This window comes from Protopterus annectens, chromosome 2.part0 (assembly GCF_019279795.1).
Source record: "Protopterus annectens isolate FY-2018-M chromosome 2.part0, PAN1.0, whole genome shotgun sequence".
NCBI lineage: Eukaryota > Metazoa > Chordata > Ceratodontiformes > Protopteridae > Protopterus > Protopterus annectens.
The window spans coordinates 488,404,930-488,477,018 of record NC_056728.1 but is presented as its reverse complement, the minus strand read 5'-3'; positions in this window follow the sequence as shown (position 1 = coordinate 488,477,018).

Genomic DNA, 72,089 nt, shown 5'->3' with positions numbered 1-72,089 from the left:
TAGGATTGGACACCCTTTTATAAGGGCCTTATAGTAGCTGATAAGTAAGGGTGTCTGGTGGCAGCTGGTACTATCTTATAGGCTGGGCAGAAGGGGGCAGAGCTAGTAAACCTGTGCTAGCCTTTCCCAGGTGTGTGTGTGTGTGTGTGTGTGTGTGTGCGTGTGTGTGTGTGTGTGTCTATCAATCAAATCTCAAAGTGTATGTGTGTCAGCTAATTGGGCATGGACACGCAGCACTGGTTGGACAGAGAGGGTGCTGAAGGTCTTAGCTTGGCCACTCGACTGAGATCTTAACCCTATAGCTGTGCCAGTGGGGAGTCTTATTGGGGATCTGTAGAAAAAGGGAGAAACTAGCCCCAGACTGACTGTGATTTCTGTGTGCTCTTAAGGGAAATTCTACTTTACTGTGTGTGTACTTGTCATCCTCTCAATGTGCACATCCTTCACTGGTGCTAGTGGTGAGGATTGAGGCTCCTTGATTACTGGGCCAGCGCAGGGGCGTCACCTGTACAATCTTGCTTATATGCACTATTACAAGATTTTTCCTGAGTAAAGCAATGGTGGAAGCCTTTTTGCTCTCAAGCTTTTCAATGTTGCAGGTCTTTTAACAATATATCCATTTTTGGGCATTATTTTTTGTAAAAGCATACCTTCTTCCCAACTGGCACTCTTTCTGGAGGATATGTAAACTGGTGTACAGTAGGGTCACTAGTAGGTGGATGCCTTGTTCATGTATGGCTTATGACCTTTCCTACAGATTCATACCTATAGCTACCTCCTCTTCTCCCAGCATAAACCTACTTAATGATATAGGTGCTTGAACAGGGAGAGTGGTTGGGTCTCCTAGGTGGAGATTTGAAAGTTGCACCTCCTTCTCTCTCCAGCTGGCCCTTATCTGCCTAACTACTAGAATTCTGATCCTTGGTAAAGCAAGTTATTGTTCTAACTCTATGCCAGTAACTCAGCTCTGCAATTCAAGTTTTAGATTTTAACAATGGAGTCATGCCTCCATTCAAATTATGCTGCAATATAAGTTCATTAGAAAAAAATTAGTATGTATTCCACATGCTGAAAATAACGAGAACGAAAAACTAGTAAAACAAAACCGACCAGCACCACGAAGATAAAGATGTTTTATTGGATCCCAAAAACACACAGAAAAAATGCACTTAGCGCTTTCACCCATTGCTAATATTGGGCACCATCAGAGTGTAATAAAACAAGACAAAATCCCCCCTCTCTCTCTCTCTCCATATATATATATATATATATATATATATATATATATATATATATATATATATACAAATGTAGCTAAAACACCCCCTACCTCACAACCCAATCAAGAATGCCAATAAATTAAATATATAAATGTTAAAAACACATAATACTTTTTTCTAACACACAAAAACTAATACAATTCTAAAAATGTATATTCAATAAATGGTATAAACATTGCATATAAAAAATATATAAATAATTCTTTGAAATTTACAAGTAAAATTCATGAAGAAAAATGTGAATATTAGGACGTTTTATTATATAAAGAAAATGGCATTTTGCAGTCCAATATTCATAAAAAAAAGACATTTTCCAAGTCCTTTTTACATTTTAGTAGTTGCCATCCATATTTTCAAAAGAAAAACATTATGAAGGGACAGATGGTGAGGCTATCGAGATTGGTGAGTGATGACCAACACTATCAGGAAGAAATATTGAAATTGATAGACATGTTAATGGAAAGAGGTTATCCCCGTGATATTCTGTTTAAAATAAGTAAGGAAGTGGAGGCGAAAAGAAACACTGTGTTTAAACCCATATTAAAGGGTGATCTTCAGAAGGTTAGAACCAACAGTATTGATGGTATAGGATCAGATAAAGCAAGGGCCATAGTACTGCCGTTTAATGATGCTGCTGTAATGGTTAAAACCATTATGCAGAAAACATGGCACAGTGTTTTTACCACTGAATTAAATGACATTATAGGCAATGGACCTGGTTTTATTTACAGCAAGGGCAAGAATTTGAAAGAGCTTTTGGAGATTGATGCAGCTTTGAACATATATAAAATGTCTAGAATGAGTAAATGTGGTCTGTGTAGTACATGCAAGTATATCAATGACGGACCTTATGTTGCAGTACAAAATTATGGAAGAACTATTAGAGGCCCAGGTTTTTGTAACTGCAACACTAAGATGGTTGTATATATTGCCACCTGCTTAAGTTGTCCTATATTCTATGTTGGAAAGACTATTAGAAAATTAAGGACAAGAATTTTAGAGCACATCAGGGACATCAGAAATAAGAAAACAGTCAGTGCCCTTTTTATACACAGTCAGAAATGTAGTGATTTTAAAAAGTTTGTATTTTTTGTTATTGATAGAGACCCTTATAATGAGAAAGGTGGAAGCAAAAGTGTCTATGGAAACTTAGATTGGATGAATCCAGGTCACCTGGCATAAATGAACACATTTCAATCTCTAGTATTTTAAAATATAAATTTCACTGTATTTGAGTATATTGTATTACAAAGAATTATTTATATATTTTTATATACAATATTTATACCATTTATTGAATATACATTTTTAGAATTTTATTAGTTTTTGTGTGTTAGAAAAAAGTATTATGTGTTTTTAACATTTGCATATTTAATTTATTGGCATTCTTGATTGGGTTGTGAGGTAGGGGATGTTTTAGCTACATTTGTATATATATGGAGGATTTTGTCTTGTTTTATTACACTCTGATGATGCCCAATATTAGCAATGGGTGAAAGCGCTAAGTGCATTTTTTCTGTGTGTTCTTGGGATCCAATAAAACGTCTTTACCTTTGTGGTGCTGGTTGGTTTTGTTTTACTAGTTTTTCATTCTCATTATTTTCAGCATGTGGAATACATACTAATTTTTTTCTAATGAACATATATTACAGCATAATTTGAATGGAGGCATGACTCCATTGTTAAAATCTAAAACCTGAATTGCAGAGCTGAGTTACTGGCATATAGTTAGAACAATAACAATTATTGATGGTCACATTGGATGTTATAAATCTATTTTCTATCATTCCACATCAAGAGGGATCGGAAATGTTCGATAATTGTCTTATGAAGCATAGTGACTTGCATACAGTAAGATGTAAATTAATGGTTGAGTTGATGGAAATGGCCTTACTGAATAATTTTATCATATTTGAAGATGAGTTTTTCAAGCAGAACACTGGAGTGGCTATGGGTGCCAGATGTGCTCCCATTTATGCCAACTTAGTGTTGGCAGAATGGGAAACACAGTGGGTGTTTAATTCTCTGTACATGTGTAAAATAGCCTTATATTTGCATTTTTTGGATGACATTTTGACTTTTTGGAATGGGACAATGGATGAGGTTCATGAATTTGTCAACTATATTGGGTTAACAACATCATTTTTGAAATTTACAAGTAAAATTCATGAAGAAAAATGTGAATATTTGGACATTTTATTATATAAAGAAAATGGCATTTTGCAGTCCAATATTCATCGAAAAAAGACATTTACCAATTCCTTTTTACATTTTAGTAGTTGCCATCCATATTTTCAAAAGAAAAACATTATGAAGGGACAGATGGTGAGGCTAACGAGATTGGTGAGTGATGACCAACACTATCAGGCAGAAATATTGAAATTGATAGACATGTTAATGGAAAGAGGTTATCCCCGTGATATTCTGTTTAAAATAAGTAAGGATGTGGAGGCGAAAAGAAACACTGTGTTTAAACCCATACTAAAGGATGGTCTTCAGAAGGTTAGAACCAACAGTATTGATGGTATAGGATTAGATAACGCAAGAGCCATAGTACTGCCGTTTAATTATGCTGCTGTAATGGTTAAAACCATTATGTAGGAAACATGGCACAGTGTTTTTACCACTGAATTAAAGGACATTATAGGTGATGGACCTGATTTTATTTACAGCAGGGGCAAGAATTTGAAAGAGCTTTTGGAAATTGATGCAGATTTGAACATATATAAAATGTCTAGAATGAGTAAATGTGGTCTGTGTAGTACATGCAAGTATATCAATGATAGACCTTATTTTGCAGTAAAAAATTATGGAAGAACTATTAGATGCCCAGGTTTTTGTAACTGCAACACTACAATAGTTGCATATATTGCCACCTGCTTAAGTTGTCCTATATTCTATGTTGGAAAGACTATTAGGAAATTAAGGACAAGAAGTTTAGAGCATGTCAGGGACATCAGAAATAAGAAAACAGTCAGTGCCCTTTTTATACACAGTCAGAAATGTAGTGATTTTAAAAAGTTTGTATTTTTTGTTATTGATCAAGTCCCTTATAATGACAAAGGCGGGGATGACAAGACTCTTTTGGAAGCAAAAGAGTGTCTATGGCAACTTAGATTGGATGCATCCCGGTCACCTGGTATAAATCAACACATTTCAATCTCTAGTATTTTAAAATATAAACCTCACTGTATTTGAGTATATTGTATTACAAATAATTATTTATATATTTTTTATATACAATATTTATACCATTTATTGAATATACATTTCTAGAATCTTATTAGGTTTTGTGTGTTAGAAATAAATATTATGTGTTTTTAACATTTGCATATTTAATTTATTGGCATTCTTGATTGGGTTGTGAGGTAGGGGATGTTTTAACTGCATTTGTATATATATGAAGGATTTTGTCTTGTTTTATTACACTCTGATGATGCACAATATTAGCAACGGGTGAAAGCGCTAAGTCTATTTTTTTCTGTGTATTCCACATGCTCACTATGCACTTTTTGAATATGGAAAATTTAATGCAAAAAATTGTGCTCCATTAAGAAACATGAAGTAATAAAAAGAGTCAAGAATTAAAATTTAACAAATGTCTATATAACACAGTTTTAGTTTTTTGCTGTTAGACAAGATAAGGCAGTCACATTGCATATTTTGTATTTATTCTTTCAGTAGCAGGGATATTCACTGCTTGTACCTCACAGTCGGTATTTGTCCTGTTATTACTTACTGGAAACAGTGGGATGTGTCCCATAATAAACATTAACTATTATTGAATTTTATCCACTAAAATTAATATTTTGTACCTGATTGTGTTTACCAGTTTTATTTTGACTAATTATTTTGATTTACTGGTAACATTTACCTCTTGTAATCATGAAGTGTTTCTTTCTTTCTTTCTTTCTTACTCTCCCTCTCTTTTTTTACATACTCATCTGCGACTCCCTATTCATAAAAGCCATACTGGTTTCAAATGATTATCCCTGGATGCCCACATTACTTATCCTAAACATAGTTACAAACCATACTGGTTCAGCATAATCATCAGGCACTCAATTCACCGTATGAAACAAAGCTTAATTGATTCACAGTAATAGGACCAGCAAGTAATATTGCAACTATTTTAGCTAGACCAAATTTTAACAATTTTAGCTAGACCAATTGCCACTTTTAGTAACTGAACCAAAGCAGAGTGTGTGTGTGTGTATGTATGTATGTGTGTGTGTGTGTTTAGTTTGCAAAATCCAGGTAACTAGAAATAAAAAAAAGCAAAATACTTATTTACTACCCTTCTCTTTTCTGGCCGCATCCACATTACTATGAAACATCTCTTAACCTGTAAGCATTAAAATGCATAGGACTGGCTTTTATGAATCATAAGAAAGGGTCAGAAGGATGATAATGTTCTTATTTTTCAAAACAGAAGTTAACTTTAAGTGCTGGATTCTTTATAGTGTGTGATAATAAATATTTATATAGGCTTAGTTCAGTTACTTAATAATGTACGCACACTTGCTGATGCCTTAGTTTATGAAGACAGCAAATAAACCTTGTAAGACCAAGGCTAAAGCAGAGGACAAAACTATACCCAAGACATAACAGTGAAGAGGTATGCATTTGACTGGCATTAGGAATCAGAGTATTTCATTCATTTTGCTGATCAGATTTTCTAATTATTATTAGAACATATTTAATCCACACACTGTTTTTGGTGAAGAAATTTAGACAGGAACAAGAACAACCCTATTATTCTTAACCGTGCACAATTCAGATTGTTTAATTCACACTATGGTACATATTACGACTACAAGTGTAGTACTAGCTACTATGAAGCTGGAATGTTGGGTAAAACAAAGCAACCATGTTAAAACGCACATCTTCACGTGTCCTATCAGATGAGTTATGGATTTGAATAGTTTGATTTTCTGGGCTTTCAGAGAGAGAGCCTTCTTTCTTGATTGTATGTCTTTTTTTGTATTGCAAAAATATGTTTAGAAATACAGTTAAAGGTGTTTTGACATTCATCTTTTTAAAGACAGCAAACCATTTAAGTTTAAAAGTTTGTATGATTAATGACCCTTAGGAAAGTACTCTAGGGACAAAATAAGAGCTACACATCTTTCAGAAATTATTAAATGGGATGCATCTTTTACCTTCCTTTACAATCCAGTAACTTCAAAGACTGAGCATTAATGACTTACAAATGGGAAAAGGAAGTACATAGAGGAAGTAACATCAGAATAGATTTGTCACACTATAATGAAACTGAAGGAGAACAACAGAGGTCATCACTGTCTCTTTTGCTGCACAGTTAAGCTTACTGTGAAGTGTGAGAAATGGTTCAGTCATGAAAAGGATGTAACATTTAGGGTGAAAGCCTGGTAATGAACCAGACAAAAACATAAACTTCCATTAATTGGACTGACAAAGGCTTGGATTTTTTACAAGTGCAAAGCATACCTCACAAAACAATTTATAACACTCATTACATCTTATAAATAATTTGTTTCATGTGATGAAGTACATGCTTTACATTGTCCACAATTCTTAAAACCAATACTCTTTAGTTTTTATCTTACATAGCTAGGACAACATTTTAATGCACTTATGTCCCCATAAGTGGGCAGTTTTAGTTTGTCAATAATAACCAGGCTAGTGGGAAAGGAGTCTTTGTCTGCTGGTACAATATAAATGCAATCTAGATACTGAATTTGACATGTTTTGCTTTGTTGAATACACATTTTCTTTAATTGCTATGAATTTTTCACACTTGTTACTGGTTATTAAAGTACACAGTAGAATGGCAGAAGGGGTACTGTCATAGAAACTTCACCCCTGAAGCTGGTGGCTACTAATTCTACTTGTGAGGCACTGTTCTACTTTTGACTCTCACATCTAATTCTGTAATCAAGCCCTTGATTGGGTCAGCAGTTTAGATTTCTGTAAAAGTGGGGGTTTAGAATCTGAACTACATGAAGTTTTACAGTATGGTTTTACAAGCTTGCAATGTTCGCCATCGTAGGAAACAGTTTTAGGTGGAAGGATAAGGCCACTCCTTCTATACCTGGGTTTACTGCCTGCCACATATTCAGACCACTTGCAGAGGGTGGCTGTTCTTTTTTCTTCTCTAGTCCTGGAGTTCCTGCAAATACTGTTATCTATAGGAAAGCCCAAGTAGCATATCATTGCTAATTATAGAACCCTGACCATGCCTCCCACGGTCCATGACATCTGCCTGTTTTAATGTAGTGTCCTTTACTATCTAGCATAGCATTATAGGCAGTTTCAGATATCAGTCTATAAACTGACAAACATATACCCAAATGAATGGATATGGTCTCTTGTTGAACATCATTATTGCTTGTTTGTGTCTTTTGGCTTTTCCCAGTTAGGGGTCGCCACAGCGGAACTCCAGTCCGCTAATGATTCGCAGTGGATTTTTACATGCCGAGTTGCCAGCCCTGATGCACAACCTTCAACGAAGGTACACTCATTCATTCATGTCTCCACGCAGAAGACGCTCTAGCTGAGAATCGAACTGGACAGCGTCTTACTGTGAGACGACAATGCTACCGCAGCACCACCACCACAGTTATTGCTAATTCTCTTAAACAGATAGTAGCATCACCTACTAAATGCTCAAATCAACCTGATCTGTTTTTTACTAATATAGCAACAACATCCATCCATACTTGTAGTTGACCCTATCATTGGTCATACCAGATCACTGTGCAGTTGAAGTATCCATAAAGACCCAGACCAGGACACTCCCAATCCCAGTGTCTTCAGGGACTTCTACACTGGCAATCTTCTAACTCTGACAACCTAATGAAATTTAAAAGTTAAGGTGGGCACAAATGCCACTAACTTCTACTCCTACTTCAACTCCTGCACCAAGGTATCATATCCTATCCACCAGAAATGCAATGCCAAATTTGTAAACAGGCCCATATGGTGGAACTCCAATTTTAACAAATTGTACAAAAAGGGGAAAATGGCCCTGAGAGATAAATGCAAATCCCTACACTCAGTAAGTGTTCTCAAAAGGGTAAATAAAGAACTATGATGAACATACAAAATGAGAAAGCCAAGTATGGTCTAAACATTGCTGCTTCATTCAAAGATAATGATAAAGCCTTCTTTAATTATGTTAGAACTTTCAAAAAGAATACTCCACACTACACAGAGCTAAGTTAAAATGGTGTTACCCACTCTGAGCGTGAGGACATTACCAGTGTACTGATGGACCTCTCCATGATGTCCCTTCCCTATTTTTCACATCACTCCATTCTAGTCCCCCCCCCATAATTGTCCCGCTAAAACCAAAAGTGCTAACATTTTTGGTCCAGGCAACATGTCAGAATGTCTCCTAGTTATAAAAGACTGTCTCAGGATCCATCCCTGAACAGGAGTGAGTTGAGGAAGAAATCAGGCCACAAACTGCAACATTTTCACTTTGTGAATCTAGTGCAGCTTTAGCCATTTCTTTAGGTGGAATGCAATCAGAAGCGAGAAATCTGAATCAGATGTTGTAGAAGAATATGAAATTTATGCATAACAGAAGGAATAATTTGGTAGTTATACAGTAAGGATTTCAGATAAGTGCCATTAATTATTGATTTTTTGTTTTTAAATTCATTTTAAAAGTTCTCTTAAAAAAACAGAACTAGTTATTTAGTCACTGCAAGCATATTCTTCTATTGGTCTTACCTCGTGATCTGGTGATACCAAATCGGAAGTAATTTAGCAAATTAAAATATTTAATATCAACAAAAATGTGTATATGTAAGACTTTTTAAGGTGGAATACTTGCTTAAAATTATGTAATGACTGTAATACATCTGGATAAAATGCTTAATGCAATACAATACTATTTGTACTGTTGGATGAACCATGAAAGGTTGAGAGTCAATGTAATAAATTTAGGAAGAGACATAGGTTCATAGGTTGGTACTACCTATACAAGCCTAGCCATAACAATTCCCTGGACATTATAGCTCTGAGTAATGCTAATGAGATTGTGACATTGATTCTCCCTGTTTTGTAAAATATTCAGTCCCCCAAGAGATTGCCTGCATTCTAAAGAGTGTCTCTCCTGACCCTCTTAAATGGGATTATGGGGAAAATGGAAACTTGGGGTTTCATTGGTTCAGTTCTAATGAACTGAATGAAACTGTGCCATCATATTTGGTTAAAGCTTTTACAAAATTGGATGGATGCAATATTAATATTTATTAAAGTGGCAATTCTTATACTACAGTAGCCCTCAACACTGATGTTTATCATATCTATTCTTTAGGGTTATTACTCCTCTGATGTGAAGAGGTTTGTTTAATAATTGTTTGGAAGAAATGTTTAAAAACTGAATGTTGTCATTCTCAGTTCATTGCATCACTATCCCTTCTCTTGAGCAGATGGTACATGAACAGAATAGGTGCTCACCCTCTGCTCACCATAATTTATGTGGATGTAATAAAACTACAAACTCTCCACGAGTTTCATTTTGTTCATAGTAAAGCATCTGCCTTTAAGTATTTTTGTGAAGTTTTCATTGCTTGTAATACTAGTTTGCAGTTACCTTTTTCCTAATCTAATAAAGTTTTCTGTGAAGCTGGTCACACAGAGAAATTTCAAGTTTTGGGAGAGCTGCGAGTTTGTTGTGCAATTCTGTCACTCTTATTTAAGAGACAAAAGTATTATGAGTAGTTCTTCTGTCTTCTTTCCACACAGTCTCCACGAATGGGCTGCTGTTATTTGCTTCTTCAGCAGCCTCATTGCCTGACACAGCTTTAGTTTTGCTGTGGAAATGCACACATGTAACATCACTGCTACTGCTGCCAGCTCAAGTATAGATTTTATTATTTTGTTTGTCTGCCTGACTCCATCTGTGATGCTGATTTTTTCTGTTTTGTAAAATACTCAAACCCCCCAAGAGATTGCCTGCATTAATTGGAATATAGGGGAGAATAGTAATTTGGAGTTTCACTGGTTCAATTCTGCTGAACTGAATGAAACTCTGCCATCATATTTGCCTAAAGGCATCAACTTTGGCTCGCTATACCTGGCTTTGCTTTGCTCCTTTACCCTAACCCCTAAATCCCACTCACCCCCTCTTACTCTTCTATTATACTTCCTACATACACATTTCACTTGTGTTTCTTATTCCATCACCCTCTCCAGGCAATCTTACTACTGTCTTGCAAGCACTCCTGTTTCTTTTTACCTAATTCCCCAACTTCAATTTAATCTTTTAGCACCATTCCTAACTACCTTTCTTCCCTCCACACTGCTTTGCACTATATCTATTCATACTCACACCCCTCCCTAACAGTAACTATCTGTTCTACATTTTATCTTCTACTTTTCTCAAATAAACCTTTACTTATTCCTATTTTAACTACATCCTCATACTCTAGTCTTTTATACCCTTCTATTCCTTGCATTCAGAAGAAACCAGGGCAATCTAACTATCTTCCTTCATAGAAAATACTTCTTTCCTACATACCATCTATCAGCTTTCAGTCTCCAAAACCACTAAATACCCTACTGCCCAGAAACATCTTATTTCCTTATTGATGCTTACTTTCCTACTACCTGCCATCAATACAGTACAGATCCCTTCACTTATCATGCTGCTACTCAGCTTATCCTCTATTGTTCTCCTCCTACTGGGCAATCTCGCATCCTGTCATGTCAGTATAATACCCCTCAACATCATTTCAACTCCTTCACAACTACCTGCACATACTTCCTCCCTACACTTTCCACATATTGGACCAAACCATTTTAATGACACCTGTCACTTTTACTCCAAATTTAAACTGATTTATTCCTTTCCAACTCAAACCAAAACAAAATTAAGTGGGAAAATAGTCTCCAAAAAAACAAGTATTATAATTCCCTAATATGGTGCAATTCTTATAGGAGGAAACATTCACCCTAATCCTATCACCACCTATCACAAGAAATATCAAGAGAATTATTTTCCACACACTACTCTAACCCTACAATTTTCATTCCCCAACCCCTGTAATCTAACTTTTGCTGTCATAAATGTTAGAAGTTGTTGTTGTTTGTCTTTCAGCTTTTCCCAGTTAGGGGTCGCCACAGTGGAACTCTGGTCCGCTAATGATTGGCAGTAGATTTTTATGAAAAGCAGAGGTGCCAGATCGGCGCCCAACCTTCAACAAAGGCACGCCCATTTACGCACGCATGTCTTTCGAACGCTACCCAACTGCGGGAAGGACATGCAGACTCCACACAGAAGGCACTCCCAAGCCAAGCTGAGAATCGAATGGGAGAACCTCTTGCTGTGAGGTAACAATGCTACCGCTGTACCACCATGGAAGTCTAAATGTTAGAAGTATAAGAAGTAAAACTGCTGAACTACTGTTAGAAGTGTAAGAAGTAAAACTACTGAACTATATGCCGGGATTACCCAACGTAAGCCTGATATTCTCACTGTAACTGAAACTTGACTTAAACCCAGCATGAACAACTCTGAAATTACACCTCCCACCTATAATATCATCTGTAATGGTTTTATAAAGAGGAAAGGTTGTGGTACTGCTTTAATATTTCCCAACTACCACATTTCCCATTACAACATACCACAGAATCATATGATCATCGGATCATAGGAAGTTAGTAGGCTATTGGCCCTGAGACCCTTGCAAGCCTAGCCAAGAATTTAGCCTATGTTCTGACAAGTCAGCACCCAATGCCTCTGTCCAGCAGGGACACAGGTGGAATCCCAGGGGTGTATTTTCTGTTCCCCATCCAGTTATCCAGGTTGTTCTTAAAAAGGGTTAATGAGGTACTCTGTCTATTTCACAGAAGGGGATGTCTCTGGGACACAAATCTGTTCCTCAAACAAGTCCTATTGATATCACAGATCAGGTTGAGGTTGTGCATGTTGGTTTCTTGAGTGGAGCTTGACTTGCATATATGCAGCAGCCCCATCAAGGCGGGGTCTGAGATTGCTTTGTATGCCAGACAGAAGTCACCTCTTAGGAATCTGTATGAGACTGAGTAGAGGGACAGGATTTATAGCCTATCTGTGTAGGGTAGATACTTGTAGCCCTGGATTCTCCTGGTGAAGAACCTCTGTGGTCTCTCCAGCTGCTGCATGTGCTTTGTGAGGTATATGCTGAAAGGGGCACTTGTACTTAATAATGGATCTTATAATGGAAGCCATACAGGGATGTTATGACCTCCTTGTCCCTGGATGAGATACCCTTACAAATGAGGTGGGCAATGTAGAAAGCTTTCCCTACAATGGAGACAATATGGTGGTCAAAAGTCAGTTTGCTATCAACCTGGGTGCCCAAATCACTCACGACTGATTGCGTGCTTAGGACCTTGTTATTAATGTGATAATTTGTGGGGATATCACTCTCTCCAAATGGAATGATGATGCATTTTTTGGCATTCAGTCTAAGGCTATATTTCTGGCACCAGTCATTTGTTTGGGTGAGACTGTCTTGGAGGATGTCTACATTACTAGGGGAACTGATGACAGCACCCAACTTGCAGTCATCTGCAAACTTGGTCAGTCATAGTCCACTAGTTTTAGCCTGCACCTCATAAAAGTATATCCCAAACAACAGAGGCCCCAAGACTGATCCCTGGTGTACACCGCTCTTTACGGGCCAGTTTGATACCCCTCTGGTAACATACATAGTTGCCTAGATGCCTAGTTGAGAGAGTTTATCTATTATACCCAAGTGGAGAATTGTATTGAAGGCTTTGGCCAGGTCAATGTACGTGGTGTGCACCATCTTCCCCTCATCCATGACTTTGGTGACGGTTTTAAGGAAGTTGACCAAATTTAACAGGCATAACCTCCCCTTGATGAAACCAAACTGTGTGGAATTGAGTGTTTGGAGGTTGCCAATGTCCTTGTTAATGAAGTCCATGATAATCTGTTCCATGGCCTTGCAGATCAGGCTAGTTAGGCTGATGGGTCTAGAATTTCCTGGATCAGTGGATGCTCCACCTTTGTGCAAAGGGATGACAGTGGCTGTCCTCCACTTGGTTGGGACAAAACTGGTACTTAGAATTTGGTTGAATAGGGTGCCTAATGGTGCTGCAAGTTCCTGCCTGAGTTTATGTAGGATGTAGCCTAGGATGTTATTGGGTCCCATGGAGGTTGTATTTTTTGCCTTTAAGAGGGCAGTGATGACTTGCTCCCCAGACATAAAGGGAGGGGGCAGGTGCTGGGAATGTCCTGATTTACTGATGGAGAGGACAGAGGGGTAAAGTTTTCAATGAACCTGTCTGCCAGCAGGTTGGCCATATATATATATATATATATATATATATATATATATATATATATATACATATATATACAGTGTTTGTGTATGTGGTGTCCTTGACCACCAGTTCTGAGCAGATCTGAGCCCTTCCTTTAAGATTGCAGACATATGTGAAGAATACCTTATGACTGTCTTTAGTAGATGTGGTTAGTTTGGACTCGAAGTTTGATTTGGAGGATTTCACTAGTGCTCTTATTTGCTTGTTCAGGCTAAGGAGAGCTTGCTTCCAATTAGGCACCTGCTCCTTCTTGGTCCTGGACAGCAAACTTTCCTTTATTAGAGAGTTTATTTATTGCAGACATCCACCAGACAGGCTTATTCTTCCTTGAGGAGGAGGATTTTGTCCTGTTGGGTATTCCTGATTCCATGCAGCTATATAAATGCTTGTATAGTACTTTGGTGTAGGTTTGGACATATGTGCCAGTTCCTATGGAGAGGGAGGGGGCTGTGAAGCTGTTTATACCTTCCCTCTGGAGGTTGTAATCTGCTTTGGAGAAGTTTTTTGTTTGACCCTAGCTGGGGGGGGGGGGGGGTCGGGGAGGTGGTGACTTCAAAAGTGACCGCTTTGTGGTCGGATCATACCAGGGAGGATGACACTGTAGAGATGCTGCAGTGGTTACTCATGTTGGTTAATACCAAGTCCAAGATAATATCACCTCTTATGGGGATGTCGACCAGCTGGTCCAATGCATTTGCATTAAAGAAATCAAGGAATTGATGGGCATTAGTTTTTTGGCATGAGTAGCTCTTCCAATCTGTGGTTGGCTAGTTAAATCCTGGGATTCATGAAGCTCGGCGCAAGGCCGGCGTTAGGCTTGCGCCGACCGTGCGGCGTGAGGATAGCGCAGTGGTGCCAAATGCATAGTAATGATGGCGCGCTGCCGACACAGCCACATGCACAGGAAAGGAGTGCGAGTGCATAGGGCATGTTGAAGTGCCGCATGGAGGCGTGCAAACGGCAGCTGTCGATGTGCAACCTAAAATGCTTGCATATAACAGGTTGCAAGATACTAACCATGTCAGTGTCCCTGGATACTGAAATGTATGCAAAGCATGCAAGAAAGTACCTGCGAACACAAAGTGACGAAGCAAACAGAAATGCACGGTAGGGAATAACAGGTCCCTATCCCATGAACAAATGACATGGAAGACCGTGTGGCCATAGTCTAACGCAGTGTAGATAGCCATACCAAGTGGAAGTGAAACGCATCATATGTTAGCGATCCACCAGTAGGTATGTCCAGCCCAATGGTGAGGGTCACCAGCTGACCCATAATGCGAGGGAGGGTACACAGCTGGGCAGATGTGTCCATAACAAAATACACAAAGAAATGTAGATATCTAGTGACCATATGTCCAAATTATATCCCACAAGGCATGTAATAGACACATACAAAAGGTATGTCCGTATTTCACATACCAAATGTGATAGGAAATAGAATAAGCATGTAAACGAAACAGAAGGAGCATGCAAACAGCCACAACAATAAGGACACATGTAGGCTGAAAGGAACAGTATTATCCGTACCATCGACTAGGATTACCACCTGTCCCACTTTGCGAGTGACAGTCCCTCCTTGGGCAGTTGTATCCCGACAAAAACCTGTAACAATGGCAAATGTCCTGAGATTATAGGACAAAATTATTTCCTATACGTTATGTAATAGTTGCATTAAACAGGTTTTCTGTATCTAAATTACATAAATGTTATAAGAAACAGAATAAGCAACTGAACTGCTACAAGAATAAGCTTTGATATAGGCAAGAAGTCTAAGTTCTATCATGTGTACTGACCGTGGGTATGTGTCAGCCTGTAAAATGTGATGTGTGTACCAAAAATGTCCCACTTTGGCCAATTGAAAAGGTGGCAACCCTACCGTCGACTGTGGGGAGGTGTTGTCCACTACAGTCGGATATGTGTACAGAATATATCCCATCCTGGACATAGGAAAAGGTGGCATCCTATCAATGAGTACAACAGGCCGCCAAAATCTAGAAGTCAGCGGTACAAGCCGAACTTGTCAGGATGTGTCACAGTCGAACGGGTAGTACCCGGGTATACCAAACATGTAATGAAAGAGAAGTATGGGCGTGTACCTATGTGCGTGAGGTATAGCATGTGGAAAGCAAACATGGCAGGGTAGTCCACACAACCATACAGGTACCAGACACATGTAGGGTATTCAATGTGTTACTCTGGCCGTGTCATGGGCCAACAACCAAAGCACAGATGTATGGGGTGTGAGGAATCTGTGTGTGTGGGGTGGATGGGTAATGGTACAATCCTCCAAGGTGATACTGTGTCATATGCAGAATAGGTGAACCAGAGGTGTATGACGGAGCAGCAGGTGAAGCTGAAAGAAACACAAACACATGTATAAACAGCTGCAATACAACCAGACAGGCCATACTGTAGAACACAATCCCACAAACAGATGAATATTGAAATGCGTGATACAAATGTATAGATATGTCACTGGCACATACCCACAGATTGGTCCTGATGGAACTGGCCATAACAAATGCAACACACCTGGATGGAACTGGCCATAACAAATGCAACACACCTGGATGCATAATGGACTACCCAGCATCCCCTCCACATCACACAACCCGCTCCCGTACCTGAACGTCCACCAAATCCAGCCATACTTGGCCTACTGGTGTGGTGCAGCCACAGCTACACATAGTGACCACTACGCATATGTAGTAGGTAGTGTCACCCTAGGCGGTTGCAGGATTGCACATGACCTCAGCACATTTTCGTAACTCCAAAACGATGTTCGGTATACCTCTTGTTGTGGATCGGTACAATTTTTGGATATCCCTCATGGGATACGTAACCTGTGTAAACATTAGAATGGAAGACATGAAGTCCAGTCCTGTAGATATCTGGATAGAAGTTGGAATGTGCATTAGAGGTGTACGACACTGTCCAGCCCTAAGTGGTCATTCATAACCTACTACCCAGGATCAAACACTTGTCCGTGACGCACGTGTCCCGACACGAATAAGCAGAAATATATTGCACACATTCGCATAGTGGCAAATGGTATAAGGGTGATGAAGGCACTGACGTAAACAGGATAACCCTGATCTACTGTGTGAGGGACACTTAATGTGTGTGTAGGTGTGACCGACCATACCTGTCAACCTCTGAGAGCAAGATATCTGGACAAAGCCGTGAATAAAAGTATACCTGTCAGCCTCTGAGAGCAAGATATCTGGACAAAGCCATGAATAAATGTATACCTGTCAACCTCTGAAAGCAAGATATCTGGACAAAGCCATGAATAAAAGTGGGACAAAGGCCCAAAAGTATGGACAATTTGTAAAGAAACTGAGAAAGTTGATAGAATAACAGTTTGTACATTGGCATTAATTTCCTGAAGAGTATGAAGTCTGAAACACAAGTGTCTGTCATTATGTTCTGACTTCAGTCTTTAATGACTAGCTACTGATTTGCCAGAAAACAACAGTGTATTACAGAGGTCCGTACATATTTACAGTAACAAACCTTCACATTTGTTTACTGTACCACTGCATACCTGTAGTTAATTCATGTCCAAAATAATAATCCTCATATGAATGCATACAGGAAATAGTCAAATGTGAATGGGAACACCCCTCACTGTGGATTATGTATTGTAACCACCCCCACCCATATTATGTATTGCCAACATAAAAAGCTGCTGACAGGTGCCGAAAGACCTGTGTCTGTAAACACAGGTAAACCTCTATAAAATGGACAAATGCTGTCCATGTGCTTCGTCTGACATTTGAACTCGGTCAGGGCAGTTCCGTTCACCAGGTGGACAAGCCTAAACCCAGATCACCACAGGAACACCCTGACAATCAAAGACTTGTATGTGCCAGGACTATAAGCCTTGGAGTTCTGCATATCCTTAGAGTGATTAAATATGCAGCTTGGGTCCAGAGCAGTAGGGAATAGGGAATGTGTAATATGTAGTACCGCATTTTTCCCAGCAGGAGAATGGATGCCTGTGTTGTAAGTGAAGCGGTGAGGCATATGTTAATGTAGCTATGTACTATGGGTATGCATATAAATGAGTCAGAACACCAGTAGTATAGTGGTTACAGCATCCGGCCAACGTGAATGCAGTCCCGGGTCAACTACGACTTCAGCACATATGAGTTAATGAATGCGTGTGTGCTGTAAAGACATTTAAATATGTAAAGGTGAACATGTGTTTCGCATATGTCCGTTTACCGGATTATAGATATTGTACTGGTACCGTCACAATTAAGAAAGCCCACGTAAGCACAAAGACTTAGTAAACATATGTAACCCACAATAAGGATATGCAAGTGCGCCTGCGCTTGTGTAATCTGCTCACAGCATAGCAAATGAATGCTGTTTTCTACACGTTTATTTATATATCTATATATGGATATATATATTTGTGTATAGATATATATCCACAGACTTAAACTAAATAAATATATGAAAGAAAGAATGTACAGACATATATATATATATATATATATATATATATATATATATATATATATATATATATATATATACACACACACACACACACACACACACACACACACACACACACACACACACACACACACACACACACACACAATTACATTAATCGATATATACATAACAAACACAGAAACATTTGTCCTTGTAGATATAACACATGTACATAAATAGGCTACATCATAGCTATTATGGATAGACATACAGACATGCAAGAAAGGTAAATACACTGCTGCTTTCCAAGCCATTGCCAGAAAGTACCAGTGTGCCAAATCTGCAAGTTCTACTATTTAAACATGGATATAGGTGTCCTTTGCAGGACTCCAAAAAGTGTTGTCTACAAGCAATGGCCAGTAATAATCGACGCAAAGGAAGTCACATCCGCAGCTACAATATAGCTGTACATGCAACAGTAGCTTGTGCAAGGGTAATAACACATGGGTTGACAGAATGTATGACATATGTCCCGATACGCGGAGAGTGGATAGTGCTTAGAAGTATCTTCATACTTTATTATCGCTCACATTAAATATGTCTTATGACTACTGTGGAGGGGTGTCAGATATGGGAATCATGGGTATGCAAGAATGGGCCTAGGTTCACAGGTGTTGGTTGGCACAGATTTATTAGGTCCGCCCCATGGGAGTGATTAATATTCCTATGTGGGTATAGCACACGCCTATACCTTCCAAAAATGAAGAACCCTTCTACTGGATATTGTGAAAACCATTGGGGGAAGACGTAGGGACTAATATCAGTGTCATGTAAGCCATTATCATGGATGTACATGCATACGAATAAGATGGTAACCATACCTCTCAACCTTTCAGAATAAGACATCTGGACAAAGGCATATTTAAATAAGTACAAATAGGGACTATGTTAAATATTCCTCTGACAAAGTTAGAACATTGATAGAATAATGGATAATTCATTAGTATGAATGTTTTGAGGGTTATTAGTTATAAACTACTAATGTCTGTCATTATTATCTAACCTCACAGTCCTTAATGACCTGCCACTAATCTACCAGAAAGGCACAATAATAACAAAGAAGGAACAACATTATAAGTCTAAGTTCGGGACATTTACCCAACATGTGTACAGTTGAGAGGTATGAAGGTAACCCTGTCCTAAATAAATGTACAGAACTAGTGATATCAGGTGGACAGGTGTGAAGAAACAAGGGATGACAAATGACAAAACATGTATAAGTCAAAAGCATGTACCTCGATAAATGTGAATGAATACTTATGCCCTGTGATAGTCAATGTGGAAGGTTAATAGTGTCCCTCAGGGTGTTATGCAGTGTCCCTGATACAGTGTCCAGTCTCCCACACTCGCATGTGAGTTCTGCCACTGACGGACATCGCAAATACTGGTGAACACATAAAGTAGATGATAGAATAATATGTTATGATTAGCACCTGTTGGCTTTTGTAAGGAACACAACACTCTTGGCGGGTGTGTCCTGCAAAAGGAATGTAATGGCATCTGGCCTGTGATTTCTTCTTGTGTGTAGTGGTGTAATACAATGATATATCTTGTATCAGAAACAGATACATGTGATAGGAAACAGTATTATCGACTATACTACTACAAGAAAACTCTGGAGGTATGAAAAGCGCTGAAGTAGTCAGTTCAGTATTGACCGCAGGTATGTGTTGACATGTCAAATGTCACAGCTGTATATATAGTACCTATAGGGCTGTCACCATTACAAATGATGAAGGTGGGAGCTGCTTTGTAGAAATGTCAGACGTAGCAGGTCAAACCATACCTACAGCCATGCATACTCTACAAATAGACATATTAGCACACAGCAAAGCTTAGGCCAGGGTTCATGGAGCCTTGGCCGGCATGTATGAGTAGAAGAAGTGTAGAACAAGACAACATGTCTGCCGAGCTATTCAGCAATATCCTGTAGGGGCGTGTAAGACAGCCCCTAAACCGAACGTTGCACGGACAATGTTATGATATGCAAATTACCCCATTTGTAGGTGAAAGCTATGCAAATGATGTAAATCTGCAATACATGTAACAGTAAGCTGTCTGTGCAAGAGTAGAATTATGTGCAGAAATGTACTCGGATGTTAACCGAGTTACGTTCTGCAAGTAGCTAAATGGAGCAATGTCAGCTGCAAATAAAGGATGAATTCAGTTGAAGAAGCATGCCAATGGCCAAATATAAGGTCAGTGGCATATTTTTCCATTGTAAATGAATAAAACTCAATTTGTCCTCCCCCGATCTCTGGAGTGTAAGCGTAGCGGTGAAAACGCTGCGCTTTTAAAACAAGAGAAATATTTAAAATACACATAGACATTGTAATTATCTTTAACAGTTAGTTCGCCATGCAGGTGAATGGCAAGCTGAAGACAAGATGGCTACTGAGTACTGGTTGCAATGTGTGGAAGTGCTCTGTCAGAGATGTAACCAAGCATTAGTAGGCAATCCAATGCAATTGAGGCTGAGGATAGTGAATCACAATTTGTCATGCCATATGGGCCAAGCCACTACAGTGGAAGAGTAGGTTAAGGGGACTATCAGAGTAGAAGATAGGTGACATCATGAGTGTGTATGTATAAAACACTGTAATCCTATTAGAGCAAAGTGTCACATGTTTGCTGTCAGTTACTCATCAGTGGAAGAGGCGTGTTATGATTTATCCTAGGTACAGTCAGGAAACTGATGGTGTACACCATGGATATCACTAAAGTTTCATGCAAACCTGCTGACAGTGTGTTCGCGCCTGTGCGCACCTGTAAGCCCGAGTAAGCATGTGTGCACGTGTGTCAGCCCATGTGCACGCCTTGAAGAACGAGTAAGTTAGTGTAAGCATGTTGAAGCCCGTGTAATGTCATGTAAGCCAGTGTACGCATTTGTAAGCATGTATAAATCTGTACTACACACACGTACTGCACACTCTGAAACACATGCTGCCAATACTACACACGTCAGTCAAATGGCACATGGATGGATAATAAATCATCAGAATCAACAGTGCTGTAAACTATACTACATTGATGGTCATAGCTGCAATGCATCATGCCTGCTTACATACACCTAGAAGGATATCACACTTTGTGTTAACAACATTTTAACATTAATACAGTGCTATAAAGCCACCCTGAGCATCAGCACCATGTTAGTCTGTTCCTGCATCTATGTTACACATTACAGGTGGTGGCACAGGTGTCATCATATGCACAGGGTATGGTGTTTCTTTTCCAGAGCCTGTCATTGAGCCATCCAAGCAACATGTAAGTATGTGTGTGTGTGAGGGACAACAGTGTTTGCATGGCCCAATGTTGATGCAATGTGTGTGTGTATGTGTTAGCCCTAGCTGTTTGTTTCATGTGTGTGTCTGCATGTACACAGTTTTAGCATGTGTCATGCATATACAGGAGGTTGTGGGACAGTCACAGACCGTACCTGCCAGGCTGTACAGATCGCCATTACTGGCCATGGATCCCCTGCATGCATTCAACAATATTCCAGTCCTGCACCTGTCAATGTATACACATACATTCTTGGGATCTGTATCACAACCTGTGGATAAACGGGAGTCAGTAATGTTAACCTGATTTGCATAGTAGTGTCAGGTAATACATAGTCATATGAGCCATACTCATCCTCCAAAGTAACAACCACTGCTGACTGTTGCTGAGATGTACACATGACCGTTTAAAGGTGCTGTACTATCATTGTTGTCAATGTCCCTTGTAATACCCAGCAACAGAATAACTGGTCACTACACAACTATAACCCAGGATCACTACAGCACACAGTATGTGCACTATCACAGAGCCATAGCAGATTAACATACATCAAAGGTGTTCAAGTACAGATAATGCAGCACATTCAATAGTGCTAATATCCACATACATATCAATATCTATCTACATTACATATATAGAAATAGAAATACACACACACACACTTGGCAGGGTTGTGATCAGAACACAGACCTAACTACCTTATCACACTACAGCATTACGCATGTACAGAACGTGCTACCATGATTACTAGATCACAGCATTCACACAGGCATACGTCCAGCTTGCTGGCATCAGCATCAAAGGCAAAGACGCCGTATGGATTCTACGGAGAGTGAATAGTGTAAAAGCAATGTACTGTTGTCATGCAGCAGGAAACTCTCACACACACGTGGCAGGATTGGGATTAGAACACAGACCTAACTACCTTATCACACTACAGCAATACGCATTTACAGAACGCTACCGAGATTACTGAACACAGCACTCCCAGAGGCATACTTCTAGGTGGGTGACATCATCCTTAAAGGCAAAGATGCCGATAGGGAATGTATGTGGTGTGAGGCATCTAAAAGCATTACCGTGTCCCCAGGCTGCAGGAAACACACACACACAGAGGCACACACTTGGCAGGGCTGGGAGTCAAACATACACCTAACTACCTTATCACACTACAGCAATACGCATTTACAGAATGCGCTACCAAGATTACTGAACACAGCACTCCCAGAGGCATACTTCTAGGTGGGTGACATCATCCATAAAGGCAAAGACACCGATAGGGAATGTATGTGGTGTGAGGCATCTAAAAGCATTACCATGTCCCCAGGGTGCAGGAAACACACACACACACTTGGCAGGGCTGGGAGTCGAACATACACCTAACTACCTTATCACACTACTGCAATATGCATTTACAGAATGCGCTACCGAGATTACTGAACACAGCACTCCCAGAGGCATACTTCTAGGTGGGTGACATCATCCGTAAAGGCAAAGACGCTGATAGGGAATGTATGTGGTGTGAGGTGTCTAAAAGCATTACCGTGTCCCCAGGGTGCAGGAAACACACACACACACACACACACACACACACACACACTTGGCAGGGCTGGGAGTCGAACATACACCTAACTACCTTATCACACTACAGCAATATGCATTTACAGAATGCGCTACCGAGATTACTGAACACAGCACTCCCAGAGGCATACTTCTAGGTGGGTGACATCATCCATAAAGGCAAAGACGCCGATAGGGAATGTATGTGGTGTGAGGCATCTAAAAGCATTACCGTGTCCCCAGGCTGCAGGAAACACACACACACACTTGGCAGGGCTGGGAGTCGAACATACACCTAACTACCTTATCACACTACAGCAATATGCATTTACAGAACGCGCTACTGAGATTACTGAACACAGCACTCCCAGAGGCATACTTCTAGGTGGGTGACATCATCCGTAAAGGCAAAGACGCCCATAGGGAATGTATGTGGTGTGAGGCATCTAAAAGCATTACCGTGTCCCCAGGCTGCAGGAAACACACACAAGCATACACTGGTAGGGCTGGGAGTTGAACATACACCTAACTACCTTATCACACTACAGCAATACGCATTTACAGAACACGCTACTGAGATTACTGAACACAGCACTCCCAGAGGCATACTTCTAGGTGGGTGACATCATCCTTAAAGGCAATGACGCCGATAGGGAATGTATGTGGTGTGAGGCATCTAAAAGCATTACTGTGTCCCCAGGCAGCTGGTAACACACACACACACACACACACACACACACACACACACACACACACACACACACACACACTTGGCAGGGCTGGGAGTCGAATATACACCTAACTACCTTATCACACTACAGCATTACACATTTACAGAACGCGCTACCGAGATTACTGAACACAGCACTCCCAGAGGCATACTTCTAGGTGGGTGACATCTTCCGCAAAGGCAAGGACGCTGATAGGGAATGTATAGAGAGTGAGCAGTCTGAAAGCATATTACTGTCCCAAGGTAGACATAGACAAACACACAGCAGTGGTGTGATCGGGGCAACTAAATATCTACGAAGCACCACAACAACACTACATAGATATGGGACGTGCCACAGACAGTACACCCTGCAAGACAGTCAGCCAGTGTGTTCAATGTAGGCATCCATCGTGACGTTGAAAATGGACATCTGTTGCCTGGATGTCCACCATCGCTATACAGGATGTCAATGGCCATGCCCATACACAGAGGCACAAGGTGTCACTGGCCATGCCCACACGCTTAGTATCACACGTCCATTTGGAATGTACTGCGTGTCCATCTACACAACAGCATACTGGGCATGCTCACACACTTAGCAGTTGCAAAGGGCCGTCTTGCATGCACACGGATTCTAAACACGTAAGGGCGCAGTTTGGAATGTACTGTGTGTCCAACTACACAACAGCATACTGGGCATGCTCACACACTTAGCAGTTGCAAAGGGCCATCTTGCATGCACACGGATACTAAACACGGAAGGGCACAGTATGGTATTACTGTCCCCACGTACATGATGGCCACTCACATGTATTGACCAGTACACACTCAGGAGCCATCACAGATGTCTCAGGTGCAGATCACAGAGGTACACACCGCAGTCTACAATGTAGCCCTCAGACACCACCATGTCATTGGACCAGCAATACATCAACACAACACTGTGTGACGCATGACCAGTGGACTGTACATAGGTGTACAGCAACTGTGCAGACTACACATGTACCGACAGGGATCCATCATGTATTATGCATTGCAATGATGCCACTATACATAACCAGGTCGTCTCTACACATAATAACAGGGGACCTGGGTCTTACACAACTGTGTGTAGATGACTGTCGCTGTACACCAACGAACACACATGTTCGGATATGTCATACATGTAATTGCAGTGGTTATATGCATGGACCACACACACAACACATATGTACATAGCATAGCTTTTGCTGTCCTCTGTGCAGACAAGTGGCTACAGCAATCATAAGCACGCAAATGGGAGGTGGGTCCATGGCTGTTGAATGCCAACAGTACATGAGGTAGCAATGTTGACTGAGGACACATTCCCTCTGTACTAGTTACTCATGACACCCATCATATCATACAATAGTCCATGTGTTATGTATGTCAACACACATGTCTACCGATTGCAATGCATACAAACATGGCTACATGACAGGCATGTAGGGCCAACACACATGTACAAACTGTAGTGGGCATGCAGCTGCCATGCATGTGCAGTAGCTGATGTAAGTAACTCATCTGTGCCGAACTACAACATGCAGTTACAATGCAGCCCCATCATTGACACCTGTATATAGTGACATACTGACAGTATGGTAGGATGTACATCAGGTATGGATAGATGTGTGTACGTAAAGTGGTGATCCACCTGTGTAGATGGATGTTCGCCAGGTATGGCTCACAGGTGTGTCACACGCCATCATACCATTACATGTGCAAACAGTACGCTATGTTACTGTTACCTGACGATGAAGACATAATACCTGCACAGTGGTCAGGTGTTACCGACTGTACGTCACTCAACACCTGTAACACTTACATCCTCCCGTGTGCATATAGCAGCACAATTACCAGACATAGCGTTGGTACACATAATGCGGCCAACACTGCTGCATGTCTGTCAGACGTATCATCATATAGCAGGTGTATCATTCACAGTACTGCCATGTGTGTTTGCATGTGTGAACATATATGCCACATATGGTGGGGAATACATCCCAATTGTGACACACCCCTGTACACTGTTGTAGACATCTGTACATACTGCAGTGTGGAAAGCATGACGTAGGCAGGTGTGGTGTGTGTATCACACACATCAGCTATCTGTATGTGTATGACAGTTGGTCTCCACAGTGTGTGTGTGTGTGTGTGTGTGTGTGTGTGTGTGTGTGTGTGTGTGTGTGTGTATGTATGGCTGTCTGGTGCATGGAGTGTGGGTGTATGCTACCATATGGAACACACAGGATTCCAACCCCTCATGGTGATGCAGTCAACTACCCTGTTGATGCCATCGGTCTCAGCTGTACTGGCTACCTGTACATGTCCCTTCTCTGTGTCACGTCATGTGGGTGCACAGTACTGTGAGGGTGATGACCACATAGGCAAGTGTCCTCACCTCAACACTATGGGGTGTGCGTTATAGTGTTGTCGACCCCGTGAGTGTGGGCATGTTCCTGTACTGTGACAGGGTATTACTGCTACACAGTGAGGCCTCATGCTATCAAGTGGCCTCTAACATTATCATTGTCCAGACTGCTGTGTACAACCCCTGCACCATGTCAACATACCTGTGATGTGACCTGGTATGGATGTCATGTCTCTAGCCACTGTAGCCTATTAAACTGCACACAGGCTGCTGGATCTGTATATGTGTGGACATCTGTGGTATGTTAGACTTTCCAGCTGTCGGTTGAGGCTATGTATAGCATGCTGAGATTGCCATACATGCCTGTGAGTACTCCACAGTTACACATGGGAGACTGCAAACACTGCTACCTGTAGATATATGCAAGTAGACCATAAGGAGGGAACCTGGGCATCATTACCAACATGCTGTTACTGAGACACATACTGTGAACATATAACAATGCATGCTACACCTGTACTACATGGCTGTGCACATATAACAATACATGCTACACCTGTACTACATGATATGTCTGGTGCGTGTCAACAGTACACAACCAATGTAATATACATGTCTCTCACCATTCTTACACAACTAATGTAATATACACTTCCCTCACTAGTCGTACACAACTAATGTAATATACACACTTCACTATTCTGTTCACCCTGTGCATCAGACCATTTGAGCATGTCCCTGCACCAATGGTGTGGATGACAGGGATGCGGCACAGGCTTCATCATATGCACAGGGTGATAATGTGTGCCAGGGGCATAGGCTGCACCAATGGGTGACATGATGTGTGTGTGGGTAAGGGCCGGTGATATGATTGGACATGTCTGTTCAGTATGCATGTGGGTGTTGTGGTGCCCTACAGATGTGTTTGCTGTGTGTGTGTATGTGTGCAGACAGTTCTGCCTTTTGTGAGGCCTACACAGGGGTATTATTGACATCTCCAGATTGTACAGACCAGGTTGTACAGCTCACTGTGCCCGGGCACGGCCACGTGACCTGTGCCTGCCAGGGGTTACATGGGCACTACCAGGCAGAGGTACAGATTGGCTACTGTCCGATGACACATGTCCACTGGAACCGTGTCCCTGCTGGGAACATCCAGGGCCATGTCCACGTGGCCTGCTGTGTCCTGGTGTGGACAGCGCAGCACCAGCTGCACTGCTACTGCTACCGACACTATGGGAGCAGGCATGTGAGGTGGCATGCTCACGTTGACCTGCACTAGGTGGTGTAGCTGGCCTACGTCCACGTGGCCTACTCCTCACTCCTACCAGATGTTCCAGCACAGACAGCTCACGCTTGTGGATTGCCATGCCATGGTCAAGGATTCCAACCATGTCACCCAATCGCCTGTCCAGAACATCAGCGATCTGCTGTTGAGCATTTGCCAATGCCTGGATGTTGTCATTTAGGGTATGGATAGCAGCCCTCTGCAGCCTCTGCCCTTCTCTGTTCTGCCATTCAGCATGTGGCTGTGCCACCATTACAGTCTGGAACATGCGTCTGGTGATACCAGCTGCTGCGCTCTGTCCTGCAGGTGCATGTTTGCCAGAGGTCCTCCTACGAGCAGCACCGGCCACATGCCTGTGTGGCACATCTGCAGACATTACACTGACACCATGGTGTGGAGACACACCATCTGTAGCCACCACACGTTCCTGTTCCACGCTAACAGACGCTGACTGTCCTTCCTCTATGGCCACTGGTGATGCGGTATGTGTTGGCAGCAGAACTGTGTGTGGGGAAGAGGGGGACATAGCTGGGATGGCAACCATTGGCACAGATTCAGCCCCTGACAACCCAGCCTGTACCTCATGCATATGTTCATCACTGCTAGTATCTGTGGGGACACTAACATCAGATGGACCGCAGGATGGTAACGCACCTACATCACCTGTGAATGCAAAGAAAGACTCTAAATTACAATAGACACACACACACACACACACACACACACACACACACACACACACACACACACACACACACACACACACACCATGCATGTGATTTGACAGATGGCATGCAGCATGCCTGTGATACAGCTGACAGCATGCAGCTCAGACATTAATAGTGTTAGTAAGCATACCCCCTGGGGTGCACAATACAGCAAGCAGGTGTCATATCAGTAGCCATGCAGTTCACACAATCATGGTAGTATGCATGCATCCCCATGATACACCATGTGGACCAGAACAGGATAACAGTACACATGGCTGACGTGACCTTGACATGTAATCTGCTGACATGTGCATTAACATGCATACATGTCTGACACAATGGTGTCCTGACATGTACAACATTGTAATGGCCATCACATTGCAGTGTTGTCTGTATGCCCTACAGATAGAATGCATGTTTAGCAAATGTGCATGTGCATGGAAGGGTAGTGTGAGCCATCTACATTGCTCTACAGTGTGAAGTACAGACACTGTGCCATTGCATGGCATCATGAGGCATCTATATTGCTATACAGTGCATAATATGTACACATTGCATAGCCATAACTGCATGCATACCCATGAAATAACTGTGGATTGTGACCTACGATGCTGAGGTGTGTACACAACAAACCATGCTGTGTCATGTGACAGGTCACTGGAGGACCTACAGATGACACCCCTGCACAACAACTACAGAGTCTTAGCTGCCTGGCAACCATGTCCACACATAGCAGACTTGTCAATTCACCATGTCCAACATGACATTGCTGTACCACACACACGAGGTGCACAGCTAATGGTGATGTCCTACAGCAGCAAGGGAAATGTACAGTATCTGTGGCCTGATGTGGTGTCAATGTCTGTGGAAGCTGTAGAGGTGACTACTGTCATGCTATGACACAGGCGTGATGTTCAACACATCTTATATGGCAGACGTCAGTGACACCTCCACTGGCTGTGCACAGGCTGTTAGGATGTCCAGTGTACCACATCAACTGTATAATCGGTCAACTAAGGCTATAATTGGACCATGTGTGGACAATGTGAAACAGGGTGTATACACATCACATCTACTGTGTGGCTATGTATCTCTGGCCATCCCCCATGGCCATGTGAGCACGTGTTGGACAAATGTGTGTGATGGCCATCTATCACACATGTCTGTGTTGTCCCATATGACATACACCCATGGATGTCAGATACGTCACCATCCACAGGGCTATGCAGATAACAGGTTGTATGTGGGGTATGGGTTATGGGATAGTGTGACATTATTGCAGCCAATACACTAAGTGTCTGGGACATGTCAGATGGCACATCACAATGTGTGCACCCATTGCAGGGGCATGTGACACAATGGTGACTCCTGTGGGCTGCCTATATCACAGCTCACTGTGTGGTACTGTTTGCGTACCACACGTGTTGTTCCAATGTATAGTACATATGCCTCCATTGTAGAACACCTCCACTGTTGTATGCACAACTAACCACACATGTAGCAATGACAAATACTCTGATTTCATGTCGGTGTATCATTTAGTTTGTATATATTGTACATGGGTGGTCTGTGTGAATGATGGGTGACGTGACCTGTATATCATGAATAGAACGAACATCAAGTGTACAAGTGTTAGCTGGCCACATGGCGAATAGATCTATGCTTTTACATGCCTGATACTGATGACAGTCTCACCTGCAATGGACTCATGTCTGTGCGGCATGCCAGAGGTACCTGTATAGGGGTGACACAGCAGTTTGAACATTATTCATGACTGTATGACAGCCACAGGGTGCACTGTGCATGTTAACACATTTGACTGTACAATAGCATATAGTATGCACATGTGTGCATACACAGGGTAGCATACTATAGTATGCAGCATGTGTGTCCACATACCATGCATATGTTGTTACATTACATAATGTAGAGTGACACATGCATGTAAATGGGATATAGTAGCCATATGTGCAGTACTGACTTACCAGGCAACTCCAGGCTCATTGGTTGGGAGACACCCACCTCCATGATGGCAGATAGTGTTTGTGAATGCTGTTCTGAGGGTTCCCCCAGACTGGCCAGTAACTCCTCAGTGTGTGTGAGTGGGGGCTGGGTTGGTGGCCCACCACCTGTTCCACCTTGTTCCCTGGTGATTGCAGTGGCTGTCGTCACCACTTGTGGGTTGATACTAACCAACACCCTATCTGTATTGTATGTTCATGCTAGGCACTTGTTCAGAACTTGTGAACACATCATGAGCTACTGATTTCTATAGCACCCATTCCACACCATTTCCCACAGGTACACTGGCTGCCCTAAAATTTCCAACTTGCTTATGGTACAACAGCTGTTGTACACATGTAACTCACATATCCTGTGAGACATGGTTGTATATACAGGCATGTCCAACTGTCACATACCAGTGCTATTGCCTGTCTATATGATGGATATGTCATACATGTGGCAATAGAGCAATTGTCTCATGTACACATTAAATGCTCACCTCCCAACATACGACACTACAGCCTGTGGGGGATGCACTTATGCAGCCCTGCTGAGGGTAATGCTGTCACCAACCCTGACTGCACCTGACAGTCATGTTGGGATGTGTAACATTCGCAACACACCCCACACATCACATAGTCTCACATGATCTCCACCACAGGCCACATATACGAGGACAACTAGTGCAGTACCACTCCATACTCTGTGTAGGTACCAGAAGCAGCCCCCATCACGGAACCCAGCATCACCAACTTATAGCCCACAGACTCATGTGTGCCCATCACATACAGCCAATAGGGTGTCATAACATACACAACACACCAGTCATAGGTGACTCTGTAGGCGGTCACACTGCAGTTCCACACAGCAGGCTACACAAGGTGATAATCGCTTACATCTTGCTGTCGGGTAACTGGTTCTGCAACATAACCTATGCACCCATGCCACACATCACCAGGTACGATGTGACTGTCATTTTCCATGTTAGTGTGACTGCCCTGAGATGCCACTTCACAGACTACGTGTGCAGGGACATGCAATAGCTCACCAGTCTTGTAGCCCTGAAAGTGTTGGCCAAGCCTTGGGGAGCATTATGCATTCATCCGGACCCAATAACACTGTACAATGACTGACTGTGTCACTTCAACAGTTGCGTATGCTTCTGCTGTCATTCCACAGGCATCTGGTATCTGTCCGCTTTGACTGACCTGGTCAAACACAATGCTTTGGCACAGATGACCTGCACCTGTCAGCCCTGGGAGTACAGATCACATGTGAGTCTCTTGCTGCTTCTATACTGCCTGCCTTGCACAGTTTCCAATAATAGTCACCGGCGGAATGGGAACTGGCAAGCAAGACATGGGTTCATGTGACACAATGCTTGCATCTTCCTCTGTGATGCACGCAGGCAAGGCACACCTTATAATGCACCACTCCAATATCTCTGCACTGACTGGGACCTGCCTCTAGGCTCTGCAGAGCACACCTGCAATGACAGGTTATAGACAGACCATACCTTTCAGGCACACACCTGGACCTGCACACCCACAGCTGAGGTGTTCCCATATCCCACTATGTTGTACACACATCCTGGCTAGTTACTTACACAATGCATCAGAGGTGCTCCACGTGCAACTAACTGTGTCTGGAACTGCTATACACATTGTAACCAGCTACAGATTCAACAACACACCCCACGGTTACCAGATCTCATTTGTTGGTGTACTGGACAGTAGGGCTCAGACAGCTACTACTGATGTGTGACTGATACTACCCCACACTTAACTGGGATAGCCACTCATGTACTGGCACATCCGTGAGTCATAACCTCTACTCGGCTGGATCAACCCATACACACCACCTCCAAGACCAACATTATTCTTGACATGAACACTACCAACATGTGACTGGTGTTCCACACCTGGGGTTATCCCCTCATTGGTGGATTCCAAACATATGCTAATCACCCTTGTTAGCCACATCCTGGCACCACACCCTTCACGGCATACACAGTACATGATTACTACAACACCTTCTACAGATGTCTTATGACAGCGGTTGTTGATAGCATGACATCCGTGCAGATGCACAATGCACATACAAACGCTGAAACATACCCCAGTGCACTGCATTAGCACATACACAACTGCATGGATCATGCTATTCCACACAGAGCCATGATGGTACACACCAGATAACAGACGCCACTCTGGTTGTCAAGTTCCATGGACATAATGTACAACAACAGGTGGAGGCTGTTGCACAGTGGTGTACAGTCCCATGGGTGGAGTAGCTCACTGGTCAGCCTCGGTAGGGCCACGGGATCCCTCATCACATACTCCAAGACTAGCTACGTAAACATTACTGCGAGACATTCCGGGGTGTACCACAAGGCATTATGGTGGTATGTCAGTAGTCAATGGCAATACCCACATCTGCTCTCACATACAACAGTCACTCAGGAACATTACAGACCCAGGTGATGTAGGCAACATGTTGGCGGATGGATTCAATGCTAACATTACACCCTCACACTCACTACTGGGCCACAATCCATGCAGGAACATTGCAGTGTCCCTGCGGTCACACCAACACAGTACTAACCTGCACTCTATATGTCCTGGGACACTGGCCCCATGTCACCTTCCAAAGTCCCAGGCTGTGATGTCCACAAACCTCTGAACGACATGTCTCCCCATTAGGCCACCATATTCAGTAATAGCCTTGTATCAGACATTGTGGCCCCTGAATGGCACACAGCAACAGTTATCACACTCCACACAGGTGGCGCCACAATGCATGTGTGGGACTATAGTCCTACACACCTGACTGGACTGTTCTGCACGGCTATGGGGCACATCTTCATGGACGTCATTCACAGAGACATTGTTGGGCTCCGGTCCTGTGATGTCACCCGGGTTGGACTTGTTAGGGCCAGAGCATGGCCCCTACACCTGGTGGACTCCTTTCATACAGTTACCAGGGTAGTTGATGATGGTACGGGGGTCCACACATCCTACATTGTCCTCTCATTGCCTTACAGCACCATTATCCATTCTGGTATTGACAACATACACATCCACCTGCACATTGTACCCTATGTCTCAGGATGTTATGTAACGTGGCTCATGGACAGGACACACACAATGAGGGTAGCATACCATAGTACCTACTGCATTTCAGTTACACTTGGCATACCACAGTCCTCAGTCATAGGGCCCTTCATGTTCAGTATATGCTTCCCTGAGGTACAGACTAGCACAGAGGGAATTTCCCTGCCTAGCTTTACAAACCCCTGCATACAAAGCACCATGATTGATCCACCAGCTGATACTGACTCTATCCATATGGGTGTCACTGTGACAGATACCTGATATGAATATCATGGCCTCAAGCTGCATGAACATCACCTTTGCATTACACCATTCACCCACTGACTATCACATAGATGGTAGTCCCCTACATGCATGTCACATTGTACATGTTCGTAGTACACATGTATGTTGCACCCACTCCTGTGGTTACCATATTGCCACTGTGGTGTGGATATCCTTCTACGTGGCCACACTTATCTGTACTGGGTGTGTAGTTGGTACATAGGCACCCATTGTACCTCTGAACCCAAGACTTCTACACACATTCAAGGGTACACCACCCCATTTAGGGTGTACCTTACGCAACAGCTACAGCTTTACATATCACAACATTAACACACCTTAACGTTTATTGAGCTCTGACAGTTGAAGTATGCGGCTGAACTACGGACACCACATCTGTACACATTTGCATACTACATACTCAGGGGTGACCTCTGCTGAACAGACAGGGCCCATGTCCACAACAATATTAATGGATATACTCCACATACGCGACATAAGCAAAAGCCACTGTGAGCAACATGCCCATGGATATGTGCACACACGCAACGATGAGTGGGATGTGCTTCAGGGTTACATTCCCAAACCGGACACTAACCATACTTTGGAACATGAGTCCTATGTACATCATGCAGGGACACTCAGTAGCACTGTTCATGTGATACCTCCCTTGGTGGTTGGGAGACACATGTACACCAGGTATCATTGCAGTGGCTGTACTGTGCAGAGGTGCAGGTAACACATAGCTCTGCTGTTCACAGGACACTACCCTAGAGAGGTGCCACTGGTGTGAACACTGTAGTTGTGCTTACACATACATTTGCCAGACTGCATAGTACCCCACTATGAACCTGTGAAGCTATTACATGTCCTTTGTGCATGGTTACTTGGTAGCCCTTCCATTTAGATTAGCTATCATGCTATTACAATGTCCCGTGCCTACAAGCCATATGTATCCTGTTATTGTACATGCCAATAGACGATACCTTTGGTATGCATGATATGCCTGTTATGCTGTGTAGAATATCTGACATATCTACCTACAATACTATACATTACACATATTTTACATAGTATCCCATAATGCAAAGCATACTTGCACAGCGGGACCACCTTAGACATGTCATTGTCATTATATGCCCATGCACATGCCTACTGTGACAGTATATCAACATATACTATCCCCTGCTATGGCACATACTTGTTGAACATACCCTACCACTGACGGCGGGTTGTATGAAATTGTTCTGTTTAAAGCACTCATGTAGCATCCCTTGTGGTGTCTGTGATCTGTACCATGTGGCGCACTTCTTGGACGCACAGTTTCTACAAGCGTTAGTATGCTCAGCAAGACATCACTACATAAATACCTTTTCCCACTTTATGCATTGCAGACACTTTTAATTAATGTAAACCAGGCTATACATACAGTAAATAATTAATACAAAACATGCTATACATAAACTTACATACCGAGTGTTCTACATACCTTGTTATCGTTACGGACTTTCGTCTCTATCTCTCTCACACTGCTTATCTCTCTCACACTGCTTAAACAGGTATATGGTATGAGCATATGGTTTGAATGTCTGGCAAGTCATCCTTATATACGTCGATACCTGTAACATGTGGTTTCCTGCCGCCAATTGGTGTTCCTGTGTGACTAATTACTTGCACATCAGCTATGCAGCTACTCCATTCACCAATTACGCGGCAACAGTGGGGTATAATTGAATTCTCCACTTGGGCATTGCCCATTTGCCCTACCTTTGGGGAGACAGCCTGTATTGTGTTTTGTTGTGTGTAATTGCAACTGCTATGTGTAGAGACAAGTATACTTTGGATTCATGTCCCCCGTGGATTGTGTGTGACAGCTAGAGTATGTGGTTCAACATGTGGGTGTACTTGTCATCCCAACCATCTGATAACGGACTATTGCAAACAAAACCTGTAACATCGCCGTTTGTTCCATTATACAACAGCTACAATTATGCATGGCACCTTTAATTGTGTCTCTCACAAGGTATGTTGACGGTTCTGCAGATGTAATTGACTGTCTGGATGTTTGTGCTGTTATTACAGTCTGTATTGCTATAGTTTCTAGTGTGGGGGATGCCGGTGGGTGTACGTAGCATATACAGGTGTCTGGGGCTTGCATGTCTACATATTCCGTATATATGTGTGTGGGCTCTGTCCCTAATTAAGAGCTATCAGTTAGTAGACTTATGTTACAGGATTTTACATTGGGCCGTTGTTAACTGGTTTCTATATAGTATGCAGGTGAGGTTGATACTTCCATACCTCCGGAATTGCAGCGATATGTAAAGGGATATGTCTAAATGACAGCTATCCCATGTATTTCTGTCCCAGATATTTGCAGTCATTGCGGTTGTGTTGGTAACAGAACCTCTTTGCCATGGGTTGCCACCTTTTCATATGGCCATTGTTGGACACTTGCAGGACACACAGCGGTGTTTACAGGCCGACACATAGCCACGGTCAGTACACAGGATAGCACATACTTTTATCCACAATACATACCTATTGTTGTGGAACTTTGGCTACTTATCATATTGCATGTAACATTTGCATTTCTTACATACAGGCATAACTATTTAATGCAACTATTACATAATATATGGGACATATTAATGTCCTACAATCGGACATTTGCCCTTTGTTATGTTTTATGTCAGTACACACCTGCCCAGGGAGGGGTTGTCCCTCCTAATCTGGGATAGGTGGTAACCGTATGCCTATGGCTAGCTATACCCACACCTACCGTAATGATCTACCTCCGAGTTGGCACTAACAGACACACGATGCGGACACACACACACACACACATTACAGTCACATGGAGATGCACAAGCCACCCTCAACACACACATACACAGACTACGGCACTCACAAACACAGTTGAACACAGTACCTACGTGGACCGCAACACCGGCAGCGGTAACTACATGTCCCTTCATATCGTCATACTATTACTCGCGGTTGTACTGTTCTGGTACTGTGTTCTTTCAGTCTTTCAGCCTCGTGGTTACGCGTGTTGGTATGTTACACATTCCATAGTTGGCGGTATCCTATTTATTTGTACCTCCAAGGTGTTATGAATGTCGTTGACCTATCTATATATATTTGCAGATATCGTTGAATCCGTATATATCAACATATATCACTCTATCACCCTTTCTATCTGTATTATATATATGTATATATGTGTATATATATATATATATATATATATATATATATATATATATATATATATATATATATATATATATATATATATATATATATATATATATATATATATATATATATATATCTCTGACAGGGAAAGTGACAGGCAAGCTACACCTTTCATTGTGTACTTGTCGGTGTATACTGTTTCCTGGACTCCGCACGTTTGTGTCTGTACCTGTCACATTACACACCTGCCATAGGTTAGAGTTACCAGCTGTCCCACTTTGCGAGGGACAGTCCCTCTTTGGGCAGTTGTGTCCTGCAAAATATTTGTAAACATGGCAAATGTGCTGTGATTGTAGGACATACTTATTTCCTATTATTTCCTATAGTTTATGTAATAGTTGCATAAAACAGCTATTCTGTATCTGAACCACCTATGTTATAGAAACAGAATAAGTAAGTAAACATTACAAGAATAAGCATTTATCTAGGCAAAACAGTGAAGTTCTGATTTTCGTACTGGCCGGGTGTATGTGTCAGCCTGCAGACATCTGACGTATGTCCCACATTGGTCATTTGCAGAGGTGGCAACCCTACCATAGGTACATCTTGGCTAGCAATAGTGTTAGGTGATTCTATACATGATTGCGTGTTCTACTCCTGGCATTGGTTGTTTTACCTTTCAGAGCAGGCGCTATTAGTACAGGGGTGAATAATGCTGGTTTCACCTGTTCTGGACATCATTGACTGTGATCTGCGCGATATTCGGAGAAGCTTATCCCTGTTTCACGCACATCCGTATAGTCATATTTAAACATCGCTTACCAGCAGTGGGCAACGCATATTCCCACTAACGTGTGCTAAACATGATCTGATGACCTGCATCCGACATGCATTACTCGTGCCTTCGGGATTACGTTACATCCCTTGCAGGACGTGGGACCAGGAACATGCATGACGGTCACTGCATTTAACACATGGATATCTGGGATATGTATACGTGTTATGTCATTTTGTACATGGAGTATACTACGGCTGTTACTCCATACTGCACTCACATGGGTAACTCAGTTAGTTTACATATTGATGAGTCCAGTTAATGGTGTGTCCATGTGATGTTTACTAGATGTGCTCCGGCATTGGGTATGTATATCACAGTGAGCCACACACGATACTGTGCTACACCTTCAAACAACCGTAGGTGGGGCATGCTGGGGTGACGAATACCTGTCATGGGTACAACCCATGCCTTGACACAACATCCATGATTTTATTATGTGGAGCCCCTCATTAATGCAGCAGGGACTCTGTGATGAGTGTGTGCAGAACAGTGCTTACACACATGTGCTCCCGCAATTGCCTCTGCTCCACTAAGCGACAGTTGGTTACTCGATGTTGTGGTGACAGTGGACACTGTTTGCCCCGTTTGGTGTATGGCCTCTGACAATTGGCCGTGTACCTACCGATGTACCTGGGATCCTATACACACAGCACCACCATATGCTGATAGGAGCATGTACTGTTCAGGTGTTGACATTCCGTGTTCCAATAGCTGTTGTGTGTACAATGTTTGAGGGCTGCCTATGTAGGATTCACACAGTGGGCCACCTATACATTACAATTTACAGGTGGTCGTGTTTGTCTGCCATCCATTTTACTGTGTGTGCAGGTGGAGAGGTGTGTCAGTCCATAGGGCCTACACTGTCAGAGCATGTGCTATACGTTCCCTCTTTGCCAAGGTGTAGGCATATTGGGTATGCCTCCATCTGCCTACTGGGGCTGGCACAGTGTGTTCCTGGTCTGAATCCCTCTGTGCCTGTGATGGCCTTGGCAATTGCGGTGGGCTATGAGGGCCTTCACCAGTTTGTCCCTGCTGCAGCTGTTTCCGCAGGATCATATTATGTAGCATGGCACATACTATGACGATGTGGGCACACATGCCTGGAGAGTACTGCAAGGCTCCACCAGATGTGTCCAAGCACCAGAACCATGATTTCAGCATCCCGAACACAAGCTCTATGATGATTCTGGTTTGTGCGTGTGCCTCATTATGGCGTTCTTGCATGGGTGTGTGTGCATTTCTGATGGGAGTCATCATCCACGGCTCCAGTGCATAGCCAGCATCCCCCACAAGGTGGCCATGTGGGATGTCCTCCCTGACAAATACCTGATACAGCTGTGAGGCATGCCAGATATGGGAGTCATGGTAGCTTCCAGGGCTGCCAGCACACACATCCATGATAATGCCCTGGGCATTGCACATGACCTGGCAGTTGGTGGAGTGGAATCCCTTGCAGTTTATGTAGCTCCTACCATGTTCACCGGGTGGTGACTTGATTTGTATGTGCGTGCAGTCTATCACACCCAGTACCTCCGGGTAGTGTGCCACACGGTGGAAGTGACGCATATTGCTGGCCAACTCCTCCTGAGTTCGAGGGAAGTATATATGCTCATTGGCATGTGGTAACATGGCATCCAGGAACTGGTGTAGTACCCTGGATGCCGATACCTGTGAGATCCCCATTATATCTCCAGTTGACCTGTGAAAGGTACCTGTGGCTAGTATTCGCAAGCTTACACATACCTTTGTGTCCACTGGGATGGGTTCCCCTCTGTTGTTTCTGGTTCTCAGGCGTGGCCGGCACAGCTCCACTATTTGCTGTAAGATGTCCCTGTCCACCCTGTAACGCTCTACTATCTCCAGATCATGTAGCCCCTGGTAGGTTACCCTTGGTCTGAACACTCTTCTCCTCCTACGGGGCCTGCGGTGGTTGTCGGCATCCTCCTCCACAACACCATCAGTCTCCAACACATGCTGATGAATCACAACTATGGCAGCTCCCAACATGTACATTTTAAAAGTTCCCCGTGTGTTTACACCTATGGTGCAGTGTTTGGGAATACACAGGTGTGTGTAGGGTGCTTTCACACTTTATACTATTGTGCTGTGAACACCGATGATGTCATTGGGTGTGTATGTACGATCGTAGCTACAGGGTATCTTATGTGTTTTACTACCGGAACTACTATTGTGGTGCCTTTGGTGTTGAATTACATTTGGCTGCCGTGGATTACCTCTTGACCTTCCCTTTACATTTCTGCACGTTCCACCTACCATTTTCTGGCATGCATCCAGCAGCCTGCTTTCATTTGTACTTTCCTAGACCAGGCTTATCTTGCGTAATGTGTGCTATTGCCGGTCTACTGTCACTTTGCTTTGCTCTGCTATGACAGATCTCCTATCTTTGCAATCCAATGCCTCCCCTATCCTGTTTTGCAGGTTTCTGTGAGCAGACTTGTCAGCTGCCGTCGATTGGCCGCCATGAGGTGATTGGTGTTAATTACTCATTAGTACTTCAATTACCCTACTTCGGCATTTCCTTCTTTTCTTCCCCTGACCTTCCTGTTTGTGCTATTGTTCGCGGCGCGTGCATCCACTTACCGGGTTTCGGGCACGTTTTCATCCCCGTACACATGCGCTTTCGGGCACCATGTGTGCTCTCAGCTAAATGATTCTATACCTTCCTCCCCACCCCTGTCCTGCAACTTTGCTTAGCAACGGCCAGGCCAGATTTGCATTGCTCCAATGTGCTTACTGCTACGGTGGCACACCCCTCTGCTGATGTCATGTATCTCCTCTGAGCTACTCCTCGGTGTTATAGCGCTGCGCCATATGGTACAACCTTCATCTGGCGGGACGTTTGCGATTCACTATCATCTGCCTCATTTGCATTGACTACTAATTCATAGTTACCACGCCAAACACTGTCGCAGGCCCTTAGCAACCCTTGCACCTTGGTTGTGGTGTTCCATGCCTACCATTGCGTATTATGGTGTAAACCTGATTTGTATTACATTGCGATTTTATGACATTTTTATATAATTTCTTTATGTTCCTGTTTGCACACACATGCCCTGCGGTTGTACTGTGCGTTACTGTGGACATGACATTAAATGTTGTTTTTTAGGTGTTGTGCATCTTTTCTTATGCCATTGGCTGTGTATTTCGCCATGGCATATGTTAACTTTGTAATACATGAGTCTGGTCTGCTTCCATAGCTCCGATGTTCTGTTTGGGAAAATGTAAACCATGTTTTTTGGTTTACATTTCCGTGGGCTTACGCTATGCCTGCACCACTTCATGAATCGCTATCTGCCTTCATTTGCATGGTGCGACACTGCGCATGGGGTGATTAGCATACCTATGCTGTGGGCTGCACAGTTCTGGCATACGCCGGTAGTGCACTTGGAATTGGATGGTACCGAAATCGCTCGACGGCCATATTTGGCATTATTCCGCCTGTGCTACGCCTGCGCCTGGCACAAGCTTCATGAATCCTGGGGAGTGTCAACCAGGATCAGGGTAAAGGGTTGAATCTTGATAGATTCGAAGATGTGCAGATAGATAGAGTGGGCATCTTGAGTCAAAGTTGGGGGCCTGTAGCTAGCTATGATTTGAATAGGGGTCTTGTCAATGGTTAATACCACAAACTGAATACCCACTGGGTACAGAACTAGTAAAAAAACAAAAAAAGAACCACATCCAAAGCACAAGGCAGAAGTTTTAAGTTTTAATGCAGGTACATCCAAATTCACTTGCTAAGCGCTTTCACCATTACAAATGGCTTCTTCAGAGTAAGTGAAAATCATCCATACCATGCATTAAATACCCATGCTTTATCCAATTTGCTACTAATAACATTCATATATATATTTTTTATTCTTTTGTAGTCATCATTAATATTTTTTATGTGAGTTTTGCTTGATTGAGAGATGTAATTTTATATACTGTAGACAAAATGTTTTTTTTTTATATATTAGTTTTAACAGCAAGTTTGGGCATCAGTATTCTTCACTGTGCGTGGACACATTCAGTGTTTAAATTTGGTTAGTAATCATCTAATTGTTTAATTAATTTTTATTGGATGCTTGAGTAATTGCTTGGGTATTTAATGTATGGTATGGATGATTTTCACTTACTCTGAAGAAGCCATTTGTAATGGTGAAAGCGCTTAGCAAGTGAATTTGGATGTACCTGGATTAAAACTTAAAACTTCTGCCTTGTGCTTTGGACGTGGTTCTTTTTTTGTCTTGTCAATGGTTAACTGCACCTGGAATGTCTCCTGTGCATCATACTGTTTGAACAGCCTGGAGGTGTGTATGTCTTTAATATATATTGCAACTCTACCACCTTTTACTTTGCTGCCCACAGTTTGGGGTCTGAATGTATGATAGGATGAGTAACCTGGTATGCCTGTGGTACTCTATGCAGCTTTGAACCAGGTTTCTGTGACTGCACAGATGTCAGCATCTTCCAGGGTTAAGAATGTTTGCAATGAGTGCAGTTTCATGTTTAGACTCCTAGCATTTAGCAGCATGACCTTTAATTTGCATTTTGATGAAATTTTCATGTTGGTAGTTTTGACCTCATGGTATTGCCTAAAAAAGGCAATATGGGGGAGGCAAGAACCTTTGCCAGAAGCCTGAAGCCCAAGGGAGACAGATGCAGGCCATCTCTTGCAAAGCATTGTGGTCTGTTGATCATGTCTTCCCAGGCTGTTAGGTACTGGATCTCCTTGGAATGACACCAGAAACTAAGCCAACTGTTAAAGTCAATCATTTTCTGCTTGTATTGAGGCATCATTCTGGGTGACAGTAGAATGCTGCTTAAGGCTAGGAACATACCTGCCTGGGTGTCTATGTTATATATTTGAATGTCCAAAATGTGGAATACCATATCATCAAGACTATATGGTCGACATTTGGAAGTTCAAATATATAATAAAAAAAAACAAAAAACAAAAACACACCTTAACAGTGCGAGCAGGGGAACAAGCCCCCCTGCACCTCCCATGTGGGGGGCTGCACCCCTCACACCTCCCTACTTAAATATACCAACTCCGAGACCGCAATTCAGTGCAGAAAAGGGAAATTCTCCCATTCTGTACTGTACGGCGCTGTTAAAAGTCAATCTTCAAACACTTGAAATGTCCATCATATGGTCTCGACCATATGACGTTAGACATTTCCACCGTTCGAGGATTTAACATAGACCCCTGCTGGGACACATATTCAGTGAGCTTGATCATGTTTCTCTTCATATAGTCTAGAGAGGCACATCTGAAGTCATTCACACCAACATAGACTATGACAGAGTCATAAGAGTACCTACTGTTGAGAGACATGAGTGCATGGATGATATAGTGGATTCTGGCACCTGACAAACAACTAACCGTGACTTTCTCCTTATCCAGCCTGGTGAGGGACACATCTGTGTGTCTCACAATGGAGTTTCCTATGACTAAAATGTTAGGTTTATGTTTAGGCCTTAGTGGCTATGAGACACAGGTGTGTGGACTATGTATGTGGTGTGTGATGTGGTGGGTAGTGGAGTTCACGTGGTTTTGTCTCAGGGGTCTCTTTTTGTTTGGGTATGTTTCTGATGAGGACCTCTGCATATGTGAGTGTGTGTTGTGTAGATGGTGGTGTTTGAAGTGTAGTGTTTGTGTTGACAACCTTCTCAGTGCCAGATATACTGGCTTGTGAGGGAGATAGCACAGACTCTAGGTTCTTATTGTAATTGCATCTCTCACAAATTGTGTGCCTAGATTGTAGTAGTAGAGGGCTGTCCGTGTACATGAGGCAGTTGCTACACTGTCTCAGGATGCCCATAACAACCAGACTGGCAGGAGAAACTGTAGGAAATTGTCCATCCATATTTGTCAGAATCTGAGGGAGAGTGGCCAGAGAGAGCTAAGGGGGTAAAGGGTGGAAGGTCTAAGAGCAGTACTACTAGGTGATCACACAAGTGCTACTAAGGTAAAATTTGCAGCTGGAATATCTTGCATTGGATTAAAAGCAGTGCAGCTGCTGCGCATGACTTGCAAACAAACACAAACCAAGTCAAAAGCGGGGTTTAAATACCGCAAAAAAATAGAAGATTCTAGTAACACAGAAATCTAGCCAATCCTGCTAGTCACTGCTTTCTTTACCAGTCAGCGTATGCCAGACAAGATCCAGACAACCCTGCTACTCTCACTATAAGAGAATATAGGCCTCTACCAACACAAGATACCAAAAGCAAAATTCTATTCAGCAAAGCATCCTATTACTTTCCTGAAAATTAACAATTATGTATTACTGTCATTTACATCCTTCCTGGTAACAATACATCTATACCGGAAGATATCCTACACTGGATATCCATAGCAGTTCTACAAGGAAGAATACTACTAGGTGATGTGAATGTCAGTTGGTTGGACATAAACTCTAACTCTGTTATAACTAGCATGAACTTACAGGGTTTCACACAACTAATTAATAGCTCCACACATTATAGCAAGACATAAAACTCCCCATTAGACTGGATCTTAGTATCAGACCCTAGTGTTAGATATATGAGATAATATCAGATTCTCTCTGTGATCATCTCCCAATCTATATAATCAGACATCTCAAACATCAACTTAAACAACATGTTTACAAAACAACATGCAACAATTCCACGTTTAACCCAGAAATGTTCATTGCTACCTTATCATCTGTTAACTGGAAGTTCCTAAAAATCCTCCCGTAGATGAGGCTGTAAATAAAGTCAGTACAACTTTCCTGAAAAGCATAAATAGCTTTTCTCCTACTAGAAGGAAGTGACTAAAACAAATAATGCAAATTGTCTATCCAAAAAGAGTAGAATGCTAACACAAGATAGAGAGAAAGCATGGAAAATATAAAACACCTCAATATATCGAAAACTACAAAATGTTCCAGAATCATACCAAAAAGACTACTATGGTATCCAACCAGGTTTGGATTGCAAAGTCAGGGTTTCCACATTCCAGGTGGCTATTGGATGTGAGCATATATATATATATATATATATATATATATATATATATATATATATATATATATATATATATATATAGATATGTATTCATATATTGCAGTTCCTAAGAGCCTCGGGTCTGGGAATTTACCCTTTTCCACTCTTGTGTGATTTCAATGTTAGTAGTTTTATATATATGGGTCTTCTTTAAAACATTGAAATTTCATAACAGTGAAATTCAAAACACTGAGACCATAACATCCAAATCCCAAAACACTGAAATTCCAAAACAACAAAAACTCAGAATACTGAAAGCGTGCATCATAACATTGAAAACTACAACATACAAGTAAATAACATCCCCTCCACCTATAACAACACCAAACTAACAATCACACTTTTTACTACGTTTCTGCAGGGGGGCAAGCCCCCCTGTACCCCCTGTAAATTAAATCTACCAACTCCCAAGATCACACTACAGTGGAAAAAAAAAATTCCTAACCTCACTGTATCGTGATCACCACATTTATTTATTTTATTTATTTATTTGCAGTTTGTTTACCAGGATGGTCTATTGGGCCACGAGGAGCCCGTTTTCAATGGAGTTCTGGGGAGAAAAGCTCCATTAAATACAAATACAATACAAATATAGTAGAATTAAAGAATTACAGAACAACAAGTCTAACAAATTTTACCAAAAAAAACTTAATGAATAAAATTAGAAAAAATATACATGGTAACAACAGTTGCAATAAATTGACATTTAAAGGAGAAGAATGTATGAAACATCCCATTATTAGCAAATTAAGGTACTATAAAGAAAGTTTGAACCTTTCAGGAAGTTATGGGCAAAGGGGCTATAAGCAGCTATGTTGGTATTAAGACAGTTATAGTTAAGGATGTTATGTAAGAGGAGAGCAAGAGCATTCCCATTGTGAGATTAGGTGTGAATGAAGTAAAGTTTTAAAGATAGATGGACTTTTAGTGGTACGGATAAGTGGTGGGAGAGAATTCCAATGATGTGCTAGGCAGAAGGATAGAAGATGTTTGCCTGGAGAGCGTGCAGGTTTATGTAGTTCTATCAGATTTTGGAAGTTAGATCGAAGGGATCTGTTAGGAAGATGCATTTGGAAGGTAGAGGAAGGGAAGGGCATAGAGAGGGACAAAAAATAAGTTTGTGTGCTTGGATAAGTTGAACATAGGTAAGATAATTGGGCAGCTCAGTTGACCTAGGGAGATGCAGTAATGGGTATTGGATCTATGGCCAGATGCAAATTTTGAGATTTTATAGTAACAGGAGGAGAGTTTTGATTTGAGGGAGGATTGTAGATTGGTAAGGATAGAGGCACCATACAAGAGGGAAGGGATGAGGTATGTGTTAGCAAGAGTAAGTCTGGTGGACAGAGAGATGAAATGGTTGTGCTGATAAAGCATGCCAAGTTTTTTTGAGTTTTTTGATGTTTGTATGAAGATGGCTATCAAACTTTAGTTGATCATCGATGAGGATTCCTAACAATTTAGCAGTGGAGACTATTTTAAGAGGGGTGCTATTTTGACTGGTGATAGAGAAAGAGTTTTTGTCTAAGGTGGTAGTTTTAGACTGGGAGGAAATAGCATTAGCTTAGTCTTGGTTGCATTTAGTGCTATATGGTTTTGTAGCATCCATTGTTCTGTAGAGGAAAAGGCATCTTGTGTTAATTTTTAGTAAAGAGGTAGAGGCTGCAGAACAGATTATTGTTGAGTCATCTGCATATTGGATGAGGTTGGCATTGGGGATGGCATGGTAGAAGTTGTTAAGAAAAATATTGAATAAAAGGGAGCCTAGAATTGAGCCCTGGGGCACACCTGTGAGAGTGTTTAGGAATGGTGAAGTAGCTTTTTTTCCACTTAACTGCTTGTTGCCTATTAGATAGGTAACTGGTGAACCAGTTAATAGAGGAGTAGGACAGATTTAGTTTAGAGAGCTTAATAAGAAGAAGGTTGTGAGAGATGGTGTCAAAGGCATTAGAGAGATCCAGGAGCAGGGTGGATTCAATATGACCAGAGTCGTGAGCTTTGTTTACAGTTTCCAGGAATGAGAGGAGGGCAGTGGTGGTGCTGTGGCCAGGTCGGAATCCATGTTGGGTGGGAGTAAGAAGGTTATTATTTACAAGATAGGGTAAGAGTTGCAAGTGGATACATTTTTCAAGAAGTTTTGAGATAGGGGATAGGATAGCGATGGGACGGAAGTTAGAGATATCATTATTGTTACAGCCTTTGTGGACTGGGATAATATAGGCCTTTTTCCAGAGCTGGGGAGCATGGCAATTTGAAATAGATCGATTTATTAGGATGCTGACAGGGAAGGCAATGGCATCTGCGGCAATCTATAAGATGTAAGAGGGTATTTTGTCAGGGGCATTAGAGCTAGGTTTCAGTTTTAGAAGAAGTTTTTTATGGTGGAGGTGGGAATGGGATTCATGCAGAAGGGAGGAGGTTGGGTGCTGGAGGTACTGGAGGTGGAGGGGATATGTGGAGTGCACCATACACATGGGGGTGCAGGGGGGCTAGCCCCCCTGTAGAAACATAGTAAAAAGTGTGTTTGTTAGTTTGGTGTTGTTATAGCTGGAGGGGATGTTATTTACATGTGCATTGTAATTTTCAGTCTTATGAAGCAAAGTTTCAGTGTTCTGTGGTTTCCTTGCTTTGGGTTTTCAGTGTTTTGTGTTTTTGCTGTTATGGTCTCAGTGTTTAGAATTTCAATGTTATGAAATTTCAATGTTTTAAAGTAGACCCATACATATGTGTGTGTGTATATATATATATATATATATATATATATATATATATATATATATATATATATATATATATATATTAGCATGGTTGTGGGGGGGTTTGCCCCTGTATAAAATCAGTGTGTTTTTATCACTAGTCTGTGATTCAGCCTAAAGACTCATGATGCTGTCTCTGCGTTTAACAAAATCTTCCCAGGTGTTCTAAACACACTAGTCCTCCTCAGAATAAAAAAAGTCAAAGCCATCCCTGCTCTGTGACTATCCTAAGCAACTGAATAACTCGTGACAAAGCATAGAAGGTCTGGATAAAAAATAAAGCAGCTTTTACTTTACCAGCATATAGACAATTAAGAAAACAACTTATTATCAATGATGAGAAAGCCTCCTACTCAGCCAATCAAAACATGCACACTAATAACCCAAAAACTGTTCTGGGTCTCAGTCAATTCACTGTCAAACAAAGGGCAAGCTACACATCCAACAGCAAGCACACACAAACAAAATGATATCATAGACAAACAATTCAATACTCACTTTATATAGAGAGTACAGTCATTAACCAACAATGTAACTAAGCAAGCTCTTGAAGTCCCTTCTCAATAAAATAACCTCCTTCAACATTTGTCCTTCCAACCAGTTCCTCAGATACCATCAAAAAATATCTAAAAAAATTAAAGCCTACTATAAATGCCCCTGACAATCTACCTGGTGAATATCTTAAAACAACAGCTGATGCTATTACATTTCCAGTTTCAATTCTAATAAATGGATCTATATCTAAAAATAAACTCCACTTGCTATGGAAAAAAGCATTCATTATTCCACTGCACAAAGATGGAATCAATACAGATCTTTCAAACTATAGGCCATTGCCATTTTATTTCCCATATTAAAAAAGATTAGAACAGGGATTACAAGATGGTCACCAGCTAGAAAGCACATTCTGCAGTCAGCTCCTGCCAAAGTCTACAATCTCACCTAATCAGAAGGTCATCGCTCCATCAAAACCATCCAAAAACTAAAATCTAAATCAGTGAACAACTACTAAGCTAATTTAGGAGTATATATCTGTGACGCCCGTGCACTGGCCCAGCAATCAAGGAGCATCACTCCTCACCACTAACACCAGTGAGGGACATCCACATTGGGAAGGATAACAAATACACACACAGTAAAGTACAATTTCCCTTAAGAGCACGCAGAGATCACAGTCAGTCTGGGGCTGGTTTCTCCCTTTCTCTCTAGATCCCCAATAAGACTCCCCACTGGCACAGCTATAGGGTCCAGATCTCAGCCTAGTGGTCAAGCTAAAACCTCCAGCACCCTTTGTGTTCAACCGGTGCTTCGTGTCACTGACCAAGTAGCTGACATACACACACTTTGAGATATGATATATAGAAACACACAGACACTCCTGGGGAAGGCTGGCACAGGTTCTCCAGCTATGTCCCTTCTGCCCAGACTATATGGTAGTACCACTTGCCACCAACCACTAATATCAGCTACTAATAAGGCCCTTATCAAAGGGTGTCCAATTATTATTGTACAATATTATTATCCAAATGGTAACTGTGATGAACAGCAAGGTTTATTTGGAGTGGCTTGGACAGTATCACTATATACATGCAATGTCCTCTAGAGTTTAAATTATCTCTACATAAAGCAGCCACAGTTGAAAGTTTTAAAAATATTTAATAATAAATAAAAAGAACATAAGACAATACTTCTTACTACACAGTGCTAGTCAATAATTCAAAGATCACAGAGAAATGCTTAAATTAATACAGTAGAAAAGTTCTGACATCAATACAGAAAACAACTAGACTAGACTTCTTATTTCCTATCTATATCTAAGAGCAAACACAGTTCTAAAATAAGCTTACATACAGAGCAAGGCAGTGTTGATGATATTGTCAGTTCTGAAAACAAATGCAAAATGCTCTGATTCTCTCTCTGTCCTTAAATTGATAACACATAGTACAACTGACTCATTTCAGATTACATCATTATTCTCTGTCTCCCAGATTAACAGAAACTCAGAGTGTAACAGCCATTTGATCTTGCAGCTGGTCAGGAAGCCAGAGCAATAAAAAGCATTATACATGTAAATTCTAGCCATTAACTCTGGTCTCAAAACAATAGGAATAATTCCTTCATTCAGACATCTCAGCTCCGAGTTTTGAGATCAAACAATTATACAGTGCTTAACTTATCAGCTTTCCTACAGCAGAGTGCAATGTGGTTACATTTTTGAAGTTCAACATTTACCATAATTTTCTTAGATTTAAGAAAACAAGCATGTGGCTTACATTAATATTTACAAATGACAGAATTATCTACAAAATCCTATCTAGCTAGGCTGCCAACCATCACAATATCTATATAAAAAAGACTAATTATTTTTTTTGTAAATGTATTATGTACTGATCTGTAATCCAAACAGATGCTGCAGGCCTCATCAGAGAGTATACAGAAAGCTACAAGAGGAAAAGTTAAGGTTTTCAACCAATGGATCAAATGGAAGCTCAAACTACAAAAACAAGACTTTCCCAAGTAACTGCACCTGAGAAAGAAGTCTGCACTAAAAGACAGAAAACTACAAAACAGCAAGCAGACCCACAAAAATAAACCATGAAAGAAAAAAATGGAACAACCCCTCTTTGTGGAGGAACTCAGTGTAGCCCTAACACCCCTGCAAGCCAAGATTCAGACTTTCTCTTCAAAACTAACTACCTTTGGCAACAACCTAGAGCAAATATTAACCAGAATGGAAAAAAATGAAGCTAAGGCTTTGGCAAATGAGATCAAAATAGATGAGATCCAGAAAAAAGCTACCTGGACAGAAAAATAAGTGATCAAAATCTAACAGAAACTGATTGACCTAGAAGCAAGATCTCAAAGAAATATTGTACTAATTAGAGGTATTCCTGAAAGTTATGGCCAAGCACAACTAACCACTATAATCAAGGAAATATTTGAAATACTCCTAGACAACAGCACTCTGGCCCAAACTATTACTATTGAAAGATTCCATCGAGCGTTAAGATAATCCCAAATCCTACATGTTCCAAGGCAGGTCAATGTAAGAGTTATGAATGCCTCACATGCTAACACTATCCTACAAGCTGCAAAAAACAAGAAACAAATAACATGGAAAGGAAATAAAATAACAATAGTACAAGACTTGCCCCTACTTATCAAACAACAGTGACAAGCATTATCTCCCTTCTGTGCATATCTAATTAAACAAAAAATCAAGTTCCAAATGAAATATCCTGTCTCTCTGAACTTCCAATGCAAGGGGGTTATATACCAAGCAACTAATGCTGAAGAAGCTAAATCCGCCTTTTGGAAGGCATTTAATGAGATTTCATCAAAAGAACAGCAAACACAGTTCCTGCATGTAAGGCAACTGCCAGGTCTCAAAATGCAAAATGAAAAAAACGATGACCAGCAGACAGTGGTGTACTAGCAAAAAATATCCCTTTATTATGCCATAAAGCACATAAAAAGGCAAACGTCAACAATCCACAATCCAGACCGGATTTGGCTCTAATATCAAGCCTTCATCAGTGAAAAAAAAAAGAAGCTATAAATGACTCATTTTTACCTTTGGGAAGCCCTCCACATGGTCCCTGTTCCACTGTAACATTCTAAGCCACTCGTACCAAGAAGTTGCGCTTTGACCCGCACCCTTTAACCTATAACTTCACGTCTCGCTTTTGAACTCCTATAACGTGAAATATCAGCTCAACTGGAGTGGATACAGCAACCCGGATGCTTCAAAATTAAAGAAAATGGAAATCGAGATTAAAAATGGATCCGGTAAGTCTGAAGAGAAGAGTACATCAGATGAAACATCTACAAACTTTAGCATGAGGAAATTGCAGCACAGAAGATTGAGATGACCAAAAACTAAAATCTTGCATTTTCAGGTACTGTAAGGCCTAGAAACTTGCGCTTTTAGGTATTGTAAGCCCAATATAAAGTCAGTATGCAGAGACTAAAACAATAAAAAGAAAGGAATAAAAGACTATGTAATTTTAAGAATCCACAACTGAGGAGTAGCAGTGCTAACATCTGTAAGGGTAATAGATGCTACACAGGACTTACTATTAACTTTAGTGGCCTTTTCCTAGCAAAGTTTTTGTTTGAATCTATAAATAATTACTGATAGAAGCCCTCTCTATTCCATCTGTCTGTGCATTGATCCCTAAGTCTTTCCTGCAGAGTATACTGTGATGCTTAAAAAAAAAGTACTTACCTGAGAGAATATCTTTGTAGAATAAGGAAAAGGATATAGTGTGCTATGAAAGCAATGAAAATACTAGCCTCTAGTTGTAATAAAAGATTAATTACCTAATTTGTGCAGAAGGATAGGACTGTTTGTAATGGATGTTTAAACTGAAAACATTTTTGAGTCATAGTCTGTCATATACTTTACATCAGTGTAACATGTACTTGTACTAGATGCTGACTGATTCTTGTGGATTTTAGACACTGTGATGATAAAACCGACAACTTTGTGAACCAGAATGTGTCACATCCACTTTGGCTAATTGTTGTTAGCATTTGTAATATAAGAAAGAATGATAAAGAGCTGAAATGTCTTGTAAGAGAAGGAATAATCGGTTTACTGAAGTCTAATGAGTGGGCATCTCTGTTCCTTGTTATAAAAGTCATAACACAATTTATATTGAACAGAAAGCAATGGTCAGAGGTGATAATTTTATGCAGGCAAATAATATGTAATAGCACAGTGGAGCCTATATAACTATAGCCAGTGATATTAACCATGAAAAACTTATATGGGTCACATATATTATAAGTAACATTCATGACAACCTTCGGTTAACAAAGAGTCTTTGAAATATCCAAAACCCAAATAAAATATACAGCATTTGCAGATGACATTAATATATATTTTGAATTTCCCAATACTGACCTGGTTAAAATCTTAGACTCCATCGAAAAATTTCCAAAATATCTAATTATGCAATAAACACAAATAAGTCAATCATTTACCCATTAAATCGTTTAGGACACAAAGAGTCAGAATTAAAGTAGAATTTACATTAAAGTATTTAATAAACAAAAAACAACAGGCAGCATACTTGAAAACCAATAAAACAAAAAAACGCGGCTTGGGAAGTAACCGCCAGATTTTATTACAAAACATCTTACTTCCCGAGTGGCGTTTTTTTGTTTCATTAAAGTATTTGGGAATTGATTTTATCCACTTGCAGACAGACATGATAAATAACTTATATAAAACATGGTCTAACATATGATATAGACAGATGGGAAAAGCTTAAACTCTCTCCCTTATCTAAAGCTGCAATAGTAAAAATGAATATACTCCCAAAAATCCTATATCAAATGAATGCTACCTTTACTAAAATTCCAATAAGTTTTTTCAACAGTATTAAAATATGGCTAGCAAAATTCATATGGCATCCGAAAAGCACTAGAATCAGTTACCACAAACTAATGCTTCCTAAAGAAAAAGGGGGATTGGACCTCCCTGACTTCCAACTATACCATGAAATCATTAGTGCTAGCCATATTATCCAAATCGTAAATTATGATCCAGTGGAAAATGAGTGGCATCTACTATGGATAAAACTATTCTATCAAAACATAATCATGACTAATCATAAATCCATACCCTTCTTAGACCAGGAAACTCTCAAGTTAAATCCACCCAATTATTATTAATAAAAGTGAAATTTTCAAGAAGTTACAAATAGAATTACAACTCAAAGATACAATCACATTCTTACAAACAGTACATTGTAATCCCAACATAAAACTTACCAATTCCATGATAAATTTATATAACTATCCTACAATTAAACAGTGCACAGTGTGGGACTTCTACTAACTAAAAGAGCTCTCAATGCATAGCATCAGGAACTTGTTAAATGTAAACAAAAAATACAACATAATAATTAAGCAAATTCTAAACTTGTTAACTGCAAAACTTACAATTAAGGAGCAAGACATTAAATTATCACAACATATTCAAAAAATGTTATTGTATAAGAACAAAATGTTATCTAACACACATAAACTAATAAAAATTAAATTCCAAAACACAATTCTATTTTCCAAATTTTGGGATGAAAAGAACAATAATATTGCACCAAATCAAAAAGCAACAGCTATAGGAAACACCATGAAAATAACTCCTTTTAAAAAATTAATATACACTCAAATCATGATCGTTAACAACGCCTCTCATGTACCTGCCCTATTAAACAAATCCAACCCAGCAAATTCCCCATATTGCCCCTTCTGTCCCACCATAGTGGCTGATACCCTGCATATCTTCTGGAGCTGCAAAAAGGTATTTAAACTGTGGGGCTCACTAAGATCTTTATTAGAAAAAATAGGTTACTCAAAGACTACATTGTCTTGGGAAACAGCTGTACTTCATATTATCACTGACAATAGTAATCAACTTGAAAAACATATTGTAATAACACTATGTGCACTACTGAAATATTACATAGCAGAAAACTGGCTGGATAGATCCAAAATTACATGGGAAAAATTCAAAAACCTAGACGAGAAACATATATTAGCTAAAAAACTTTATACAAAAAGTCAAAAGAGGCTAACTTACTATCAGAAATACTGTAAAATTCTAATTAACACTCTATCATAAAAGGTAAAGTAAAATAAGACTGGGTTTAAAATGTGTTTAAGCTATAACAACTATTGTATGACCTGTTAAATTTTTTTTTTAATTATGTAAAACAATAAAAAGTTATTTGAAAGAAAAAAGAAGATTAGAACAATGTATTTATGCAACCTTTCAATTATCTAACAGATAACCAGCTTTTGTCTTCAACCTGATACAGTTTCCGTCCATATCACAGCCTAACTACTGCTTTGCTGAATTTTCTTAATACTGTCAACACCCACAGAAACACTGGAAGCCTAGTCCCCACCATCTGCCTAGATTTATTAAATGTTTTTGATACTGTCTCAAACCAGGAACTCTTACATAAACTCTCATTCTTAGGGCTCACCAACTCTTCACAGGAATGGTTCTACAGCTACCTCTCAAACTTAGCTCAAGTGGTGAAATGGTAAAATGCTTTCTCCACCTTCTTGTCATTAGGTGTTGTTATCCCACAAGGATCTATGCTACGTTCCATACATTTCAACATATTGATCAATGAGCTAAACTGGTACAAACAATTCTACCCTAGTTCAATATGCTGATGACTTAACTCTAATCTACTCTACCAAATCTCTCTCTCTCTAAACTTTGAGACCTTATATAACAATCATGCTTATTGATTGTGATATGGCTAAATAATTCATGATTACTTGTATGACCTAAAAAATGAAATTACTGCTCTTCACCCCAAAACACATCTCAACTAAAACAATACTGTTCACCAACAATGCTGCCAATAACACCATGATAGAACAAGTTTACAGCAGAAAATTATTGGCTGTCATCATAGATGACCAGTTGAAATTCAACTACCATCTATCACTTGATTAAAAAACTCATCCAAAACTAGGTACTTTATACAGAGTAAAAACCTACCTCACTAGTACATAGCCAGAAGGTATATACCCTCTAGTTTTTTAATGCCATCACACCTCTATTCTGCCCCTGTCTTCACTAACCTTCAAACCTGAGCAATGTTATAACAAAATAGCCAACTATGCAGTAAAATATAGCAACAGAATGCACTACTACCTAGCTGCCAGAGAATTAAACTGGATACAAGTACCACATCACCTAGCTCTTTTTCAGCTAACTACACTACACAGAGTTCTCTTTAAGCCAGAAGATTGCTCAGGCATAACAACTTAATACAACACTCCTCCCACAATAGAATGTTATTCTCTACAGAAAAAAAATCACTAATCACTATAACCAACTCCCTATATTCAAATAGTTTAGCTAAACTATGGAACCACATCCCACTAGCACTAAAATCCATTAAGAATTGAAACTCATTTAAAATGCACTAAATCTTCACCTGTCAAATCAATGGACCTCCTCCTGTATATCTCCAGAATAAATGCACTGTTATCTTCAGCTTGTCATATCATCAAACTGCATCTCTTCATTCAGGATTTTATACCCCACAACCAGTCTTCATCAATACCTGAACAGTTTGACTAGCATCTCCCAGCCATATACATTGTTTTGTGACACTGATTACACCGGCCTCCATACCTTTAATGTAAATCTCATGATAGCCATATATATATAATTGTATCTGAACCTGATTTACACCCAGCCTCTTAACTACAATATTAACATTTTCTCCCCTTCCTAGTTCCGTCTGTCACTTCCATTTCTTTTAATTTCTACTAATCATATGATCTATTATCTATCTGACAAACCCACTAATACACCTCTTCAAGTGCTCAGTGTTCAACATCTACTAATGCATAAGTATCTTTTATAATGCTATCCTCTTATACTGTAATAGTAGCTTCTGCTCTCATATGAATGCAGTCTAACTGACAAATGTACATGTACTTGTTAATGTATGTTATTTAATGTATATTCATGTATATTACTGAATGTCTATTTAAGAATGTTTTTAATGTGTTGGAGCTTTTCTTCCTGGGCCTCTACTGAAAAGTTATTTTTTGACTAAACTCAATTGAACAAACTCAGTAAACAAAAGCAAAATAAAATAAAAACATATAAATAAAATAAAATGAACAATCATTTTATGTTCGCTGTTTGATGAGGCAATCACATATACCACATATACATGTATATATACATATATGTATATATATATATATATATATATATATATATATATATATATATATATATATATATATATATATATATATATATATATTTATGTGTGTGTGTGTGTGTATGTCTACATTGCTGATTTATCTAAGCACTCCTTCACATACACACACACACACACACACACACACACACACTCACAGTAAAAGTTATACATTTTCCATTTTTTTCTTTTAAAGACATTAAAGTTAAGCTTTTTCATTCTTTGTTTAACCCTCAAGGAAAGCTAGCAATAGACCATATAATGTATTCTCCTGGCTTATACCTAACTGCAATACAAATTCACTCAACTATATCTTTAGCTTAGTTGATTTTGCTAAAATTATTGCTTAAAGGGATACTTGAGCTTCACTGCAAATGATTTTGGCTAGAACTTCAAAATGTTTTCCCAGTTTACTTAAGATTGTTAAGCATGCCATCTCATCCTCTTCCATATCCACTGGGGAGTTGTTGGGCCAAATCTTTAAGGTAAGCTATTTAAAACAGCCTTTAAGTAGTAACAAGGATATTACAGTACTCCGTTCCTCAGAATGTTTAGACATTAAAAAAATACAGAGTATGGAGCTGAATAGGATCTGGTATACCTGTGTATGGTAAAGGAGTGACAACAAAGTCCTGCATGGAGTATAAAACAAGTGTGCGAAGGCCAGAAGATTTAACTCCATGCATGCTCAGATGTATTATCTTGTGCTGCAACCAAAATGGATGTTGTATCTGAATATATCGAATGCTAATAAACTACTGCAAATGCCCTTTATAAAATTAATATTCCAAAATTGCAACTTTTTTTACTGTTTAACTGGTTTGCTTAATGTTGCCTTGTCTCTGTGTGTGTGTGTGTGTGTGTGTGTGTGTGTGTGTGTGTGTATATCTGTGTGTCTGTGTAGCACAAATTGGTAACAAGATATATAGCACCTGCAAATTCTAGCACAATCTATGGAGTCTGTTATGAGCAATTTGAAGTTGTCAGACAAAAGCATGTCCCTGTACTCTGTACACTAGACAGTCAGAAAGATTTCTGGATTGCATCAGTATCTATTCTGTCAAGAAGCCCAGCAGCTATTATGGAAGGAGGCCTCTGACTGACTGCCTGTGGAAGAATTGTGGGTGTAAACAGAGCTGGAGTTAATGCCAGCCATCTTAAAAAATAATGATTTTTATGCTGAATGCTATAAGCATTCCTTTGAGAATGATTTTCTTTTTTTGGCAAGACCTACATTTAAAAATATATGCTCTTTTGCATTTATTGTAAATATACTTTTGCTGTAGTAGTTTATTTGTAATTTTTGCAGCAGTTTCCATTTTTGAAACAGTCACCTAGTTTTGAATGTACTCTTTACACTATTATTAATAAATCACGATTATAATTAATACCAATGGCCTGAGTAAACCAATTTTTATAACAGTTTTCTTGCCATGTGCCATATTTGTAAATTAATGTATTTATTATTAAATGGGAATGGCAGCTATGTGCATTAATATTCTTTCTAGGCAGTATTTGCACATATGTGTGTTTACTAATACCTGTCACACAACAATGTTGATTTTATTGTTCTGAATGCTGCTACTCTGCCATGTCCTGCGTTTTGCACTGTAGTATAGGCAGAAAGTTAGTGAAGATGCCTTATTTTGCACTCACAACAATTTTTTGCAGCAGAATATGCTGCAGGTCTTGGCCTTCAGTCTTTGGCCACAGCAACATGTTCAGAAGTGCAGTGTCTGATGGGTGTTCTTATGAAAACTATGAATTCTCTAAGGTAAAATATCTGCCTATAATGTAGATTCTCCATATGTATAATGTCGACTTTGTGGGAGGTTGGCATAATGGTTAAGGTATTTGCCTTACAGACACAAGGTGCAGGGTTTGATTTTCACATGGGGTAACTAGCTAGGCTTAAAATGGCCCAAAAGGGCAGTTACCTAGCAGTAATCTATGAACCTATATGCATCGAGTGCATTACACAGGTTGTGAGTATTTTACAGTTCTAAAATCTGAACATAATACATTTGTAATGTATAGTGTAATACAGCTTTAAGAATTACCCATAAGGGTACTTTGAAAGCAGGATGTCATGTTTTTTCTGTTTTGCCTTGCAGTTGCTGCTATCTTAGTAAATAGTGTAGACATGTACCATTCAGTCTTCTGTAAGGCACATCATTTTCTTGTTTAAACCCACTGAAAGAATACCAACAAAATAAAATGTTAGAATTTCTGCTAGATCCCTGGGAACATTTTGTAATACAAGAGAGCAAACCTTCAGACAAAAAGTAAAAAAAAAAAAAATCATCTTCCGATAAGTGCAATTCTGAAAAATACCTAATCAAGTAAAATGGAGCTAAACAGATAAAATAAGCAACAGCAAAGTAAATACTGAAAACGTGCAGATAAAAACAGCCATTCCTTTTGAACTCAGTCTAAATTATTGATTTTCTGCAGCTTTTAAGTTAACAATCAGTTCCTTTCATACACAGCTGGAAAACTCATCATGGCATGCACATTACCAATTAATTCCACCATCAACATTGGTAGTCAAGGGTAACTTGGTAGGAAACTGCAAATAATGGCACAAAAATTATAGAGAAATTAAACCTTTACAGTATTCCTTCTGGTATAACTGAAAAAAGTAAGGGTTACAAATCACTACTTTTCTTCACCTAAGTCGAGACAATGTCATTACGTTTTTAATATATTAACTTATACTATAGAGCCACAGAATGCTTTTGCTGTTATTACGGATAATTTTAAGCAATACTCCAAAAGAACTTTCTGTATAACTTTCATTTGTTTTTCCTAACAATCAAGATTGACAAGAGTCTATTAATGCATGCGTGGCTTAACTGAGGCATAGAGGCAAAGAATGTGAGTTTGGCAGACAAATGAAATAGCTGTCTGAGAATCTGAATCTGTGTAAAATTAAAATGAAACTAATACCCTTTAATACTTGAAAAAATATTCTGTCAAACACAGTACAATGTGAAAATGCTTCAGCCTATATGGGACTAAACAGATTAATTACCATGCTCGAGCATGATCATCCAGTTAAAATGAGAAGTGCTCATTTCACCATTCACCATTTTGTTCAAGGTGTGCTTATCAGCATGGCAAGAAGTCATGTCCATCACTGCATAAAGAATGCAGGAAATGCAGATTTTCTAACCACTTGCTCAAGTTTGTAATTCTAAATAAAACAAAAAAAAAGGGTAAAAGTGTTTTATATCTGACTGATGCAAATAAAACTGTTGACCATTCGGTCACTGCTTGAAAAAGGTCTTTGTCTGACTCAGTCACATCACTCCTTTATATTTGTTTGTGAATGTAGCAGATGTGTGTGAAGAGATTCTATGTGCTGCTTCATCACTGGGCAAAGATATTCAGCAATGTTGCCACTGTGAAAAATCAGTGGACTGAGACGTTATGCGTATATGTGTAAAAATCTCATATATAAGCTTCATACCAGAGCAGAATGCAGTATTGTATTTAATACTTTAAAGAACTGGTCTGAAGTGCTCTTTATCAAAGCATAAAGCTACACTGCTGACTTATTCTGATCACAGATCGAAAACACTGGATCAAAACAACTCTGTTGTGTGTATAAAAACATGGGTATGATTTATTGTTTCAAGCTGTCTCAATAAATAACAGAGTATCTTGGACACATTCACTTGTGATAGATTGGACATGATTAAAAACATTCACATTGTGCCAATTCAATTACAGATCACTAGATGTCTCCATTTGGTAAGTCAGTGTAATTCACATGCTTACAGAGACCACAATTCATATTTGATGACATAAATAATTCAGAGATTTGCAGAGACCATGATCTGCTCATTCAAGATTCATCTGAGTCACATGACTGCAAAGGCAATAGCTAAAAGACTTGTGAGGCAAAAGATTCACATATGCACACAGTGCAGTATGTTATATCAAACAGTGCAATGTGCAGTAATGATGGAAAGCAGTATGCAAACAAAAATATGTCTTGAAATGTCTCATTTATTACATTTGGATGGGTCTATATCACACAGTCAAAGTTCCATAACTCAGAACACCTAATGGTTGAAAAATTATGTTCAAAGTTACAAAACTTCTACTACAGAAAAAAACAAACAACAGACAACAAAATAAATTGTTGTAAGCAGGGGGTCAAGCCCCCCTGCACCCCCACACCACCCACTACTTAAATATACCAACTCTGAGATTGCACCACATTGAACAAAATGGAAACCTCCGCTTATGGAGATTTCCATTCAAAAGATTGATCTTTTACAAATTCAAACTTATGGTCTTGACCATATGTGGTTTGAACCTGTAAAAGTTTGGCTATATGATAGGACCCCATTTGGCATTGTGATGAGTTGCTCACAGATTTAGGATGTGCTCTAGGGCAATAAGTATCAAGATAAGCCCAGACTGTACTTCAGTTGTTCATGCATTATGCAGAATGCCAGTAGCATTGAAACAAAAACTGTAAATGATATGTGATGGGTGGAGGACACAGGCATTATTGCCAGACAAAGTGGGCCTACTGCATGGGTCAACAGTATGGTGATTGTGGTCACACAAGACCAAAGCTGAACATAAATCCACCCACAGGACTTCTATCAGAGTGTCACACCTTTACAATTGTTAAAGAGGCAATTTCTGTAATATCCATAGCCATGTATTTTTCAGTGATAGATAAGATCCAGGGTTTCTGGTGGATTAAGTCAGATCACACAGCTTGAGACTGTGTACGTTCAATACACACAGACTGAGGTACAGCCTTCTATGGAAACAAATTTGGAATTTCTTCAGAACCAGGGGTATTTCAGTGGACTGTAAAACAAATCATAGAAGGCTTAAGAGCATCATGAACATTATAGATGATATCATGGGGTCCAGCAACTTCAAAGAACAGCATAATATGAGACTAAAATGGTTGCAAACCAACCTTCAACTCAATATTTTGAAATTAAGCAGAAACAAATGTCCATTGAATGTAACCAATATCAAGTACATGGGATCTGTTAATTAGCCAGAAGATGTGACTATCAGTACACCAATTTGATTTGATTACTGTATATAAACCAGAAAAGAAATACATAATGTTGGCATATTGATTGTGCAAATAAATAGTAGAATAATTAATACATAAAGGTCAAATAGGATTTATCCTAAATGGAAGAATAGAAGATAACTAAACTAATTGTATCAATTATACACCATGTCAAATCAAGAAATTTTAAGTTAACTAAACATTTGACACAGTTAATTGAAAATTTTATTTAAGTCATTAAAACATATAGTTTTCCAAAAAAATCATTGTATCATTAAAGAACATATATCAAAATTGTAAATAATTCCTGTCAAAAGGATTTAAAATTATTTTTTTTCACTTTGCAGTCTTCATCAGAAACAAAGTCAAAGTTGAGGGTTGATCCAACTGTCTTTATATGACATTTATTATTAAGTTCCTTTAAAATTAAATTTATAACAACTCTTATATTAAAATGGTTATTCACTCTATTCCCAATAACAAATATAATAGGATTTTTCAGAATAATATTCTTAACAAGATGTTAAACCTAAAAATTATATAACCTCATACACTAGTCTAATTGTTTAAAATAGTATCAAGGGATAAATATGTGCCAATTTCTGAATTGGAATCCAAAAAGTGCTCATGTAGTTTTTCAGCATAAGAGCAAACATTGTAGAAAAAGAATCAAAGACACAAACAGAGAATGAGACCTATCCAAAAAATACTAAAATATTCTTCTACAGTTATAACTAGTAGTTTAGTTATTAAGTCTAGTTATAGTCTAGCTATGTTGCCACATACAAAAAAAAAAAATAATAAAATTATATAAAATCCATACATTTGTCATCCCTTCTAGCATGGATCTTTCAGGTAAACATTATGGTGCAGAACATATTAAAAAGGACAGTTTAACTTCCTTTTGTAAGAATGGGAATATTTTTTACTCTTTGTTCTGCTACTTCTATTAGTACGATCCTAGTACAGGACCTGTTTTAATAGCACATTGCTACTTTTATAATTTAAAAGAATAGATGATGCACATTAATAATGTTTGTATTGGTGAATATTTTTTAATACTCCGGACACCATGTATGGTACTAAACATAAGTTTGTTTTAAAACGGGAGTATACATTATGTTACTTCTTATTTAAATGGTACTACACCTTTTAGATAATTCAAAGCGCTTCACAATTTGGCGCTCTTTTATGTTTAAAAATAAACCCCTCATTGTTCTAAATGTACTCTGAGGAAGCTACAACAGAGGGTGTAGCGAAAACGTTTCTTGTTTTGTCAATAAAAGTTGCGTTAAGAAGAAAACAACATTACCGCAAAGTGGATTTGTGCTTTCCGATTACCTTGGTATAACTTGTTTTACTGGTTTTTGTGGCTGCAACAGTTTGTTTTTCTGTGTTCGTGATATGGCTACAGGGTTCACGGAAAGTCCAGCTAGTCCAAATATCTTTGGACTTCATACGGAGCAAGACGAGCCGAACAAGGATATGACCACCATATTGGCGGTCATAACAAAAAGACTGGATATGCTTAATGTACGTCTGGATCACTTGGACTCAAAAATTGTGCAAGGTAATGCGAGCAGTACTTTACTGCAGAATAACCTGCCCTCAATTAGCGGCTCTACACTTATTACAGCGGCTCAACGTTCTAACCGGCTGATTACTGAGGGAGATAACACACCTCCACCTCAGCTAATACCGGCCAGCAGGGGCATAAATAACTTAGCTAACAACGATCACAATATGGTGCTTATTGGCGTTCCTTCACTCCAGGACTGGATCTCTGACCTCAATTCTTTCTCATTTCTGCAACAAGGAGCTCAGGAACTACCGGCACAACAATTACCAAATCTTCCTACACCGGATTCAATGGTGAGCAAATTACAGTCTTTTGATAACAAACTGGTAAAACTTTGCAAATTACAACTGGAAGTATGTTATTTTAAACAATGTGTTAAAGACAAAATTGTTCCTAAGGGCTTACGGAGCACTTTTGCACCCACTGGACTTATTAATGACGACTGTTTCTTGAATGACTTAAAAATACTTTTCGATCAACAAGGACTTCAACTTCTAGATTTAATTATAAAGCATTATTCTACACATATTTCTTCATTAACTACAGAACTTAATGAATTAGACAATTCAATCAAAAATGACTTGGACTTCAATAATTATAAATATGACTATACACGCATCTTTAACAGTATAGATGCTCTCCTTACTAAACTAAAAGGCAACAAAATAAAAAAACTTAACAGAGACAGTCTAGCATACCAGCAAAACAAAGCCTATGAGAAACTGAATTCTTCTCGTGGCCATCCAGCACATACTGGTGAACAACAACTACTAGAACAAAGCAGCCCTGATGCTGATTTTGATCTCAATCAGCAAACGCCTTTGGCACAAGAACCAACAGCATCTAACACAGGCCCTAGACGTAGTAATAGAATTCGGGCTAATAGGTACAATTCCAATAAGAACAGAAACAATAACTTGTACCAATATGGTCCCTCTTCCACTTCTCAAAACCAGAACTTTGACAACACAGGTTTTTTAGGCGAAAGGTACAACACTCGCCACCAAGGCCAGAGGAAGAATTGGAACAACTAACAACTTTACAGTTGAACAACAGCAATGAAGTATTGCCTCCTGATTTACCAATCATTCTTACTAACACTAAAGGTGACTTTCACATCTACAACTTCTCCAAATTTACAATTGAACAAGAATTGGTTGACTTATTATCTCTTGGCAATACTTTTGTCCCTAATTGTCATTTCAACCTTACTGAAACTATTATTGATTTAAAATATTTTACGAGGAAGCTAAACCTAGGTCTAATGTTCTCTGTTCCTATGCAACATGAGTTACATAACTTGAAACTTCTGAGTGTGTACAATCCCCCTCTACACCCTGGATTGGCTTTATTTGAAAGGGCCTGTGAGGTTGATCTAAGACACTTTGAAGCACAACACAAGTTTCTAGTAAAAAAACAGAAGTTTAACATCACTAAAGAACAGCACACTCTCTTAAGGGAACTTTGTAACATCTCAGTGAGGGTCCTCAAACCTGATAAAGGTGGTGGGCTAGTAATTTTTGAAAATGGTGACTACTCGACAAGAATGCAGCGCATTCTTGACAGCCCAGCCTACAGACCCTCCTCCCTCAATGAGATGAACACAACATATGCAAGAAATAGAGGCTATTTTAGGGACCTTTTTTTGGCAGGGAAAATTAACAATGAAGTTTACCATTACATAGATATTATCACACCAAAAACACCCATTATTTTCGGGACCCCGAAAATTCACAAGAACCTATACGACCCACCAATCAGAGCACTGATAGATGGCAGGTCCTCTATGACTCATCCTTGCGCTCGCTTAGTGGACAATATCCTTGCAAAATATCTTAAATTAATTCCCTGTATTTGCAAGGATTCATGGACATTTCTTTCAAACATTAATCAATTACACTTGAATTCTGACTTTAATTTCTTGACAATAGATATAGTGGACTTATACACTTCCATCCCACATCAGGAGGCCTCAGAATGGATTGGTATCTTGCTCACTGAGTTAGGAGCACCACAAACTGAAATTGACACAGTCACTGAATTAATTGACATCATATTAACATCAAATTTTTTTATTTTTGAAAACCAGTTCTTTCTACAAACCCAAGGCATAGCAATGGGCTCACCCTGTGGCACTACTGTTGCCAACATGGTGGTAGCCTTTTGGGAGAAAAAATTAATTTTACAAAACCCTCAAGTAGCTCACCATCTCATTTACTATACAAGATACCTGGATGACATCTTCATCCTTTTTAGAGGCTCTGAACAAGATGCTAAATCTACTATTGATTATATGAATAATACTACAACATTTTTCAAATTCACTTACCATTTCTCAACTGACTCTATTGATTACTTGGATGTCAAACTTGAAAAAAACATCATTACAGGTACACTATCTTCTACTATTCACAGAAAACCTACCTATTGTAACTCACTCCTCCACTTTTCAAGCCAACATCCATATAAACAAAAGAGATCGATAGTTAAGGGCCAGCTGATTCGAGCAGCTAGAATGTGTAGCACTGACCTTCACTTCAACAGAGAGTGTTCACTTCTCTTTGAAATGTTTTCTAGTCGTGACTACCCAGGCCCATTAATTGAAGAGCTTACAATAGAAGTTACGAACAAGAGACTTAATGGACTCTACAAACCTTTACTTTTCAACACCAATATACAATGCAGCAGGGTATCTGTAATTACAGGATTGCCGGCAACATCAGACTTGACACCCACCCTAGGGTCAGTAAGAGACACAACTAATAAGCAAAATCACTACCCTTCCAGCTTTATAACAGCTTTTAACATGGACTCTAAGTATATCAGTTCCATTTTGTTTAAAAACTGGCATTTTATTACTAGCAACAATCTACTCCTTGAAAAACTGGGTGATAAGCCTCTCATAGTTTATAGGAGAGGCAAGAATTTAAAAGATCTATTAGAAACTAAAAAACATTTTGACTTCTCTTCCCGCCAGAAAGGTACTTTTACTTGTGGGAATTGTAATTGGTGCAGATGCCTTAGAACAGGGAATTCAGTTCAACTGAATGGCAGAAAGCTCACCAGCCAACACAAGGTCAATTGCAATACAAAATTTATAGTTTATTTGGCAACCTGTGTATGCTGCTCATCTTATTATATTGGTAAAACTGAGCGAAAATTTAAAGAGAGAATCTACCAGCACATGTATGCCATTAAAAAAGGTAAGGAAGATAATGCACTCTCCAAGCACATTTTACAAAATAAAGACCACAGTTTCTTATTTTTTGCCATTGACCACGTTCCCCATAACATCAGAGGTGGCCCTGCATCCATACTTTTGGAAACCAAAGAATTGGAATGGCAACTAAAACTCAATGCATTCCAACCACCGGGTTTAAATGATAACTGCAATATTTCTTGCTTACTCAAACTCAAGAGTTATTTAAGATAGCCATAACATTCAATGTGGTTTCCATCCCACTATACAACTTACATTTATACTTATACCAGGGTTTGACATCAACCCACCTCTCTCTTTGTCCTGCACTGAGGTTCCTCCAACAACGAGCAGGCACTTCCTTGGCACATACACACCATAAAACTGCATTCCTTCCAAAAAGTAAACTCTAGGCCTACAACGCCAATTTCGAAGGGACATTTCACAGTCCACACTTGTAAGGGTATACTATATGATGGTTTAGTATAGCCCATAACTACACTTACTAGGTAGGAATGTTTGAGGCACATTGGCAGTAACCATACTTTTATAGTCCACACTTGTTAGGGCACATTATATGATGGTTTAGTATAGCCCACAGTTCTACTTATTAGGTAGTAATGTTTGAGGCATATTGGCTGCAACCAAACTTTTTACATTCACTTTGCAGACCCTCTTTGGTCCTCTTATATTGTAGCAGTTTATTACCCCACTTGCACTTGGTTTAGTAGGGTTTCGTCCTTCCAGACGAGGTTTTAAACTTTTATACTTTTTATCCTTTTTAAAAAATTCTTTCAATTAATGTGCTTACCTCCTCATACAAGGAGTATATTATAACCTGCCTTCATAAGGCTGCCCTTAATAAATACTAGTGTTTAATGTTTAACATGGGTGACAAGCGGATTAACCCACTAGAAGTCTGAGACTCTTGGAGCCGTACACTGACTTATGACGAGAAAGTCTAGCTATGTTGCCACATACAAAAAATAATAAAATTATATCAAATCCATATATTTGTCATCCCTTCTAGCATGGATCTTTCAGGTAAACATTATGGTGCAGAACATATTAAAAAGGACAGTTTAACTTCCTTTTGTAAGAATGGGAATATTTTTTACTCTTTGTTCTTTTACTTCTATTAGTACGATCCTAATACAGGACCTGTTTTGATAGCACATTGCTACTTTTATAATTTAAAAGAATAGATGATGCACATTAATAATGTTTGTATTGGTGAATATTTTTTAATACTCCGGACACCATGTATGGTACTAAACATAAGTTTGTTTTAAAACGGGAGTATACATTATGTTACTTCTTATTTAAATGGTACTACACCTTTTAGATAATTCAAAGCGCTTCACAATTTGGCGCTCTTTTATGTTTAAAAATAAACCTCTCATTGTTCTAAATGTACTCTGAGGAAGCTACAACAGAGGGTGTAGCGAAAACGTTTCTTGTTTTGTCAATAAAAGTTGCGTTAAGAAGAAAACAACATTACCGCAAAGTGGATTTGTGCTTTCCGATTACCTTGGTATAACTTGTTTTACTGGTTTTTGTGGCTGCAACAGTTTGTTTTTCTGTTTTAGTTATTAAATCATCTCTATCCCAAGTTAAACAAATAAATGTTAGAACTAGATATCAAATTTAGCAAAAATGTTGGAATTTCATCAATCTTTATAATGTAAACAACACTGATAATAATAACAAACATCTGATCTTAAAGTTTGTTGCTTAACAACGTCTTGTACTTTGTGGAATGTTTTTACTTAGAAATATCTGCACAAATTGTTTATTACCCCTCATAAAAAATTAGTAAAATATTTAAAGCTAATGAGAACTCTTGCTGGAGGTGTACAAAATCTTGGAAAGCTGAATGGTAGCATGTATTCTTAAAATGTGAAAAGAATTAACAAATAATGAGAATATATCCAATCCTTTTTTGTGATTTGTGGTCAGATAACTGTGCAATAAGTTACAGCTGTATAAGTAAACTTACCATAACAGTAGATGTTTGAAATATCACTGCTCCAGTAGCTATAGCTATATGTGTTATATCCTGCCAAGGATATATCAGCCAGCCAGTTTCCAAGCTTCAGGACACCTTCCTTATGCCCAAACTGTGAGGCACCTTGAGCAGAGATGACAAAAAGACAAGTTTGGGTGCCAATCCCTTTAGAGCTTTCCTGCCAACAGAGAGAAGGAGGCTAAGCCATGAAAGGACAATAGCAGGAACAGCAAATAAATAAATAAATAACTACACCCTGGCATAAACAACATACCAAAAACAAGGGGGATAGAAGGAGGGAACAGCTACTGCAGCAGAGATCATTTGAACATTGACTGTCATGGTAAGCTTACTTACACAGCTGTACTATGTTTATTTTATTCATCACTTCTGCAATAGCCTTAGCTATAATATTACATTACCATAGCTTACTACATTTGAGAGGGGGAAGTAGAAGAGTCCAGGAGCCCGTGAAGAATGGCCCTGGCAAAACCTGATCTAGACCTAAAGAAGGAATAATGGCTATAGTGCTTTGTAAAAGTATGTACAGAAAACCAAGGTGCTGCTTCAAAAATACTTCTAGACTCCAACCCTTTTCAAAAAATCAGAGATTAAGCCAAGGCCCTAGTAGAGCTGGACTTGACCCTGCCAGGAATAGTTTTGTTGTGGTGAGTGAAACAAAAGATGATAGTCTTAGATAACCATTTTGAAATAGTTTTGACATAGGTTGTCCCGTCTTTTTACCTTCACAAGAAATGAACAATTGATTTGAAGATCTAGAAGATTTAGTTCTGTCAAGAGAGTACCTGAGTTGTCCATGGACATCTAAGGTATGAAGTATCCTTTCCCCCTCATCGTTGGGGTCAGCAAATAAAATTATGAAATGGGTAACTTTGGCTTAAAGTAAACTCAGATACCACTTTAGGCATAAAGGAAGAACTAGTTAACAAAGAATTCCTCTTCTTGTGGAAAATGAAGTAGGGTTGATGCACCATAAGAGCTTACAACTCAGATACTCATCTTGCAGAGGTCAGAGCAATCAGTAAAACTGTTTTCTATGTTAAGAACATCAAGTCAATCAGGTTAACTGTTTCAGATGGGGTAAGTGTTAACCTCTCTAACACAAAAATAAAATTCCAATTTGGGGCCACTGTTTAATTGTAGGTCTATTATGCAAAACCCCTTTGAAAAACATTTTGACATGAGACTGCTTTGGAATAGGTGGGTTTATTAGCAGACATGTTGAAGTGACCAATAATTGAACATTGACAGAGGAGTAAGAAAGGCCATAGAATAACAGCTCACACAAATAATGTATAAATCAGAGAACAACTATTGTAAAAATCAGAGAACAATTAGCCCAGAATGGGTGGCAATTATGTTGTTTTTCAGTTGCTAATATTTGATCTTCTAGTAGTAGGTTTTCTTGCCTCCATTAGTACCTGCTGCACTTCCTTAGTAAAAGGGTGCCTAAAAGGAATTAAGACCCTATCATCCAGTCAGTTGAAGTTGATTGGTGTTGGAGTGTACCAAACATCCCTGTTCTTGTGTAAGTAGAGCTAGTCTGTGAAGAAATTTGGGGTAATTGCCCCTGGCCATTTCCAGAAGAAGGGAGAACCACTGTTGCCTGGGCCAGAAGGGAATAACCACAGTGATCTTAGGGGATTACTTCTGAATTTTTCAAAAGTACCCTGGATATTAGTAGAAAGGACGGAAAACCAGGTTTACTATCATAATCCAGAAGTGCACTCCATCAAATGGTGTAACATTGGAGTACAGTTTCAAAACAGCTAAACATTGAATGGCACATGTAATCCAACTGCCACATTTTCATAACAGCGAATGTTGAACCATTGATATTAACATTGTTCGACAAGGGAGTGAAAATAAGTTTTTATTTTCAGCATTCTGTTCAGCGAAGGGACCATTTGATGGAAGACACTTCTAGTTTTTGATAGTAAACTGGAAAAGCAAACACGCACATTCTTGTTCAAGGAAAAGAAAAGGCATCTTCTGGGCCTTCTTGCATGGAGTCCTGGAGGAGAATCTTGACAGCTGACTGTTCAAAGAGGAGGCGCAGAGGTCTAATTGAGGAATCCACCACATATGGATCCAGTCTTGAAGGTCCTTGATTTTGCTTCCATTTGTGGGGGTCTACCATTATCCTACTCAGCTTATCTGCCACAGTTTTGCTCTTACAGAATATAGGATGTCTGTAAAGTGAGATTGTGCCATGAAGCTATATACCAAGCTAACATGGCTGGCTTTCAAAGGGGGTATGACCTGGTTCCCCCCCTTGCTTGTTGATGTACCACATGACTGTGGTATTGTCTGCAACAACTTGAAGAGGTTCTGAGGAACAAAAATGGTTCAGTGGGTTGACTACTGTAAATACGGCAAGCACCTCTTTTATATTTATGTGTTTGTGTCTGTTCTTGATGTTCCACACACCTTGCACTTTTATTCCTCCTGAAACTGCTCCCCAAGCAAAGTCTGAGGCATCTGTGGTGACTGACATCTTTGGAACAGGGAGAGAAAAGGGGAAATCTGGATTAAGGGATATCTGTTGTCTCCACCAAGTGATTTCACTTCTGATAAACCCCAGAGCTGTGATTGAAAAGACAAAGGATGTTGGTGTTGGGACCAACTAGATTACCAGATACCACTGTATCTTTCTTAGATTCATGGGTTTATCTTCATAGGTAAGTACTAGGCTAGTTGCCTTTGTGGACCATTTTAAGCCTAGCCAATTTCTCTTAATGAGAATCAAACCACATACCTCTTGTCTGTGAGGTAAATGTGGAGTCTTACTAATGATAGCATGAGAATCACAGAAATCACGAGACCCAAAATCCTGAGGTATTCCCTTGTAGTGACTGGTCTGAGTGGAAATCCCTAGAAGTAGATCTAGATATAAATCTATTTTCCTGTGGAAGAAAAACTCTTTGAACTGTGATATCTAGTTGGCATCCCATAAACACAACCCTATGAGAAGGAGTCAAGAAAGACTTTGAAATGTTCTCTTGGAATCCTAGCTTGTGTAAGAAATTTCTCACTGAAGAGAGAGAGGGAGAGATTCCTGATACTTTGAAAAAGACTCTGCAAAGATAAGCAAGCTGTCTAAATATGGAAATTGCAGATACCCTGTAGCCTGTAATGAGCTATAACTGAAGCTAGATACTTTGTGAATACTCTTGGTCCAGTGGATAGGCCAAAGGGTAAGGTAGAGAACCAATAATGTGATCCAGACACACAAAAAACAGAAACGCCTGAAGTCTGGATGAGTAGGGTTGTGATGACAAACATCTTTTAAATCTAGTGTTATCAGCAAACTTGAATGGAAGAAGAGGTAGCAGGTTGTGAGGTGAAATCATTTTGAATTTGGGCACTATCACAAATGGGATTAGGAAAGAAAGACCCAGAATTGGTCTCCAAGCATTTTCTTTCTTTGGCACTAAAAACATCCTTGAATAAAATCTGTTTCCCACGTGGGAAGGGGATCTGATTCTATCACTTCCTGGGAAAGCATGTGATGAAGGACAGGTAGAAATAAAAAAAAGTCTGGTCTAGAGGATGAGGAATTACCCCCTGGAAAGGCAGTATCTCATCCCACTGCCATCTGTAAACTTGATGAATAAACTACAGAACCCATTTGTCTGAAACTATCTTTTGCCAAAGAGAAAAGTGGAGATTCAGAATTTCTGGAAGACAAAATGTAGTGCCAGGGTGGGAGGGTGGAACAAAGTCTGTTAAATAGTCTTTCTGACTTATTGGACTTGGTTTTGGGGGTTTCCAGACTTCTTCTTGGAATCCCTTTGGCTTTTCTTCTTAAAAGACTGTTTATCTACATTTTGTTGAGACTGCTTAGTTTGTTTCTGAGCAAAATTGATAAAGAGTTAGAGAATCTCTTGGAAAATGTGGAAAAGGAGGGCTGGAAAGCCTTAGAGATTCCACTGTTTCAGCTTATCGCTTTTATCACACTTTTTGATCACCTCTGCAACAGAGGGGCCAAAAGCTAAATCTCTATCCACAGGAGAATTTAAAATCCCATTTTGACATCATCCAAGAGGTTCTGAGAATGGAGGGATGCAAACCTCAAAACAGTACTAGTGGCCATAGCCATTGAAGAAGTGTCAACAGAGTCATACACACACTGTATATAATGAGTAATGAATTAAACAATATACATTCAATTATTTAAAACAGAT